General features: G+C 41.2%; 1 protein-coding gene and 1 long non-coding RNA gene across 3 annotated transcripts in view; both read right to left on the bottom strand.

Annotated features, from left to right (window-relative positions):
• Nucleotides 1–26,182: 26,182 nt before the first annotated feature.
• RPA1 (replication protein A 70) lies at nucleotides 26,183–51,579 on the bottom strand. 2 transcript variants are annotated; one of them, XM_068350047.1, is made up of 14 exons: nucleotides 51,441–51,579; nucleotides 49,015–49,062; nucleotides 48,696–48,884; nucleotides 40,774–40,933; nucleotides 38,020–38,143; nucleotides 37,188–37,350; nucleotides 36,107–36,211; nucleotides 35,902–35,998; nucleotides 35,103–35,215; nucleotides 32,979–33,113; nucleotides 29,567–29,678; nucleotides 28,852–29,099; nucleotides 28,011–28,205; nucleotides 26,183–27,172 (listed from the first exon to the last, which is right to left on the bottom strand). In XM_068350047.1, the coding sequence occupies exons 1-14, from the start codon at nucleotides 51,468–51,470 to the stop codon at nucleotides 27,065–27,067; spliced, it is 1,827 nt and encodes a 608-aa protein (XP_068206148.1). In that variant the 5' UTR covers nucleotides 51,471–51,579; the 3' UTR covers nucleotides 26,183–27,064. The 2 variants fall into 2 exon arrangements, with proteins under 2 accessions (XP_068206148.1, XP_068206149.1); XM_068350048.1 differs by having other exon boundaries at nucleotides 38,020–38,116.
• An 11,562-nt stretch (nucleotides 51,580–63,141) lies between these two features.
• Nucleotides 63,142–72,089, bottom strand: part of LOC137620354 (uncharacterized) — a 13,951-nt gene continuing 5,003 nt past the window's right edge. The window contains exons 2-3 of the long non-coding RNA XR_011040053.1: nucleotides 65,678–65,800; nucleotides 63,142–63,576 (exon numbers count right to left, since the gene is read on the bottom strand). This is a non-coding gene — a long non-coding RNA (uncharacterized lncRNA). The remainder of the gene's footprint in view (nucleotides 63,577–65,677; nucleotides 65,801–72,089) is intronic.

Raw genomic sequence — 72,089 nt, 5'->3', positions numbered from 1 at the left:
AGCCAGAGCGATTGCGAGAGCTAGGAGAGCTTCTACCATCAAAGTATACCAGTCGAAGTGGGAAGTCTTTCGAGACTGGTGCAAGTCAGCATCTATTTCCTCTTCCAGTACCTCTGTAGCCCAAATCGCAGATTTTCTCTTACATCTGAGAAATGTTCGCTCCCTCTCAGCACCCACTATTAAGGGCTACAGGAGCATGTTGGCGTCTGTCTTTAGACATAGAGGCTTAGATCTTTCCAATAATAAAGATCTCCAAGATCTCCTTAAGTCTTTCGAGACCTCTAAGGAGCGTCGTATGGCAACTCCTGGATGGAACTTAGACGTGGTCCTAAGGTTCCTAATGTCCGACAGGTTTGAGCCATTACATTCAGCCTCCCTGAAGGATCTCACCCTCAAGACACTTTTCTTAGTGTGCTTGGCTTCGGCTAAAAGGGTCAGTGAGATCCATGCCTTCAGTAGGAACATCGGCTTTTCCACGAATAAAGCCACATGTTCACTTCAGCTTGGTTTCTTGGCCAAAAATGAACTGCCTTCTCGTCCTTGGCCTAAGTCATTTGATATACCTTGCCTGTCAGAGATCGTAGGCAACGAACTTGAAAGAGTACTGTGTCCAGTTAGAGCTCTTAAGTTATATTTAGCTCGTACCAAATCCTTACGAGGTGGATCTGAGGCCTTGTGGTGCTCAGTTAAGAAGCCATCATTACCTATGTCAAAGAATGCTTTGTCATATTTTATTAGATTTTTAATCCGAGAGTCTCATTCTCACTTGAGTGAAAAAGACCGTTGCTTGCTTAAGGTTAAAACACACGAAGTAAGAGCTATAGCAACTTCCGTGGCCTTTAAGCAAAATAGATCTCTGCGAAGTATTATGGACGCGACCTTTTGGAGAAGCAAGTCGGTGTTCGCGTCATTTTACTTAAAAGATGTCCAGACTCTTTATGAGGACTGCTACACACTGGGTCCATTCGTTGCAGCGAGTGCAGTAGTGGGTGAGGGTTCTACCACTACATTCCCTTAATTCCAATATCCTTTTAATCTGTCTCTTGAAATGTTTTTAATCTTGTTTTGGGTTGTACGGAAGGCTAAGAAGCCTTTCGCATCCTGGTTGATTTGGCGGGTGGTCAAATGTCATTTCTTGAGAGCGCCCAGATTGAGGGTTTTGATGAGGTCCTGTTGTATGGGTTGCAGCCCTGGATACTTCAGCTCCTGGGAGTCTTTCAGCATCCTAAGAGGATGGCTGGGCTTCGTGAGGAAAGCAGACTAACAAGGCAGAGTAATTGTCAGAGTCAGCTTCCTTACCAGGTACCTATATTTATTTGGGTTTTGTTATGATATAACTGTCAAAAACTCTAAGCATATACGCCGTAAACTGTATTAATACTGGTCTCTACCCACCACCATGGGTGTGAATCAGCTATTATATATTCACCGGCTAAGTTTAATATTTAAAAATGATATTTTGATTATAAAATAAATTTTTGAATATACTTACCCGGTGAATATATAAATTAAAGGCCCCCCCTTCCTCCCCGATAGAGACCCAGCGGGATGAGAAGAACTGGAGCTGTTTACATGTATATGCGGTATCTGGCCGATAGTTGGCGCTGGTGGGCACACCCGCAACCTTCATGGCGATTGCTCGCGAGTTTTTGTGTTTCTGTCGAGCCGTCCGAGACGTCAGCTATTATATATTCACCGGGTAAGTATATTCAAAAATTTATTTTATAATCAAAATATCATTATTCAGTGCTTGCCCAGAAGCAGTAGCAAACTTGTACAATTGCGCTCGCTTGGAAAGGCATATGTTTGTGTTTGAGAGTTCACAAGAAGTGACTACATGACTACTTATAATGGAAGGACATTTTCCTGACCATGTGTATCCCTGGCTGCAAGCCCTCCCAAGGAGATATTTGTTCCATGAGCCATAATCACTATTTGTTTGAAAGAACCCGCCTGCTGGGGAGCTATCTCCATTCACAATTACCCTTGACCTTAGAAAGGCAACCCAAGGACAAATTAGTACACAGTCTGAGTAATTACATATGCCTTTCAGCACTACTGTACATATAGTTTTCAATATTAAATTTACCCGATGATCATATAGCTGTCAGCTCTGCTGCCCGACAGAAAAACCTACGGGCGGAATACGCCAGCGATCGCTATACAGGTGGGGGTGTACATCAACAGCGCCATCTGTCGAGCAGGTATTCAAGTACTCCATGTCAACACAGAACCAATTTTCTCTCTGTCGTGCCACTGGCAAGACCTACTAAATACGCTGTTACTAACTGGATTTGTTTTCACAACTATTTGGTGAAGTACACTATTCCAGTTTTGAGCTTTCGCTATGCAGGGGTTTTATCTTCATTTCAAAACTTGAACTCGTTTTGGATAGATTTAATTATGGTGACAAAGAGAGTATGGACTCTCTTTCACTTTTAAATGGCCGACCCTTCCCTTAGACGGAAGTGTGTTTAGGTTTTTAGTAATTTTGCTTAACACGTTATAGATCTATATATTTTATATCTCTCCGCCTTTATTAGGCCTCTTCGATTAACTTTCCTTTTATTATAAACATATAAAAATAAATTTTTATGTTTTGTTTATATGCGACCTTTTCTGATAGTAGGCGGTCCTAACTTGGAACCGAAGTTAATCAACGTTGAGCCCGTTATTTCGTTTTTAACCTTTAAAGAATTTAAAACTTTTTAAAATTAATGTTTTATGAAAGAATTTCTTTGATAGTCTACGTACTGTTTTCAAAGAACGTTTAGTTTTCTGGGCTCAATCCCTGTGCCGCGCAGTGTAATATAACTGCTAATATTACCAGAGAAAAAATGTAAAGGAATGCTAGGTTGAACTAGCTCGCTCACCTAATGGTGTCGGTATAGACTGGGGCGAAATACCAGAGGTCTCGTACCATTTAGACTTCTCCTCTTCGAAATCCCCCAATAGTGAGGTGCCGTTCAACCTCCCCTGCCTCGCAGACCAGTACTACTAACTCAACCCACGCTTGCCCAACACTCCTTTCAAGCACCTGTTTCATATAAGTCCAAGTTTTTTATTCTCGTGTGTTTCATTGGATTTATCATCAACTTTCTCTCGATGGCCGATTCCCAAGATACCCCATCGAAGTTAAGTACCTTATCCATGAGTTTTTAACGAGATTGGGCAGTGTAATCTTTGTTTTTATTATTGAGAAGTGTTTATATATGAGCGGCGTCCCCGTTCTTACTTTCGCCTCTGCCCTTTGTCTCGTTAGTTCGTCCGTCTTTTATATTCGTTCGATCCTTTAGGAGTTTTTTCCTTATATTCATTTAGTACACCGACTTTATGCTTTCATATAGCATTTATTTTATGTTATCCTATGTTATCGGTGTTAGCGTTTCATCAGGAGTAGGTTATGTTGGTATGCCTGCATTCGTGCATGTTGGTGGATAGCGTCACCATTGAGATTGTTTCGCTAGTTCTAGGAGCTTTAATTTCGACCATCTCACTTATTATTAGTAAAACCTTTTGTTTTATTACGCTCCACCTAGTTTTACGTTTGGTTCGAGTGGGACTCTTGCGTATTTTGTTGTTTTTACTGTTCGATCTACCGCTTCAGTAACTAGGTTGGTACCCCTGCTTTCCATCTGCTGATGGCGTCATGCTCCTCCCTTACCACTCGCCCGAGTCCCTCTCTCGCCATATTTTTTCTGCATGCCTAACCTTACTTACGTGATTTCGCTTTTAATTCATTAATTATTTTTATGTATTTGTGCATTGATATTATATTTATTGCTTACTCCGTTATGATCATATTTTTGGGATTTTCATGTCATGATTGAGGGGATCTCCAGTTGGTAGCCCTGTCTACCACTGCGCACTGGCGATTTCCCGGTACCATTACCCCCCCCCAACAAGTTGGGGAGGCTATTCCATCCCCCCCCTTCAGTGTACACCCTTCCTCTCACTCGATGGTTGTTGGCTATGATTTACAGGTCAAGTATGCTTGTACCTCAGTCTTCCATCAACGTTCCGACATATTGAGGACTGAGTATACCAACGGGGTATGACTTAGTCTCATTCATTCATACCGGGCGGTTTCGTCTCCCCCCTCCCGTCGCCATCGGTCGGGGAGGGGGAAGGCCGGGACCACCGGGGACTATCACACGTGATTAGTCGGTATAACTGCACCTTGGTGTAACCTTGCTTTTAGCTACGGTTGTTAGAATGAGCACTTATATTAGGAGTGGCCTCACCTACGGTACCTCATGCTATTATCGTCCGTAGAGGACTTATTATATCCCATATCATTATATTATATTCTACATGAATCATTACCTTTGTCCCGGTACCTCCGGTATGGTAGGGGGGTTCCACTGGCTCCCCCCGCGCTCTCCCGTTGTACCCTCCCGTCATACCCTCCCGTCATCAGACATCGGAGCCGCCGGGTTCTTAACTACAAGATCGGTTGACACTGACACGGTTTTGATTAATATCCTCCCTCCGGGAGCCCTATTCATTACAGACATTAGTTTTAGATCATAATTGGCGTTTTCTATTTATGTACTTTAAGGATGTATCTTGGGTACTTTAAGTTTACTTTAAGTTACTTTAAGTTTACTTTAAGTTTACTTACCAACCCTGTTCCCCGGCCCCTGGGGCCCAGGAACTAGTTATGATTATATATTCATCACTGTTTTTTGCATCCTTTTTCATACCCGGCTCTGCCGGATTGCTATTGGAATAGTCTCAGTTCTCTGCATGTTTAGTCTAAGGCTATACATTTATTTTATTAACTGGCAGGTCCCGGACCCTCCGGGACCCCTTATAGAGAAACTAGTAGATGCTCATGGACTATTCCTTTTACAGGTGGTCCGTTGCCGGATGACAGCCTGCGCGGCCGTCCTTCACCAACCTTGCGGACATGCTGTCTGTCGGTCCCACGCGGACTGTGGGATCCAGATGGACGATATTGTGGTATGGCACCCTGACAACTGCCTTATCTGTTATGACCTTATCTCCACCCTCGCTTCAGATTCGGTGAGCCTCTTTCAGTCATTTTTGTGTTTGCTTCCCTTCACTGGGCGACATCAATATGATAGATAATCATTGACTTCTGTTATGAATCTTCGGGTTCATTTATCATTTTGTCCCTCGGGTTTGCTAACCTTATCCCTGTCCTTTCAGAGTTCCCAGGCGGTTAAAACTTCAGCAAGAGCCACTTTGAAATTGTGGGTAGGCGGCTTCGCCCGTAACGTAAAGGCCAGGAAGCCCTACGTCCTCTCAGAAGATTATTGTAGACTTATCTACCCGAACGCAAAATCTTCGGCAGCAGTGCCTAGGCAAGTGGCGGCTCCTATAATTGCTGACATTGCGGAAACCGTAGAACTCAATCTCGTCCAGGATACAGACATCCCTGACGACCCGGACCCCATTGAAGACAATGTTACGGCTCTGACCTTAGACATAGAGCCCATGGTTTTTGACGAACCAGACACAGGTAAGGTTGTAAGTGAGGCAGGTGGGTCTGGCGCTAAGACCTCTCTTCTTAGCCCCTCTTTTTCTTCAACTTCTAATAATTCTTCCTTTCTTGGTTTTGAAGGGAATCACGAATCCTCCCCGAGATCGCTCTCGGTTCCTGCCAAGGTCAAATCTCAGAAAAGACCTTTAGTGAGGACTCGTCAGAATCCTACACTACCTGGATCATCGAAGCCCAAGAAGGCTCCCCTCCCCGGAGCTCCTAGTGACTCGACTAGCACTGCCCCTATGTCTCAGGACCCGGGAGTGCAGTCATCCCCCTTAATTACCACAACCAACCTCGACCCGGAGGCCCTCACAAATATGTTGTCGAGGGTCGTTACAGAGCAGATTAGTTCTATACTTTCTGCCGTCACCAGAAGACTAGATACCCTGGAAAGTGGACTGCCTCAACAACAGCAGTTCCTCATCCCGGACGCCTCAAAACTTCCACCCTTCACGAAGAACAACCCGTGGAAAATGGCGCTCCACTGTCCTTTCACGGACGGAATGTTGACCATCGAGGGTTTTGGGACCAGGCCCATTGAAGATTTTGAGTTCTTCCCTCCCGGTCTTCAATTTCCTTTCCCCGGCTTCGCCCGGCTTACGGAAGAGGCTCTTGTCCGACTAGATAAGGTCCCTAAAGAGACCGTTATCTTTCCGAAGGAACAGGCTCAGTCTGTTTGGGTTCGAACCTTAAATGAGTGGGGTTGTACAAACACCATGCTGACCCCCCACAAGAGTACTTACACCATGTTTCTTGTGGACGAACAGACCCCCACTCCTTGCGTCACCAAAATGGTTGAATTAGCCCTTCAGGCAGTGACCGAAGATAAGCCTTTGCCACAACTCCGGGAGACAGATCCTACATCTCTGCTGTTCCCATCAGATAATGAATGTTGGCTTAACATTCAATCGACATTCACTTCTGGTAAGCTATCCGCGGACTGTGCATCGACGCAATTCAGTGAACGCCTCCCAAGACTACCTGAAACCTTAATCCGACTCGAGTTCGAGTCCCGGTCTAGGTTTAGCCGGAGCCTCAACATCTCGACTATGGCGGAGATGTTTTCTCTTACTTATGACGAGGAACACTCTTTTAAAGTTATGACTAAAGCCACCCTGCAATCTTTGTTAGCAGATTGCTACGACTTCTTGGTGGCCAAAAGACGTTGCCGTAAGCATGTCTTATCTGAGGCCACTATCCGCCATGAGCCAAATAAGCTCATTAAAGCTTCTGCTTGGGGTCCGGACCTTTTCCCGGAGGACATGGTCAACTCGGTATTGAGCGAAGCTGCCAGAGTGAACCAGAGCCTCAAAGTCCGTTGGGGTCTCACTCCCAAACGGAAGTTCGAACAATCGAGCATTCACTCCCGGGGCAGAAAGAGGCTACGCCCTTATAGCTCTACCCAATTCCGCCAACCTATTCAAGTAGTCCAGTCGGCCCCGGTCTCTCAGGGCATCCAACCCTCCACCTCCAAGTCTCAGCCCCAAGTGAAGTATGTCCTCGTCCCTGAAAACCAAGTGGCCTCGAACTCGTTTACCTCTCCTGTTTATAACCCGGTCTATGAGTCCCGGTTTTCCTCCCAAGGATACCAACGAGGCAGGGGCCCCGGTTCGAGGGGTTCTTTTCAGAACAGAAGCAAAGGGAGATATTTCTCCCGTGGAAAAGGGTCACGTGGTGGCCGAGGCGGTAAAACCTCCAACTACTGACGGTCTTCAGGTAGGAGGGAGACTTTATGTGTTCCGGAGTCGCTGGAAATTCAGTCCTTGGGCCTTCAGCATAGTCTCCAAGGGCCTGGGGTGGAGTTGGATAGAAGGGCCTCCTCCACCGAACAGATTCCATCAACCCTCGACACCGGACCTACTTTTGTTTACCCAAGATCTTCTTCGCAAGAACGCGATCAAGGAAACGAAATATCTGAAGTTTCAAGGTCGCTTATTCAGCGTTCCGAAGAAAGACTCCGACAGCCGAAGGGTCATCCTCGATCTGTCTCGACTAAACTTGTCCATTCAATGCGACAGGTTTCACATGCTTACCGTCTCGCAGGTGCGGACCTTGCTTCCCCGTGGGGCCGTCACCACCTCCATCGATCTTACCGATGCTTACTATCACGTTCCAATAGCGAGACACTTCCGCCCATTCCTAGGATTCAGACTGGACGACAAGGCTTACACGTTCAAAGTGATGCCTTTCGGGCTCAACATCGCGCCCAGAATCTTCACGAAACTGGCGGAATCGGTCATTCAGGAACTCCGATCCCACGGAATCCAAGTCGTCGCATACCTGGACGATTGGCTAATCTGGTCAGACAACGTCGAGGATTGTCTCAAGGCAACAAACAAGGTGATCCAATATCTTCAGTTTCTGGGATTCCAGATAAACTTCGGAAAGTCTCGTCTGACACCAAAGACCAAATTTCAGTGGCTGGGATTACGGTGGGACCTACGTTCTCACACTCTATGTCTCCCCAGGTCCAAGAGGATAGAGATTGCGAAAAATACCAAACGCTTTCTCGGGGAAAAGGTAACTTCCAGAAGGAACCAGGAGAGGATTCTAGGGTCCCTACAATTCGCTTCAGTGACAGACCTCCTTCTGAAAGCGAAACTGAAAGACATCAACCGAGTTTGGCGCTCCAGAGCGAACACCAAACGTCGGGACAAGAAGACACGCCTTCCTCCCATTCTTCGGAAGAGGCTTCTCCCATGGACAACCGCCAAGAGCCTATCAAAGTCGGTTCCGTTGCAGTACCCCCCTCCAAGGATAGTCATCCACACGGATGCCTCCCTATCAGGTTGGGGAGGCTACTCCCAACACAGGAAAGTTCAGGGCCTTTGGTCCACAATGTTCCAGCAATTTCACATAAACGTCCTGGAGGCCATGGCTGTCTTACTAACCTTGAAACGTCTTTCCCCGGCCAAGAAATAACATCTGAGGATAGTCCTCGACAACGAAGTCATAGTCCGTTGTCTAAACAGAGGGGGCTCCAAGTCAGGTCCCATCAATCACGTGATGGTGGCAATCTTCTCCCTGGCGGCCTCAAACCAATGGCACCTATCCGCCGTCCATCTGGCTGGAGTTCGGAACGTTGTGGCAGACGCACTCTCCAGGACGGTACCGTTGGAGTCAGAATGGTCACTAGATCGCAAATCCTTTCAATGGATCCTCTTCCAAGTGCCGGATCTCCAGGTAGACCTCTTCGCGACGGAATCCAACCACAAGCTGAAATGTTATGTGGCCCCCAACCTGGACCCTCGGGCTTACGCCACGGATGCCATGTCTCTCGACTGGAACGCCTGGGAAAGGATTTACCTTTTCCCACCGGTGAACCTACTGATGAAAGTGCTGGACAAACTTCGAACCTTCAAAGGTCAAGTAGCCCTGGTGGCCCCCAATTGGCCCAAGAGCAATTGGTTTCCTCTTTTACTGGAGCTGAATCTCCACCCTCACCAGATTCCCAACCCGACTTTGACCCAGATAGTACAAACGTGCACTGTGTTCGCTTCCTCAAACATTCAGACCACCCAACTTTATGGACTTCATGAAGTTTGCGGCACACAAAGGGGCTAACATAGACCCCCAGAATACTTTATTTTTAGAATCTGACAAGAGAGACTCCACTCTTCGTCAATATGACTCAGCGGTCAAAAAACTAGCTAAGTTTTTGAAAGATTCTAGTACTGACTTTATGACACTAAACCTAACGGTAACATTTTTCAGAACCTTGTTTGAGTCGGGCTTAGCAGCTAACACTATTACTACCATCAAGTCTGCCTTGAAGAAGATTTTTCTAATCGGCTTTAATATAGATCTAACAGATTCATTGCTAGCTTCGATCCCAAGAGCCTGTGCCAGACTGAGACCATCTTCTCGTCCTAGCCCGATTTCCTGGTTTCTCAATGATGTTCTTAAACTAGCGTCAGAAACCGTCAACGATTCATGTGAGTATATCCCTCTACTCAGGAAAACTCTCTTTCTCGTGAGTTTAGCATCTGGCGCCAGGATTTCGGAATTAGCTGCCTTATCAAGGGATCCAGGCCACATAGAGTTCCTTCCGTCAGGAGAGGTCCTCCTCTCCCCAGACAAGGTCTTCTTGGCCAAAAATGAAGACCCTCAGAATAGATGGTCCTCCTGGAAAATTATCCCTCTCCTTCAGGATCCTTCCTTATGCCCGGTTACCACTCTAAAGTCCTTTCTATCAAGGACTTCCTATAAGACCTCGGGACCCTTGTTCATCAGGGAGCGGGGAGGGACTATAACTTTGAAAGGGATCAGACAACAGATATTGTATTTTATTAAACAGGCCAATCCAGAGTCTTTTCCTCACGTCCACGACATTCGGGCGGTAGCGACCTCAATAAATTTTTTCCATCATATGAACTTTACAGATATCTCTAAATATACCGGATGGAAATCCCCCTCAGTGTTCAAGCGGCACTATCTTAAACAATTAGAGGCCCTTAAACTCGCTACCGTAGCTGCAGGGAGCGTGGTATCCCCCGGACAAATTCCTTCTAACTAATCCCTGAATCCTATATCTTCCACCTTCTTCCTCTTACCTGCCTCACTTACAGTTCCAACCTGAGTTCGGTTTGTTGTATCACACCCATGGGTGTTCCTAGTTCGTAACATTGCCATTTTATTATCATTGTTCAATTTATTCTTCCATACGAACTGTATTTCTTTAGTGTTCAAGTGTATGTAATTTGTTCCAGTGTTTGACCTTAATTGGTTTTGTTTTAAGTTAATGTTCTTTTGTCTTCCCTTCCTGGGATATTATACCTTATCATGCTGATGTTATTAAAGACGTCCGTCTTCTACGTTAACTTTTGATTAAACCACTGTTTGTTATGTTGATTTTAATTCGTTCCCGTATAGTTAATAAAGTTTGGGTTCGTTTTCTCTGGTACTATTTCACTGCGCGGCACAGGGATTGAGCCCAGAAAAGGGATTTTGACGAAGGAAAAATCTATTTCTGGGCGAGAGACCTGTGCCGCCCAGTGAACCCACCCTATTTGCTCCCCCCCTGTTCAGACCCCAAACTTAAGGGTGCTGTAAGGAGTGATGGGCAAGCGTGGGTTGAGTTAGTAGTACTGGTCTGCGAGGCAGGGGAGGTTGAACGGCACCTCACTATTGGGGGATTTCGAAGAGGAGAAGTCTAAATGGTACGAGACCTCTGGTATTTCGCCCCAGTCTATACCGACACCATTAGGTGAGCGAGCTAGTTCAACCTAGCATTCCTTTACATTTTTTCTCTGGTAATATTAGCAGTTATATTACACTGGGCAGCACAGGTCTCTCGCCCAGAAATAGATTTTTCCTTCGTCAAAATCCCTTTTTTAGTCTACGCAGTTGTTGACGTTCAGGACGTTCAACATGCGCTCTATCGTTACGATAGAGAGAGAGTGTTTCACGGTTTCACTTTGCAGTAAGAGTAAACCGATTCTGGCGTTTCGTTCATTCTTTCTTAGCTTAAATGGTTTAAATTCTAAATTAAAGGAACTTTTTATTTGGAAAACCTTTCAGTTTTTTTTTTTTTTTTTCCTTTAGCAACACATGTTTTGACGATATATAATTGGGCTCTTCTCTCAGGTGCGAATTCTAGAGAGAAAGAGAGAGATAGAGACGGAGGGAGAGAGAGGAGAAAAAACGTTTCGTTCAAGCGGGTAACGTTGTTCTCGTTTTACTCTCCTCCCTAGTCGCTGTAGGGGAAGAAGGTAAAACGTTTCTAGGGTTTTATTCTTGTTCCCAGGCTATGTGCGGTGAGAGATTGTAAACGTAGTTTATTTGAACTAGTATTTAGTCTCTTTCCCAGCCACTGAATTCTTTATCTTTATATATATGTTTTCTGTTGCATTATACGACTGTTTTCGCAATTACTACCTTTTAATGAAGGGTAGGATTGCGTGTTTCAGGTAGAAATCAGTTAAAGTTTCGATTTCAGTGAAGTAAGTGCAAAACAGAAAATCAAAGTGATAAAGTGATATGCGCAAAGTGTTACAGTGTTGCGTCCGAGGGTTCGTCTGTTCGTGCCTGTCGTTCACCTAGTCCGGGACCTCTTGCAAGCTCCCAAGCCCGGGGGAGAAGTAATGTCGAACGACTTATGGGTTCTTCAGGCCTTGATCAGCGAACAGACGTTTTTCCCTCCGTGGTTTCGGGCGTATCTACCCAAGATCGCCCCACCCACACAAAGACGAGAGAGCCCATTTACTTCTCGTCTGCGGAAGAGGTTTCTCGTAAGAAACCTTGGACCAAGGTCTCGCAGCTTATTAAGTGCAAGTCGGTCCCTTCCGCGCATGTCCAACGGCCCAGGTGTAGCCACTGGGTCAGTTCGGACTCGCTGCAGTCATCCGACGACTGCACACCTCCCAAGAGAGGCAAGGTGGTACCGCAACAGGCAGTAACTCCGTCTGTTGCCGCACCCGCTGTTTTAGACCCTCAGTCACAACGGACAGTAGCTCCGTCTGTTGCCGCTTTTGTAGACCCTAAGTGGTCTTTACTGCAGTCTATGCAGACTCAGTTAGCTGCGGTTATGCAGGAGTTTCGTGCGGAGAAGGTTAACGCTGCACCCGTTGGCCTACAACCTGCCACGGTTGTGCGCCCAGCTCACGCTGAGGCTGCCTGCTCCCACACTCCGACTGCGGAGAAGGTTGACGATGCACCCGTTTGCCTACAACCTGCCCCGGTTGTGCGCCCAGCAGACGCTGCGGCTGCCTGCTCCCACACTCTGGCTGTGAGAGCTCCTCCACCCATGCGCAGTCGACCCTGCCAGACGCATGCTGACTCCCACAGACGCACGGAGCACTCCGTTGTCGTGCGTGTGCTACCACAACACAGGAGGGTGGAGTTAAGCTGCCGTGTTTTGACACGGAGCGTCAGCCTCCGCAACCCACTGTGGTTACCGCCACTCGCCCGCAGCAGACTAGTCAGTCAGGAGTTGAGGCTTCCCCACACAGCTTTGGTTGTTGCCAGCTCACAGACTGTCAAGCAGTTACATAACGTTGCCTTCTGGTCTGCTACTTATGCACCAGTGCTGTATGTCCTCACGCACCTGTTGTGGTTGACAGTTCAGTTTTTGACAGTTCACAGACTGTCAAGCAGTTACATAACGTTGCCTTCTGATCTGCTGCTAATGCACCAGTGAGACCCTCACTGAGATAACCTAGCTTTTCTCGGTCTAGGTTCCTGTAGATGAGAAAGTGCTGTTCTCCCTCCTACTGATATTCCTTTGAGGACTCTGTCATTTGGAGAGGAGCCTTTAGCTGCTTAGCCTTCTATGGACTTTAAATAAACTGGCTTATAGAGCGAGAGTCTGATAGGACACGAGAGAAGTTCTCGGCTTGGGAGTTCATGCCTCTGCCCAGATAGACTTCTCAATTCTGGTAGACTCGCCCTGGCGCCTAGCCAGGAGACGCTCCAAGTTGTTTACAGGTCAACTTCTCAACTTTTGTGAGCCTTTGAAGTTTTACTGTACTATTATGTCACACATAACAAGGCTTTCAGGGATGGTAAATGGTTCCGCCTCAGTCGCTAACCCCGTCTGTTGCCACACCTGCTCCCGTAGACCCTAAAGGGCTTTGCTGCAAGACATGCAGTCCAAGCTTGCGTCCTTGATAGAGGACTTAAAGGCGGAGAAGAACCTTCTGGCCAACAACCTTCCAACCGGTTGGTTGTGCGCACTGTTGACGCTGAGGTAACCTACTCGCGTCTGCCAGTACTCGCGTCTGCCAGTTAAGATGGTTCCTCCACCGATGCGACCCAGTGTGGGTTGCCAGTCGCACGTTGATGTTAAGCGACGCTCGGAGGTGGTTGTTGACATTCAGGACGTTCAACAACCAGCAGAGGTGACTTGTTGTGACGCAGTGCGTTAACCTCAGCAACCCGGTAGGGTGTTGACTGCACAACCCAGACAGTCTAGACAGTTTCGGGTTGACGCTGTACTTCCTCGCGCACCCATGGTTGTTGACAGTTCACAGACTGTGCAGCAGTTCCATGATTTTGCGTCCGGCTCCGTCACGCATCCACCAGTGCGACCGGATTCAGCGAGTCAGACGTTGCCCACTCCGTTGCCGTTTCCTCATCAGTTTCGGATGAGGAACCCTCTGATGAGGACGTTGCTGAACAAGACGATCAGCCCCCAGCCCTGCTATCCATCCAGAAGATGCTGAAGAAGGAACGCTGCCTGTCAGGCTGTGGATGAGTCTGGTAGGGACACTGTCATCCGTGGATCAATTTGTGTCACTAGGAAGACTACACCTCCGTCCTCTTCTATACCATCTAGCTTTTCACTGGAAAAAGGACAAGACGCCAGAAGCGGTCTCGATCCCGGTTTCCGGAAGATAAAGTCTGGTCTGACTTGGTGAAAGGACTTTATCAACCTTAGAAAGGGTCTTCCCCTGACTGTTCAGACTCCCAACCACGTTCTCTTCTCGGACGCATCGGACGTAGGCTGGGGTGCGACATTAGGCGGTAGGGAATGCTCGGGATTATGGAACTCGAGTCAAAGGACAATGCATTTCAACTGCAAGAAGCTACTGGCAGTACGTCTGACCTGGGAAAGCTTCAGGTCTCTCCTTCAAGGCAAAGTGGTGGAGGTGAACTCGGACAACACCCGGCTTTGACGTACATCTCCAAGCAAGGAGGGACCTACTCTCTGACATGGTACGAGATCGCAAGGGACCTCCTCAACTGGTCAACAGGTCTAGACTTTTCACTAGTAACGAGGTTCATCCAAGGCAACTTGAATGTCATAGCAGATTGTCTCAGTAGGAAGGGACAAATAATTCCAACAGATTGGACCCTCCACAAGGATGTATGCAAGAGACTTTGGGCCACCTGGGGCCAGCCAACCATAGATCTCTTCGCAACCTCGATGACCAAGAGGCTCCCAATAGTTTGCTCACCTATCCCGGACCCAGCAGTAGTTCATATAGATGCCTTTCTACTAGATTGGTCACATCTAGATCTATATGCATTCCCTCCGTTCAAGATTGTCAACAAGGTACTGCAGAAGTTCGCCTCTCACGAAGGGACAAGGTTGACGCTAGTTGCTTCCCTCTGGCCCGCGAGAGAATAACTCACCGAGGTACTTCGATGGCTAGTAGACTTTCCCAGAACACTTCCCCTAAGGGTGGACCTTCTACGTCAGCCACGCGTAAAGAAGGTACACCAAGACCTCCACGCTCTTCGTCTGACTGCCTTCAGACTATCGAAAGACTCTCGAGAGCTAGAGGCTTTTCGAAGGAGGCAACCAGAGCGTTTGCTAGAGCAAGGAGAACATCCACCCTTAGAATCTACCAATCGAAGTGGGAAATCTTCCGAAACTGGTGCAAGTCAGTATCCGTATCCTCGACCAGTACCTCTGTAACTCAAATAGCTGACTTTCTCTTATATCTGAGGAAAGAACGATCTCTTTCAGCTCCCACTATCAAGGGTTACAGAAGCATGTTGGCATCAGTCTTCCATCACAGAGGCTTAGATCTTTCCAACAATAAAGATCTACAAGACCTCCTTAAGTCTTTTGAGACCACGAAGGAGCGTCGTTTGGTTACACCTGGTTGGATTTTAGACGTGGTACTAAGATTCCTTATGTCAGACAGGTTCGAACCGCTTCAATCAGCCTCCCTGAAAGATCTCACCTTTAAGACTCTTTTCCTGATATGCTTAACCACAGCTAAAAGAGTCAGTGAGATTCATGCCTTCAGCAAGAACATCGGATTCTCATCCGAAACGGCTACATGTTCTACAACTTGGTTTTCTAGCCAAACACGAGCTGCCTTCTCAGCCTTGACCAATATCGTTCGATATTCCAAACTTATCGTATGGTTGGAAATGAACTAGAAAGAGTATTATGCCCTGTAAGAGCTCTTAGGTTCTATTTAAAAACCTTTACGAGGCCCGTCTGAAGCTTTATGGTGTTCAGTTAAGAATCCATCTTTGCCTATGTCAGAGAATTCTTTATCCTATTTTATCAGACTGTTAATTCGAGAAGCTCATTCCCATCTGAATGAGGAAGACCAAGCTTTGCTGAAGGTAAGGACACACGAAGTTAGAACTGTCGCAACTTCCGTGGCCTTTAAACAAAATAGATCTCTGCAAAGTATATTCGACGCAACCTATTGTAAAAGCAAATCAGTGTTCGCGTCTTTTATCTTAAGAATGTCCAGTCTCTTTACGAGAACTGCTACACTCTGGGACCATTCGTAGCAACGAGTGCAGTAGTGGTGAGGGCTCCACCACTACAATTCCCTAATTCCATAACCTTTTTAATCTTTCTCTTGAAATGTTTTATTATTGTTTTTGGGTTGTCCGGAAGGCTAAGAAGCCTTTCGCATCCTACTTGATTTGGCGGGTGGTCAAAGTCATTTCTTGAGAAGCGCCTAGATTAGAGGTTTTGATGAGGACCTTTAGTATGGGTTGCAACCCTTCATACTTCAGCTCCTAGGAGTCGCTCAGCATCCTATGAGGATCGCGAGGCTCAGTAAGGAAGACGTACTTAAAAAGGCAGAGTAATTGTTCAAGTCGACTTCCTTACCAGGTACTTATTTATTTTATGTTTGTTATTTTGAATAACTGCTAAAATGAAATACGGAATACTTAGCTCATAATAATGTCAACATGTAATGCTGGTCTCTACCCACCCCCCTGGGTTTGAATCAGCTATACGATCATCGGGTAAGTTTAATATTGAAAAATGTTATTTTCATTAGTAAAATAAATTTTTGAATATACTTACCCGATGATCATAAATTAAAGGACCCACCCATCCTCCCCAATAGAGACCCAGTGGACAGAGGAGAAAATTGGTTCTGTGTTGACATCGAGTACTTGAGTACCTACTTGACAGATGGCGCTGTTGATGTACACCCCCACCTGTATAGCGATCGCTGGCGTATTCCGCCCGTAGGTTTTTCTGTCGGGCAGCAGAGCTGACAGCTATATGATCATCGGGTAAGTATATTCAAAAATTTATTTTACTAATGAAAATAACATTTTGAAGTAACCCCATAATAAAATTGCCTTCATGTGGCTGAGTCGTGCTCCCTAAGGTTGATTTGGCTTGGCCTCCATATCTCTGTTGGATAATTGAATTGTTAGGTGCTTACTAAGGACATCTTTCCACAAGACCAGAGGAAAGGTAAACAAGGAGCTAGTCTTCTATTAACTGGCAACATTCAGTGTAAAACTGTTGTATATAGTATTACTAAATACACCCAAAATCTTGACTGATTGCCTGGTAACTCCATTACCAATTAATTATTTTGTAGCTGAATCCTTCGTGTCATCACACTCATCATTGTAAGCTTGTCTTGGTAAAATAATTGAGCCAAATCCTACATCATCTGTTTGGGCCATTTGGAAGGGTTGTACGTAGGAATCTTTTCATCTTTCATACTAGGTATGTGCATCAGTTAGTGGTCTCAACATAGCGTAAATTAGAAACCCTAACAATCTATAGTCAATTCTTTTTAGTGAGGCAGATTTGCACTGACTCGCAGAGGTGCCCTTTTCGATCAGTAAAGTTTCCTGATTGCTGATTGGTTGGACAAGATAATTCTAACCAATCAGATTGCAGGAAACTTTTCCGAGCTATATGGGCACCCCTGCGATTCTGTGCAATTCTGCCTCACTAAAAAGAATTGACTATAGATTAATATATGTTTTCTGATTGCTGATTGGTTGGACAAGATAATTCTAACCAATCAGATAGCAGGAAACTTTTCTGAGCTATATGGGCACCCTTGCGAGTCTGTGCAATTCTGCCTCACTAAAAAGAATTGACTATAGATTAATATATGTTTTCTGATTGCTGATTGGTTGGACAAGATAATTCTAACCAATCAGATACAGTAGCAGGAAACTTTTCCGAGCTATATGGGCACCCCTGCGAGTCTGTGCAATTCTGCCTCACTAAAAAGAATTGACTATAGATTAATATATGTTAAGTTTTTCTCGAGAGGCAATGTACGTCCCCTCAGAAATTGAAAGCGACTGGGTGCAGACCAAAATCTTTCACATGCTCTGCATACAAGCATCGTGAATGGCAAAAATGCTCTCACGTGTGATTCATGTAAACAATGATAATGGAATAGATTATAGATAATTATACTTTAATAGTGACCCACGTCATTGCCAAGTACAGCGCATTCAGAACAGATTGATTTGTGCGCCACGGCAAAGCAAAGACCATTTGAGCGGCAGCCTATCATTGATGCTTGTAGGCAGAATACATTAAAAGATTTTTTGGGCTCAAGCCATGTTGTCCTGATGGAACGTTCCGAATAGTAGCTTCCTAAGGGATATATGTACTACAGTGATATTCCCAGAGAATTACCTTTAGGTCTCCAGAATTCTAACTCCTGGCGTGAATATCCTTAAATTTCTCTCAAGGATATCGCATAATATCAGGGACGTATTCTTGACACGCCACATAGCAATCTTCACCCCGAATAGCATTTACGCTTCGAGGGGGAAAGTGGCAAAAATAGAAGGGGAGCCGTATCAAGGTTACCCTACTTCCCATACTACTATTGAGTATCAAGATGGCGGACATTCCTAATTTTGTAGCGAATTCGCACGGTGGTGTTCCCTGTTGATCTAACTTTTTCGATCGATTCTGCAAGGATTATTATGCAATCTCCAGCTTCTTTCGCCTATGGAAAGTTGAGTATTGATTCTTTGCAATGTGTATATTTTAGCTCCTGTTTCACATTGAAATTAGAGTAATTTATTGTGATAAGGAGCTAGGCCTGTTACCGGAGGCGCCATGGGCGCTGTCGTTCGTTAGGCATGTGTTATTTAGTTAGTAGAACGACATTCCCGGTTGAAATAGCATTAATTAATTAATTATGAAAGCTATTTAGGCAATTTATACTTGTAAAGATATTTATAATACTGTATGCATAATTTTCCTTTTTCTATATCGATCGTATAAGTTAGAGTTTCGGTGATTTAGGTAACCGAGATCTCGTCTCGCCTAGGTAACCTAACCTAGGCGACGTAGTATACTTTCAGACATTTCCCCGGTTACCCTCGTGTATTGTTTTTCAATTCGGGCGGAGATAGATATCTCCTAGAATTATTATATACTGAACAATAAACCGATACTCGTCTTCAGTGGAGATTTAGGGTAATCTCTCCTTCCCTCTTGAGTGTAGTCTTAGGCTACAACCCTAGTGGGTCGTGCCTCGAGTTTTCATTCAGGCATGACTAGTCTAGGGTTTTCTGTCCCTTCCCTTAGCCACAGGTAGCAGGTTTTGGGATTCGGTCAGAACCTCAGAGTATATAGTCTTGTGCCGGCAGGGTGAATAGTCATTCCCCTGCCGGCATAGGAGGCTTAGTCCTCCCTAGACTGCACTTGAAGTGGTTGTATGTTGCCGTCACCTTCTCCCTGCGGTCTAGAAGACTAGTCTTTTGTCGCAGACCATAGGCTGAAGAATAGACATTCTTCTGCTGCCTAGGATGGCGCCGGCAATGGAACTCTGTTTCTCCTTTGTTGAGAGGAGCTGACACTGCCGCCGTCCCCTTAACTGTATTGGCAGACCCTAGGCTGTATATATTATACTAGTAGTTATCTTCCAATATATCTTGGGTATCCTTGCCCAGGTGTTTGGTGAGACCAACCCTATATTGAAAGAATAGAATTTCTTCAATATTCTGATTAGAATTCAGTTTACGTTTTACCTTACAATATTAAATAAATTAAAGGGCCGGTGGTAGTACACTTTCTATCCTCAAAGGTTAGAACCCTGATCAGGAAACTCTATGGTTTTAATATTTGAAAGGAAGGCCACAACAAATGGGCTGGGTAGGATACACAAATATATGTCTTTTATATTTCCTAGTCCAGTCGGCGTCATGCCGGCTGGACCGTGCCGCTAGATGCTAGCCATCCTGCCAGCACACTGGCTGAACTACAATATATAATTATACAGTAGTCGGTATTTTGCAATATAGTATATACTGCAAGCAGAAAACTATAGTATGATTATACAGTAGTTATTTTCTAACATATCTTGGGTACCCTTGTGCAGGCTTCTGCTGAGACCGATCCTATGTTGAAAGAATAGAATTCCTTCAATACTTTGATTAGAAATCAGTTATCCTTATCCCACAGTGTTAAATATTAAAAGGGGCAGTGACAATGTACACTTTTCTACCCCTAGGGGTTATAACCCTTCCGTTCGAATTTCCTTGATAAAGGAAACTCCTTATAGTTTATACTGAGGGGAGGTAACAGCAATTGCTTGCAAGGGATACACAAGTATGTCTCCCACTATCCCTTTGTAGCTTACTATCCTAAGCTATTTTAGTTAAAAGATGACTTTTACATATTGCTTATCAGTGAGATAATCAATTGTATACTCATTCTGCTTTTCTTTCTTTACAGGAGGAACCCCAGATGACATGTGTTGCAGTCTTCTGCAATATTAAGATTAAGTACTTTTACGGTCATAATACATGCAGGTTTCATGCCCCCTGCAATATTATTTCCGAATCCCTGCATTATTGGAACCCCCAAGCTTGCAATATATGTCGGACCTTAGTGTCCGAGGTTTTTGATAATTCCAAGTCGATGGAGTCTAGGGATGCAGCTCGTAAGAAACTACACGTAATTGGGTAAGAGGGTTCCAGATCTCTCCGGGACCATACCTACCTAATGATAGGATGCGTAGCTTACTATTTCCGAAAGCAAGTAAGGAAATAGTGGTGCCCCAGGCAAGATTCGCACCTCCCTGCGTCCAGATAGCCTTTGGGACGGAGGGCGTGAAGCCCCCACGGGAAGAGGTGGACAATGTCGTGTCGGAATTGCTTCCATCTGTGCCAGCTCTAGAGCCGTCAACCTCGACATCTTCTACCCTTCTATTAGACAAAATGGACAAGTTACTGGCCCATATGAAGGGTCTAATGGAAAACTTTCGCATACAAGGCGAAAAGGAGGAAGCGAAATTCAAGATAGAGCTCTGTGAAGCTCCACTTGTCGCTCCCCAAGGGTCATACAAACGACCCAGAGATCAAGACCTTCCGACATGCTCCATAACCAATCCCTGGAGGTATGCGGAGCTTATGCCGATTTTAGACGGCAAACTCTACATCTCAGAGAAGATGGGAGCTGTTCCTTTAGACCAAATCCAGTTTTGGCCAAGCTTTAACGCTTTCCCTAATTGCTTCATTCGACTGAAGCATGAACCAACGTCAGGAAAAGAAACGGAACCGAAGGAGGTCATGATTCTCGACCATGATAAGGCACAAGCTATCTTGTCAAGTAGCCTGAGAAAGGCGGGTTACTCGGTGTCAAAAGTGTTCACACTAAGTAACAGACACCCTACCTTTCTTGCTCCTGCTTCAATATCATTCTCCTTTACGTGGAAGGCATTTAAATCTGTTGCCAAGGCAGTGGAGGCAGGCAAACCATGTCCTGCACTCGAGGAGTGCAAGCCTCTGTCACTAGCCTTTCCCATGCAGGAGAAGGATTGGAAGGAACTCCATTTAACCTTTTCAGTAGGGAAACTAGACGCAGATGTCGCTGGACGATAGTTTAGCGAGAATCTCCCTAAACATTCTGAATTTCTTTTGCGCAAGGAATGAGACACAGGAGAGACTTGCAGCCTCCCTATCCCTACAGAATTGCATGGAGTTTTGTTCAGCCCATCAAAGTACCCCAGACATGCTCATGGTCTTGGCCAAAATGCATATGGCCACCTTAGTAAAAGACCTTTATGCTTTTATGAAGGCTAGGAGAGCCTGTAGGGAGTTTGTGTTCGCTACCGCAACAGTGAAACATGAAACTAGGAAGCTGATATCTTCCAACATCTGGGGTAGAGACTACTTTCCAAACGAGGTAGTCAGAGAGGTGATTAAGAAAGCCACCATGGAGAATATGGGACTTCTCCAGAAGTGGGGCATCTCTTCAAAGAGAAAGTCTTCCACGGATGTGGGTCCCCAACCTAAGAGGAAGACGGAAAAGTTTAGAAATTTTCCTTGGGCTGTTCAACAACATCCCACAGTTTCGATGACCGCGGTGCCACAGGCAGGCGGTCGAAGAAGTAAACCTTCTGATCAGTCGAAGCAAAGAGACGCTTCTGGTAGGATGGAGGTTCTTTCAGGATCGCTGGAACTTCAATCCTTGGGTCCAAGGTCTAATCAAGATGTGACTAGGAGGGAAAATACACATGCCTCTACCACTATTTCCTCAACTCTTCCTACACCCTAACCCCGTCCTGGAAGAGTATACCTTATAGCTCTAGAGCATACAGGTGGTAAGGAAAGTATAATCCATCGAATTCCAGGGAAGGCTGTTTGGTGTTCACAAAAAGGACTCAAGAAAACTCAAGAGTCATTCTGGACTTGTTGCCACTCAACAAGTTCATATAAAACAGCAAGTTCAGAATGTTAATCCTTCTGAACATAAGGACCTTATTTCAAAAAGGGGTGTTCACAGTCTTGTCAGACCTGAAAGATGCCTATTGGCAGCTTCCAGTCAGTCGCCCCCTCTCCTTCTACCTAGTATTCAAGTTGAGGATAACGTATGTCCAAGAAAAGATACTTGTCGGAGTAAACACAGTCCTAAGTATCTTCACGGAATTGGCAGATACAGTCACGCAAAAACCAAGCCTAGAAATGGTTCAGGTAACAAAGTACCTGGAAGAAAGGCTGGTGTGGGCAGCACCCGAAGTGGCTGGTCTATGAGCATCCAAGGAAGTAATCCGGTTCCTGGAACATTGGGGATGCAAAATCAGCTTCAAGAAGTCTCGATTCTCTCCAGCTCAAAGGCTTCAATGGTTATAAAACCATTGAAACCTGAGGTCAAACCGGCTCTCCTTTCCCTTAGGGATGTAAAAGGAGATCACAGGGTTGGTCAAGAGACTATGGTAATCAGTCAGGATTTCAAGACGCTAACAAGGAAGAGTTCTGAACTCTCTCCAGTTTGCAGTAGTGACAGACCCAGTACTAAGAGCACAGCTTAAAGATGCGTTAAGAGTCTGGAGAAGATATGCATCAAACGCTCGAAGAGATCTAAAAGGACCGATATCGGTCTTTCCTTAATCGCTTCCCTAACAATGGTCAAAGGCCGAAAGCTTATTGTAGATCGTGCCCTTGCAACTACCTCAACTATTGAAGATCATCCGCATGGATGCCTAGTCGGAAGAATGGGGTGTTCACTCCCATCAGAGGAAAATCCAAGGGACTCGGTTATTTCTATCCAAGGCCATGTTAGTCCTGTCATGGTTGGGGAAACTCTCTCCACGCAGATCAGACCTCAGGCTGATCTGGGATATCAAAGCGATAATGAGACGTCGGAACCAACAAGGCTAGAGAGCGTCTCATATAGTTTAGGTGATGTTAGCCATCCCTTGCCTAAAAGGATGGCACCTAACAGCAGTTCACGTACAATCGATCCGCAATGTGACAGCGGATGCTCTACTCGGGCTCAGGCTGGTAGAGTTAGAATGGTCCACAGACGCAGACCTATTCTCTCCCAGATGGGAACAAGTCCCCGAGCTGCAGATCGACCTCTTCGTGACGAGTGTCATCAAGAAACTACCTCGATATGTAGCCCCATACGAGGGTCCTCTAGAGGAGATAACAGACACCCTGTCTCTAGTATGGAAGGGATGGACTCAGGAATTCTTGTTCATCCCATCCAATTTCCTGCTGAAGGTCCTCAACATGATGAGGTCCTTCCAGGGAGGAGTAGCTTTGGTTGCTCCCATGTAGCCCAAGAGCAAGTGGTTCCCTTTAGCAAAGGAACTGAGGCTGGCCCTAGTACTGAACCAAGTACTGTCTCATAGGGCTCAGAAGTTAATTGCCTTCGATTTATCACAGAGAGCCCAAACCCTTCATTTCATGATTTTCTTGCCCTACCGGTTAGGAAAAGATTTGGGATCTCAGAAGGCATTATAGGATTCTTAGAAAAATACAAGTTTAAGTCAACTAGAAGACAATATGAGTCATCTTGGAAAAAGTGGGTTGCTTTTGTAAAAGCAAAATGACCGAAAGAAATTTCAATGAACTTCTGTCTATCCTTCTATCCTTCTTTGCCCACCTTCATAATCAAGGTCTGGCAGCCACCACGATATCTATATGCAAGTCAGCCTTGACTAGACCTCTTCTATATGCCTTTCAAGTGGATCTGGCGAATGAAATCTTTAATAAGATTCCGAAGGCATGCGCAAGGCTTAGGCCCGCAGCACCTCCAAAGCCCATTTCATGGTCTTTGGACAAGATCCTACACTATGCCTCATCTGTGAACAATGAAGATTGTTCCCTCAAGGATCTAACCCAAAAGGTTATTTTTCTGTTTGCTATTGCCTCTGGGGCTAGAGTTAGTGAAATAATAGCCCTATCTAGAAATGAGGGCCACATTCAGTTCACAGATGGGGAGAACTGAATCTCTTTCCTGATCCAACCTTTCTCGCTAAGAACGAGCTACTCACTAAGAGGTTGGGTCCCTGGAGAATCTGCCCTCTGAAGGAAGATGTCTCTCTATGTCCCGTAGAGTGTCTAAAGGTCTATCTTCGTAGAACTTCGGACTTCAGGGGAGGACAGGTCTTTAAAGGAGAAACCTCTGGATCAAACTTATCCCTAAAACAACTGAGGGCGAAGCTCATCTACTTTATTCGCAGAGCAGATCCTGACAGTACTCCCACAGGTCATGATGCGAGGAAAATTGCTTAGCTGAACTTTTGTCAGTATATGGACTTTGAGCGTCTTCGCTCATGTACTGGATGGAAATCATCCAGAATGTTCTACAAACACTATGCTAAGCAAGTTCATGAACTGAAGTATTATGTGGTGGCGGCAGGTAGTGTATTAAAACCTGTTGTCTAATTACTGCAATGAACAGTTAATTGATTGTGACTATCAATTAAAGGGAAAAGGTGTCAACACTTCTAGTGTGATACCCTCTAAATGAGTGTTACCATGGTAACACTAAACCTGTATAAAAATCTCAGGTGTAAAATTATACAGATAACACTTGTGCCGTGTGTACATAGTACACAGTGTTGATAGGATAAAACATTTACAGAAATTATAAAAGGAAAAATTTATTGAAAATTTTTTCAGTCTTAGAGTGGCACTCATTATTTCTTCCCTTTCAAAAGGGAAAATAATTTCTGTATACGTTGTATGTATAATTCCTTTATCATGTTACATTCGTTTCACTTGTTTTTTCATTTAGTCATTTATTAGAAATAAATGGCTATTAGAATTCAATTGCGTCCTAATTCGCCCGGCAATTTGCATATGTAGATGCTAGAGTTCTTTGACTTATTCATGTAAGTAAACCCATATCATTGTATGCTTACAAACAATGGATATAATGGACACTGATATTGTTCCAACAATACTGTATATACAAACCGTGAGACCGTTTGTATGCCCAGTGAATACTTGTTTATTCATACAATATATGCTAACCTTGAGGCCCCTTTCTACCGTCTAGAATGACTCTTCCCTGTAGGGGGCAGGAAGCACTAACATTGTTTATGATTAGTGATAATGACGGATAACGGTAACGTCCCTTGTCTCAAATGGTCCAGATGACCATAGAAAAAAAAAATTGTCCCAAGGTTAAGGCACTGATGAAAATCCACAGATACAGTAATTCTCTGGTATGCTTCCACCAGGACGACATGGCTTGAGCCCAAAAAACGGATTTTGAGCAAAGCGAATCTATTTTTGTCGTCCTGATGGACCCACCCTCCTTTTCTATAGAAAAGGTCTTTGCAGAATCCCTCCCGAAACTACTATATCTGTAGCACCATGCTCAACGCTACAAGGGATGTCCGCCATTTTGATACTCAATAGTAGTATGGGAAGTAGGGTAACCTTAATACGGCTCCCCTTCTATTTTTGCCATTTTCCCCCTCGAAGCGTAAACGCTATTCGGGGTGGAGATTGCTATGTGGAGTGTTGAGAATACGTCCCTGATATTATGCGATATCCTCGAGAGAAATTTAAGGATATTCGCGCCAGAAGTTAGAATTCTGGAGACCTTAAGGTAAATTCTCTGGGAATATCACTGTAGTACATATATCTCTTAAGAACCTTCCATCAGGATGACATGGCTATCTCACCCAGAAATAGTTTTGTGCTGCCCCCCGTCGCAGCCTCAGAATTCACCCTACGACTTTGGTCTGGACCTTAGGTTTTTTCTATAATCTCACACATAGCTTAACTACCCTACTGGTTAATGACACTGTAGTGTTCTTTGCTAGATATTTCAAGAATTTACTGTAAAAATAGCTGTACCCTTCATGTTTTCAATAAGGGTTAAGGGGAAACAGCGTTTTCATGAAGCTGTTGAGAATTTTGTAAGCCTTGTGACTAGTCTGTACAACAAAAATGGATATCTTTATATATATAGTTTTTGTTGCAACTAAATCAATATTCAGTTGCACAGTAGCTTGTTGCAATACTATGACTTCCTTTAATTTCTCTACTTGTATAGAAAAAATTGTCAGTTTCCATTTTGATTTTAGTATAACCTTCCTCATCCATTAAAGATTTCTTACGTAAAGGTTAACAGTAAATGAACATTAATTAAATTCCAATACCATAATACTGTTTTATTAGTCACACTTATAACAAAATTGTGTAGGTTTCACTTACTGAAGTCACAATTACGAATAGTTTACTTGAAGAAATTTAAAGGATAATAACATGTATATATAATTCATCAAATTTAATGTTTCTATGAAAGGCAAGTCTACCAATTAGCAAATATATCTTCTGCCTATTTGATATATATCTTTCCCTAAAATTTTAACTTATTTGCAAAATATGCAAATAGGGAAAATTGGTATATGGAAAAAAAAAACTGAACAAACTTAGATTACATTATATAAAACACTAACGTTAAATAGGTATTGATACTATTCTAGGAAATTACAGTTTTGTACACTAAATTTCACACACTGTATCCGTATCGTTCAAAAGTACTGTAATTTTATAACTAAACTAATGAATAATACATGCCCGTCTCCTTAATATAATTCCTAAGTGCTCAACCATAATACATTACAGTCTGATAGCCATTTCAAAACAAATTATAATGTTAAAACAAATTACAGTTACCTGAAATATTCTTAACCCTTTTACCCCCAAAGGACGTACTGGTACGTTTCACAAAACTCATCCCTTTACCCCCATGGACGTACCGGTACGTCCTTGCAAAAAAATGCTATAAAAAAAATTCTTTTTTGCATGTTTTTGATAATTTTTTTGAGAAAATTCAGGCATTTTCCAAGAGAATGAGACCAACCTGACCTCTCTATGACAAAAATTAAGGCTGATAGAGCAATTTTAAAAAAATATACTGCAAAATGTGCTGGGAAAAAAATAACCCCTGGGGGTTAAGGGTTGGAAATTTCCAAAGAGCCTGGGGGTAAAAGGGTTAACTTAAATGGAAAAATTATACGTAATAAATATTGTGGAAAATACGTCTTAGGAAAAAAGGACAGTGCTTAAAAGATTTTATGATACACAAAATCTAAGTACAGAACTTAAAAGAAAAATTTACAAGATCAAAAAATAGAGAAAGAACCTAAAAACCTAAGCTTGACCAGCCATCTGCTTGATCTCCGTTATCAAACGTCGGTTGTATTCCTTTGGAACGATTGGCGTACATTGTACAACCGTATTCTTCAATCTGCTTTCATCCTGTAAGGTATAAATGCATGTAATTACATAGTTTTGAAGTAGAAACCTTTGTAAAATGAAAAGTTTTACATGGACTATCTTTTATAAGAAAAGATTAAAATTTAATCCTATTACACAATAGAAATGGCAGTATTGAAACTCACCCCTACTTTACTGAAAAAAAGTCAAAAATTCCTTTTTATTACTACTATATATTAGAAATGGCAGTAGTAAAACTCACCCCTACTTTACTGAAAAAAGTCAAAAATTCCTTTTTGTTACTACTATATATTAGAAATGGCAGTAGTAAAACTCACCCCTACTTTACTGAAACAAGTCAAAAATTCCTTTGTTACTACTATATCGTAGAAATGGCAGTATTAAAACTCACCCCTACTTTACTGAAACAAATAAAAAATTCCCATTTGTTACTATATATATATATATATATATATATATATATATATATATATATATATATATATATATATTTATTTCCCAATTTTCAAGATATTAACAGGTACGCTTAGGTATCATGAAATGAACATCATAACTTAATTTCACCTTTAACCGAGTATAATTAAATCGTAATTTTCTTGGTAGACTTTGCAGTTTTTTTTTTTTTTTTTTTTTTTACTATATATATTTCCCAATTTTTAAGGTATTAATTGCATAGGTAAGCTTAGGCATCATCAAATAAACATTATAAGCCATACTTGATTTCACTTTTAACAGAGTTTAAATTCTTATTTTCTTGATTAACTTTACCTTTTTTTATGTCAGCTACCCCATAAATTGGGGAAAGTGCCTTGGTAAATACGATAAGAAAATCTTCCAAAATTTAATAACGCCAACTTACATTATACGTTTCCATCTTGACGCGCATCCTGAAGTTAAAACTCTTGAACGTTGCATCTGCAAACACGTTCTGGAACGCGTCGTTGTTGTTATCTCTCATGCCACCCAGTTCCTGGGCAGAAACCCCAAGCACGGCCTCAGCTTGGTCTTGGAACATTGTAACCCACTGGTTATCGCTGATGTCGGCAAGATTGGCCTGAAGTAATAAAATAAAACCAATTAGTGAATACATTGAGCACTTAGTCGTTATGCAATTATGCTCATAAAAATTGTCTAAAATATAAACTTCAAGGAATTACTAAATTAATTACGGTAAAGTTCTGAAAAGATACAAAATTCTTTTTTTTTTTTTTTAATTATTATTTTAAGCTTCAAGGAATGAAATATTTATTAGGGTAATCGTAAAATTATATAAAATATTTTCATATAGTGGTTTTTAACTCAAAATCTTTTATGATTATTATTACAAACTAAGCTACAACCCTAGTTGGAAAAGCAGTACAGTATGCTATAAGCTCAAAAGGGCACCAACAGGGAAAATAGCCCAGTGAGGAAAGGAAATAAACTAAAAGAGAAGTAATAAACAATCAAAACAAGTTTTACAAACAGAAACATTAAATTAAATCTTTCATGTATATATATAAAATATAAAAACTTAAAAAAACCAAAGGAAGAGAAATAAGACGCAATAGTGTAGCTCAGGTGTACCCTCAAGCAAAAGAACTCTTAACCCAAGACAGTGTTAGACCATGGTACAGAGGCAATGGCACTACCCAAGTCTAGAGAACAATGGGAAAATAATCGGCCGCATAATTTCCTCCCGTGTCCACCATTATACTTACCGAAACCATAAGTCTCCACTCGAAATTGTCGTATTCCTGGTTGCATTTTTCACAGCGATACATGCCATTGTTGAGATCCACAACCTTCTTGTTGCAACTTGCGGATGGACAAGCTGGATATAAACAGTTTTCCTTTCTTATCAAAACCAAAGACGCTTTGACAGAATAGTAATCGGCCTGGTCTCCCGATCTGCCACCCAAATTCTCAAGCTTCGCTTCTCCGAAAGTTTTGTAAACATTGCCCATCCCTGGAATAAATACATTCAATGAGAATAATTCTGAATTAAACAGAATAAATAGCTTACCAAACCTGTATTGATGTCTTATGAGTTATGGTGTTTTTTTTTATTAAATTATGAAATACATGTATAATCTACGACAAATCATAATTAAACAACGTAAAAATAAGCAAGATCGGTTTTATTAAACAACCGACTAAATACCAAACCTGTATTGATGTCGTAATATAAAATTGAAATTTTTTTTTATTCAATTATGAAATAAATGTAATCTACGACAAATCATAAATAAACAACGTAAATTAATAAGAAGAAAGATCGGTTTTATTAAACAACAGACTAAATACCAAACCTGTATTGATGTCATAATATAAAATTAAGATTTTTTTTTTATTCAATTATGAAATAAATATATAATCTACGACAAATCATAATTAAACAACGTAAAAAGAATTAAGATCACTTTTAGTACTTACCACCACTGGCACCACCACTTCTTTGGTTGGATAAATTAACAGTATCCGATGTGCAGCCACCATTATCGAACCAACCCTTGAGTTTATGGGCTTCCATTATATCAGGATTGACCTGTAGGACAGTAAAATACAACAATAACAATAAGAAATGACCAAACTATAGTCCATTTCTTTTAGCGAGGAAGATTTGCACCAACTCGCGGCAGTGCCCTTTTAGCTCGGAAAAGTTTCATGATCGCTGATTGGTTAGAATTATCTTGTCCAACCATTCAGCGATCCGGAAACTTTTCCGAGCTAAAAGGGCACCGCTGCGAGTCGGTGCAATTATGCATCGCTAAAAGAAATGGACTATAACATACTGCGGTTGTCTTTATACATGAAGAAATGCTTCTAAAGCCCCTTATATACAGTATGTATGAAATTTCACTTGGTAGTCGTGTAATATACCTTTTGATAATCTAGCCTTTCATTTCTAATTTCAATTTAACAATTGAACTGCTTTAACCCTTTTACCCCAAAGGACGTACTGGTACGTTCCACAAAACTCACCCCTTTACCCCCATGGACGTACCGGTACGTCCTTGCAAAAAACTGCTTTTTACATTTTTTTTTGGCATATTCTTTATAATTTTTTGAGAAACTTCAGGCATTTTCCAAGAGAATAAGACCAACCTGACCTCTCTTTGATGAAAATTAAGGCTGTTAGAGCAATTTAAAAAAATATATATACTGCAAAATGTGCTTGGAAAAAAAATAACCCCTGAGGGTTAAGGGTTAGAAAGTTCCAAATAGCCTGGGGGTAAAAGGGTTAATATGTAGTGGGTGTATTCCACGCCTGCTGTTAATTTAATGCATTGATAGACCAGGTATTCTAACAATGACATTAATAACGTAGATACATATAAGTAGCAGGATTAAGTTTTTCCATGATCTTTAAAAGTTAATTCCACTTGAACAAATGTTCTCTGGTCCCTATTGAGAATCGAAATTGGTCCCTATTGAGAATCAAAATTGGTCCCTATTGAGAATCAAAATTGGTCCCTATTGAGAATCAAAATCAAACTACTCAAAATTTCCTTTCACAAGGAAAAGTACATGAATGAATGAAGACAGTACTTAAAAGAATGAGAACAGATGACAAACTGAAAGAAATACCATCCTCCCTCACTCTCTGTTACAGGCCCTCAAAAGGGCGTGCCTAACTAGCAAAGCCGTTGAAAAACGGCAAGTCCATCTCATGCTTGCCATAAAGCGAGCCAAACAAAACTGTTATGACAATAGCCTAGCGTAGATGAATTACCTTCACTTATACACCAGTCTCTCTTTTTGTTTCAGATTTTGAGATGATGGCTAGATTGTGCCTGTCAAGCGGAGTAAGCTACGTCACCCGTCCTGCATGACAAGCCAACATACATAAGAGGATATCTCACTAGCCTAATCCTGTTTAACCAGGGAGTATATAGTGTTTTGTTATGCAGTAACAAGCATAAGTCCTCGAGTCCGAGTTGCCAATAGTGAATGTCTTAGGACAGAATGGGATGTGAACCACAGTCAAGATCAGCTTTGGTTGTGAAAGCGACATTGTCAGTGTCTTTTATAATCATACAGTAAAAAGGGGGTAGGCTTTTAACTTATGTCTTGCCTATGAAGGCCATGTATAGTCTATATAGTTCATATCTTTTATGCATGTTTACTAACCCAACATAAAAATTCAAAGGTATATAAGGGGGTAGGATGTTATTTTATATCTTGGGGGAAAATATAGCCTGTTTAGTCACCTAGTTATTTTTTAAGCATGTTTACTTACTAACCCAAAATAAAAATTCAAGGTATGGCAAAGGAATGTAGAGGACTATTAAGGTAACTATATTTTGTATATGAACAGTTTTATGTAACCTAAACTAAGTAGCTCAATGAATAAAATCATGTTAACCCTGTATGTCTGTATCAATTCTCATGTTACCTTGCGTTATCAAATTAGACTTGCATTTGGCAAATATCTCCAGGAGAAATATCATAACGGGCCCAACCCCTGGTGGTCTTTTTGTACACCGACAATTATCGTTGTCAAGTGTTGCCCAGATCTTTGATTTCACCAGGTTTGAACGGTGAATGCATAAATTCAGTGGACTGATCCTTACTGATGGGAAATGCACATTCACAACAATTTGGCCACCATAACCAGTAACCTGTGTAGAGCAACACCAACTCTCCTTGACCTGACGGGCAACTGATAATTCTAAAGCAACCTGCAGGAGAGGTCACTTCACTTCCCACCCCCTCTTCATAACTCTGCACTTGGATCATGCTAAAAAATGGACCTAGTTAAATCTTCTACTTGCCTCTTCTGACAAGATTCTGAAACACTAAAAAGGGATCACTAGATTTCTCAACAATAGAAATAATTTTTTTCATACTTGTCTTCCCTAAAATCTATATACAGTATTCTGAATAAGCCAGGCTTCCCGATGTCAAAAATGGTGCACTTCACGTTTGGATAAAGAGCTGCTTGTAATGTTTCTTAATACTGAACTCTGAGAAAACTTGGGTAAAACCTTTCTGTTTCAAATACAAAAATAAACCTAAAAGCACAAGGAACAATAAAAGATATACGCAAATCAAATGGTGAAGGTGCAATTGCTGTAGTGGACAGGAGATTGCACATAAAGAGTCATAAGCTATAAGGTTGCCACAATCTCAGTCTCCACACATAATGTACTAGTTCCAAATCTGATAAGAACCAAATACAATATTAAACAAACTGCGTGAAATTGCATATGCCAATATCATTTGAAGTGATGCAAATACTCAAATCACATAGATTTTGATGACTGCAAATTATATAATCATTAGAAAATATCTTGGTAAATTTCACATTTTTTTTTGGACCTGTAATTTTCTTTTTCAATGTTTGAACATCCTACAACTTTATGGAAAATAAATCCTCGTAGTAACGGGGTATGTTGAGGAAGGAGAAGACTAATTGGTAAGGGACCTCTGATAGTGGTTTTAACATGCCCCAGTTACTATACCGACACTCTATAAGGGTGAGCGAGCTGGGTATATTCCTGGCATTCCATGCAACTTTTTTCTCTGGTATATTTAGCAGTATTTATACCTTAGAAATGGTGCTATAAGGAGCATTTCACAGAGCGACACAGATTGAGCCCAGAAATAGATTTTTCCTACGTCAAAATCCCTTATATGGTCAATATTTCTTGTTGTAGGTGGTCAGTGTTATTTGGAACCTTCACTACAGAATTTTACTTGATAAAGAAAACCTAAATTCGAAATACTGAGAAGCATGTGAAAATGTAAATGATTAATATACATTTCCAAACAAGTCACAACAGCAAAGGCTAGATGTAATTGAGAATAATTAAATCATGATTAGAAAAAACAAATAACTTACCTGGAAAGATGAAGATGACAGAAGAGACAATGAAACACCATTAAAATCAGACACCTTGGCACCTTTAATAGCAAGAACAGGCTGCAATGATCCATCGAAATTTTCTGCATTTGTTCCCCATAAAGTAACTCTGACCTGAAATTGGATAAACAACAATGAAAACATTGTCCTATCTAACTCGTCTCGCTAAAAAAATTAATTGTACAAATATGTATTGTAATAATGCAGCTAAACTGCAAGACTTCCAATTTACAAAATTTCTTTACATATTCTCCTCTGTCCTCATACACCTGACAACACTGATTACCAAACAATTCTTCTTACTGCACTGTAATTCAGTAGCCACTTTCCTCCTTGTTAGGGTAGAAGACTCATTAGCTATGGTAAGCAGCTCTTCTAGGAAAAGGACACTCCAAAATCAAACCATTGTTCTCAAATCTTAGGTAGTGCCATAGCCTCTGTACCATGGTCTTCCACTGTCTTGGGTTAGAGTTCTCTTGCTTAACGGTACACTCAGACACACTGTTTTATCTTATATCTTATTTCTCTTCCTATTGTTTTGTTAAAGTTTTTATAGTTTATAGTGATGTTTATTTTAATGTTGTTACTTCATGAAATATTTTATTTTCCCTTTTTTCCTTTCCTCACTGAGCTATTTTCCCTGTTGGAGCCCCTGGGCTTATAGCATCCTGCTTTCCCAACTAGGGTTATGGTTTAGCAAATAATAATTGCCTGTGGTAAGAAGTTATCTATGCTAGGTAAGAACTTTCTCCAAAGACTTTAATTTGATAGAACACTATAGTATTTTGGTCTCATTCTGTGGCCATAGGTACTTTTCATTACTATCTTGTAATATGTAGAGTTTGTCTTGACAATCAACTGCTGTAAGCACTCAAAATTACAGTTTACCCGATTAAAATACTGTATAAAAAGTTTCTATAAAAATCATTCTTGCAAGCTTTAAAAGCCAGAGTCCTTTAAAATAGGGAATGTCTTCAGTGAACGGAAATGCATGTTGAATTTGTTGACCCTAAGGCCTGACCACAATAAAATGCTCTACAGGCAAACAGTGATGCCAGACCACAATATATATTGAGAAAGGGTCGATGACGTCGGAACTTGGAAAACCACAGGCAGGGATCTGGCAACACTGTTTGTTTCCTGATCCCAGCCTGTGGTTTTCTCGCTTCTCACGTCATCAACCCGCCGAGCATGTTAGATAGTGTGGACAGGGCTTTAGGCTAAGGAATAGAAGGGTCTTTAAGGTGAGAAGTTTTAACTTTAAAAGATGAAGATTTGTATAAAAATAACAAATTTGGAGATAGTATTTTTCCTAACATACAAACCTGAAGCTATTTATAGGGGAAAAAAGATGAAGTGTAAGCGCGAATCTTCACCGCCTTCTTTTTTGCCCCCTATAAATAGCGAAGGGTTTGTATCTGTCATAACAAAGTAAAATTGAAAATAATTTTTTTTTATTTGTCCCAATGATAAGTCTTAACAACCGTATCCAGCTTCCCTGAAAGCACGCTCCTGTTAGGAAACTCGGGTTTGTGTAGTTGGGAAAAATACAAATTATTTTGAGTCCTCATGAAACCCTAATAAGAAAGTAACAACTCATGAGTCAAGAAAATAACTAAGGTAAACAAAAAGGAATCTAGTAGCACAAATTCATCTTACTGAGAACGACAACAAAACAAACACGATACAAATATATACATCGGAACAAAAACTCAAAATGATCTCAATTGAGTATTGCTTGTAATAAATTGACAAAAGCTAAAGTTTATAAACTGTAACCTCATGTTAGTGCTTCTACCTGTGGCAATGTTCATGTACTACATGGCTTATTGTAAATCCACTCAATCTTTATATATTTCAACTCGCATATTCAAAATTTTCTTGTTATGGAGCTGCAATTTGTGAGCAAACAGCAAATGAATGACGGGGAAAGTTCATTGACGCAATCACTCTATTCCGGCTGAATTTACTTTAAAAAGGTAAAAGAGAATAATGAATTAAATGAGTTGCAAGTAAGTAACACCAGATACCAGAAAACCCCCCAAAGTCAATGTATAACCCAACTCTTTTTATGTTCATAAATAATAATAATAAAAATCTTACCTCATGTTTTGTGTCATCAATAACCTGCAAGTCTCTTTTCTTGAGTTCTCTTCCGGTTGTTCTTTGTGTGACAGTTGATAACTCCAAGGCTTCTTTGCATACGCCAATGATATCTGAATGAAAAAAAAAAATAAAACAATATTAAAACATTTTCATCAGGTTGTGAAATCAGACATAAGTCTCTAACCAATTAAAAGTAAACTAACTCCCAATACTGTATTCTTCTTGCACTCCCCAAGAGAAATTAGTTCACCAAATGTTCAGCTGGGCTCCACAAGGCACTAGAAGAGTTGGAAGACCCAAGACTACATGGCCGAGAACTATGAAGTGCGAAGTAGGAGAATATGAATGACGAAGTATAGATTTAAAAGCTCAAGATAGAGACTACTGGCAAAATCTAACCAAGGCCCTTTGGGTCAATAGGCGTAGGAGGAAATGATTCCTCTTGCAATGAATAGGCCCACAGTAAAGGGAAACTTTAATTGCAAACTGTTGAAGGTACCAAAAGGGGTTTTCAGCATCTCGAGGGCCGTTTCAACCAACTAGCTAATAAATTTAAAAAACAAAATGTTGTGAAGTGCCCCCTTTCACTAAAGACAAACCTCCCATCCTTAGTTCACAAGGATGGTAAGGTTGCAGCGACCAAAGAAACTAACAAGTTTGAGCGGGACTCGAAAACCAGTCTGGCGTTCACCAGCCAGGGACGCTGCCATTGTCCAGGATTTATTAACAATCGCTACAGTGTCGTGCATAGAAATTGTATATAACAAAAGCACTTCTGGTTCAAAATATTACTTACCAACAACAGAGTCCTTTGAAACTTGGTCTAGTTGATTCAAGGGAACAAATGAATACTGCATAGATGGAATAGCTGTATCTTCATGACAGGGGGTAATCTGAAATTTATGAACCATAAAGAATAACACTGGATTTCATACACAAAACCCAACACCTGTTTCATTAATGGCAGACTGTATTCTTATTCACATAGAAATTACACTTACCTCAGTCATCTTGTTGAGTGTCAGTTCATAATCGTTATTGAGATTTGAGTACTGTTTATTTGCAGTTTTCAGGGTTCCACCAGTTATGAAGAAAACCTTGTTTAACTGAAAATAAAAACGGAATATCATTCCCATATTCATCAGGCACCTAATAAGACTTCCTTCTCAAAGCTGATTAAATGTGGACTTCTACCTCAGAAGCCTTGATTGGGTTCGTTTGTTCGTTTTAGATTGCCTTGCCTTATGCAAGACACGGGCTCTTGTGTTAGCAACCCGTAAGCAAATAAAGCTTGGTATTAGACAAAATACCTAGTTTTCTCATATTTTTCAAAAAAAAAAAAAAAAAAAAAAAAGGAGAGAGATTCTTTTAAGATTGAAATCTTTCATGTGAAAGTAGTCGTAAAGGCCGATATACACGGGGATAGTTCACTGGCGCCAAGTAACAAGTAAACTTTCCAGGATTATAAGCTTCGCACGGGGATAGTTTGCCGACGCCAGTAAACTTTCCCGGCATAAATGGGCCCCCAAGAGAGGCTAGTAAGCATCGACAGTCATTACAACAACTGTTCCAATCATAATGCGGCCCTCTCCACGTGATACATAGTAAACGCAGATCTTCATCACCAACCAATAAATCCTTTGAATAATTAACACAAAGTCATGGCAAATTTATTAGACATCCCCTATCAATCTGCTGCTAAAAAATCTTTAAATCACGATAGACAATCCAGATTTGCGGGTAGAATTAATGTACACGACCGCCTCACAAACCAGATTTGATAACTCTTGTTATGGTTCCCCCATATAAACTTGTACTTCGAGATACTTATTGAGAGAAAATGGGAAATCTTCTTAATTTTTGGATAGACGTTGACAATCAACCGTCATGGAGAAGGAAACCTTATGAATATCAAGAGAAGTTTATAAATATACTGTACACAATAACTGTAAATGCGAAAGAACATGCATGTAATCATACTTTAGCAATGAAATCAGTATGGGCACTCGAATAAATCTTCATCTCAGTAAGTGATCAATTTATAAATACTGAAAACTTCAAGTTTTTTATGTATTTTCTTACCTCCATCATATCATAAAACTTGTCCAACTGTTCGTTGAAAGCCGTGGCCCGTATTTCTCCAGATTCGTCCAGAAGATCCATGCTGAAAAGTTTTCCTTCCCCTCGTGAGTTAGACCACGTTCTAATTGCTGACTTGTTGGTAACTCTAGCACAAATAGTCCACCTGACAAAAAAATATAATAAACATTTATTGTTTTGTACTGTATATAGAAAGCTTGAAGACAGGAATGATGTCTTTCTTGTTTCTTATGAATGAAGAGTAATCATTGTAAAGTTAAGAACAAACTTTTATTTGTCTATAGAATGTTCAAATTTATTGTACTTAGCTCTCCTAATTGGTTTTAAATACGTAAAAAATTTGGGAACCCTTTCCATAAAACTTTATGTTTAAGGACTAAGTTAGGTAGTTCCTAGAACCCTTGGCTTGACTGAAAAATCAAAGTTGATGCTTGGATAAAAAATCTTCCCATTTGAGTTACATTCCTGAGCATTTGTGTCCCTCTAAGGTTCTCCTGATACTTAAACTGATCCACCTCCTCAAGTAACTCTCCATTCAACCTCGAACCACCTTCCCTTCCCGAATATCTCATAACCTTACTCTTACCCACAGTGAGGAGTGCTTGGAAGAAATCTGTTAGGGGGAGAAGATTGAGAGGGAGGCAGAGAAAGAGATGGCAAGATAAAGTGAAGGATAATCTGGAGAGAAGAGGTTTGGGGGAAGAGGATGCCTTTGATAGAAGGTACTGGAAAGGGCGCATCAGGCAACAGACCCGTAAATGTAGGGATAACGGTGGGAAAGAAGACGCCAACAGAATAACGCCCCAAAACTTACCTGTTTTGGTAAGGAGTCAGTGACGCAATAGGGTGAACACTACCGCCGCTGGGAGTCCTTGCCGGTGAAGCCCCAATGTTGGGAGGATTTCGCTGTGCTAAGGGGTTGCGTTGAGCGTTACCACCTGCAAGTGTGATCCCATCAGGTTTGATTACACCGTGCGATAGAGAAAATATAAAATTCTTAAACCTTTCACAGGCTCTAAAACAAAATAAAAAGGAAAAAAAAGAGAGAGAGAGAGAGAGAGAGAGAGAGAGAGAGAGAGAGAGAGAGAGAGAGAGAGAGAGAGAGAGAGAGAGAGAGAGAGAGAGAGAGAAAGAGAGAGAGAGAGAGAGAGAGAGAGAGAAAGAGAGAGAGAGAGAAAGAGAGAGAGATTTTCTGTTTTCATAACTAGGTTCAACGTAACTCAACGCAATTCATGTCCGATACTCTTAGTATTCTTTGATTATTTACACATACGATTCTTACAAAATACGTACAAACTATATGTCAATGGAAAGGAAAATAGTTCCTCTATACAATTACTTTTTTTAAATGCCTAAAACAAAGTTTTTATGCTAAGAAGAGTCAAGTAAGGCTAAGAGAGTTTCTGGAGTGCGAGTGAAAGAAAATAATCGTGCAAGGGTGTACTGTATTTAAAAGGGTTAAAAAATATTTCCGCGAATTCATAGCATGATACAGAAAGATACAATATATATACCTTATAAAAGCCTTTTCACAAGCAATTACAAAACCTTATATTATACCTTATCCAACTACATGTTTAATTCACTTTTATTTCAAAACCTATTACCCCAAAAAAGGGATGAAGACCAACGTCACTTTAAAGAAAGGGTGCTATAGTCTGTCCAGAATGTCATGAAACATAGAGGAGGTTTCCGACGTTGCCGCTTTGCGCCAATTTCATTCATTAAATCTCACTTAAGGCGAAAAAACAGTGTAGATTTTGCATACACTTTGCCACATCTCTCTCTGTCTCATGTCAGGAAGGTTAAGTAGCTTATCACTTTGGTTCTGATACCCAAGCGTGACGGTTTAACACTTTTACCCCCAGGCTTTGGAAATTTCCAACCCTTAACCCCCAAGGGGTTATTTTTTCCCCACCACATTTTGCAGTATATTTTTTTTTAAATTGCTCTAACAGGCTTAATTTTTGTCATAGAGAGGTCAGGTTGGTCTCATTCTCTTGGAAAATGCCTGATTTTTTTCAAAAAATTATCAAAAATATGAAAAAAAAAAATTTATAGCATTTTTTTTGCAAGGACGTACCGGTATGTCCATGGGGGTAAAGGGATGGGTTTTGTGAAACGTACCAGTACGTCCTTTGGGGGTAAAAGGGTTAAGATGGAAGGCTCCCCACGACAGCAATTAAGTCAGATTAAAAGTCTTGAGGAAGTTTGGCATCGCCGCAAACCTACTCGATGTTTCATGACATTCTAGACAGACTATAAAAGAAAAATTCAGGATCATCCAGGATTCACTTTCAGTTCCAAGACCAAGAGAGGATTAAGATAACTCGCTGAAAATCTTTATGCGGACAAGTCCTACCAATAAACCAATAATTATAAGTGAAACTTCATAACTTTCATTTAATATTCTAGATAAAACCCAATACTTAACTTTACATGGCAAAACCCCATGTTTTTGTAAGGACATTGGTTAAAAAATGAAATTTCATAACTACCCACTTTGTTTTTTCCAAGAACAAAACAAAATCTTTCTGCATTCACAATTGATAGACCATTTAAACATAGAGATTCTACAACAAATGTTTCAAACCATTGATGGAAATATTCCAACACAAAAGGCAATGGAATGTTTTGTAAACAGGAACAAACTAGAGAGGCACTCAGTAGAGAGCAGACCTCACCCACGGCAGCTTTATTTCTCGACCTTGACCTTAACCCTTTTACCCCCAGGCTATTTGGAACTTTCCAACCATTAACCCCCCAGGGGCAATTTTTTTTTCAAGCACATTTTGGAGTATATATTTTTTTTAAATTGCTCTAACAGCCTTAATTTTTGTCATAGAGAGGTAAGGTTGGTCTCATTCTCTTGGAAAATGCCTGAAATTTCTCAAAAAAATCATCAAAAATATTAAAAAAAAATGTAAATAGCAGTTTTTTGCAAGGACGTACCGGTACGTCCATGGGGGTAAAGGGATGAGTTTTGTGAAACGTACAAGTACGTCCTATGGGGGTAAAAGGGTTAACCTTAATTCTTTGACGTGAATTTTCACACTCAAATAAGAATCAAATTTGAAGTCTCTATGACAACGATGTCCAACCTTATGGCTTATTATGTGAATTGGAAATTTTGCTTGACCGTGACCTTGACCTTCGAAAATGTAATCATTTCCAGATTTTTATATAAAAATTAATCCCTGCAAGTTTCATTACTCTACGATTAAAATTGTGGCCAGGAAGCTATTCACAAACACGACACATTCGGAGGTAATTTGTATTTTTCCTAATGATACAAACTTTAGCTATTTAATAAGGGTATTCCTTTCAGTTTTGCAGAAAGTTAATATCCCTATTAAAGTGTTGGTTTGTATTCCAGTTACTGAACAAACACAAACAGGAGGTAAAACATGACCTCCTTCCAACTTTGTTGGCGGAGGTATTGACTAATCTACCATAAGGAGCAACTTGAAATGACCACCCCAAAGTTATTCAATGTTTAGTGAGCATTGAAAATGACAGAATTTGCAAGTAGTTAAAATCTGTAATGATTATGAACTTGTCTTCATACCAGTAACAGATGGCGGAAGCGTCCTTTCTCTCTGCTCCGTGGGACCCTGACGATTGGCTCCACCTTTGTTTTTAGCCGGATCGTAGTTTACGGGCTCTCCCACCTTTCTTCCAACTTCTTCACCCGACTTGATAACATCAAGGTCTAAGATGATCAGGATCTGAAAGGAGGGGAGATGGAATTGAATATAAAATTTAGGCTTTAAAACCAAGTACTGGAGCGTCGAAGGCCATTCAGCAGTGTATAATGCAAATTAATCAACCATACCAGTACTCTCACATTTGGTATCATTTTACCTACTAACCAACAACACAAATTTAGTGATGGAGAAAAATTGTTTATTCAATTACTTTTTGGAAATTCACCAAGAGACAAAGTGGCACTACAGTAAAATTATAAAATATGAAAAAAGAATAGTTCTAAAATACAAAGATTTCCTTGCATTTGTAAATATCCCACTTATTGATCAAAAAGAACATGTAGAATTGAATTAATTTCTGCAAACATTTTAACCCTTTTACCCCAGGCTATTTGGAAATGTCCAACCCCTAACCCCCAGGGGGTTATTTTTTTCCCAGCACATTTTTCAGTATATTTTTTTTAAATTGCTCTAACAGCCTTAATTTTTGTTATAGAGAGGTCAGGTTGGTCTCATTCTCTTGGAAAATGCCTGAATTTTTTCAAAAAATTATCAAAAATATGAAAAATGTTATTTTCCTTAGTAAAATAAATTTTTGAATATACTTACCCGATGATCATGTAGCTGTCAACTCTGTTGCCCGACAGAAATCTAAGGTTGGGATACGCCAGCGATCGCTATACAGGTGGGGGTGTACACAACAGCGCCATCTGTGAGCAGGTACTCAAGTACTTCTTGTCAACAAGAACTCAATTTTCTCCTCGGTCCACTGGTTCTCTATGGGGAGGAAGGGAGGGTCCTTAAATTCATGATCATCGGGTAAGTATATTCAAAAATTTATTTTACTAAGGAAAATAACATTTTTCAATATTAATCTTACCCGATGATCATGTAGCTGATTCACACCCAGGGTGGTGGGTGGAGACCAGCATACATGTTAACATTAGAAGCTAAGTATCCCGTATCTTATTTTAGCAGTTATTCAAAATAACAAACATAAAATAAATAAGTACCTGGTAAGGAAGTCGACTTGAACCATTACTCTGCCTTTTTAAGTACGTCTTCCTTACTGAGCCTAGCGATCCTCTTAGGATGCTGAGCGACTCCTAGGTGCTGAAGTATGAAGGGCTGCAACCCATACTAAAGGACCTCATCACAACCTCTAATCTAGGCGCTTCTCAAGAAAGAATTTGACCACCCGCCAAATCAACCAGGATGCGGAAGGCTTCTTAGCCTTCCGGACAACCCAGAAATATTTCAAGAGAAAGATTAAAAAGGTTCTGGAATTAGGGAATTGTAGTGGTGGAGCCCCCACCACTACTGCACTCGTTGCTACGAATGGTCCCAGAGTGTAGCAGTTCTCGTAAAGAGACTGACATTCTTAAGATAAAAGACGCGAACACTGATTAGCTTTTCCAAAAGGTTGCGTCGAATATATTCTGCAGAGATCTATTTTGTTAAAAGGTCACGGAAGTTGTGACAGCTCTAACTTCGTGTGTCCTTACCTTCAGCCAAGCTTGGTCTTCCTCATTCAGAAGGGAATGAGCTTCTCGTATTAACAGTCTGAAAATAATAGGATAAAGAATTCTCTGACATGGGCAAAGATGAATTCTTAACTGAACACCATAAGAGCTTCAGACGGGCCTCGTAAAGGTTTAAAATAGAACTTAAGAGAGCTCTTACAGGACATAATACTCTTTCTAGTTCATTTCCAACCATACGATAAGTTTGGAATAACGAACGATATTGGTCAAGGCCGAGAAGGCAGCTCGTGTTTGGCTAGAAAACCAAGATGTAGAACATGTAGCCGTTTCGGATGAAAATCCGATGTTCTTGCTGAAGGCATGAATCTCACTGACTCTTTTAGCTGTGGTTAAGCATTTCAGGAAAAGAGTCTTAAAGGTGAGATCTTTCAGGGAGGCTGATTGAAGTGGTTCGAACCTGTCTAACATAAGGAATCTTAGAACCACGTCTAAATTCCAACCAGGGTGTAACCAAACGACGCTCCTTCGTGGTCTCAAAAGACTTAAGGAGGTCCTGTAGATCTTTATTGTTGGAAAGATCTAAGCCTCTGTGACGGAAGACTGATGCCAACATGCTTCTGTAACCCTTGAAAGTGGGAGCTGAAAGAGATCGCTCTTTCCTCAGATATAAGAGGAAGTCAGCTATTTGAGTTACAGAGGTACTGGTCGCGGATACGGATACTGACTTGCACCAGTTTAGGAAGATTTCCCACTTCGATTGGTAGACTCTAAGGGTGGATGTTCTCCTTGCTCTAACAATCGCTCTGGTTGCCTCCTTCGAAAAAACCTCTAGTTCTCGAGAGTCTTTCGATACTCTGAAGGCAGTGAGACGAGAGCGTGGAGGCCTTGGAGTACCTTCTTACGCGTGGCACACGTAGCAGCTCCACCCTTAGGGGAAGAGTTCTGGGAACGTCTACTAGCCATCGAAGTACCTCGGTAAGTTATTCTCTCGCGGGCCAGAGGGAAGCAACTAGTGTCAACTTTGTCCCATCGTGAGAGGCCGAACTTCTGCAGTACCTTGTTGACAATCTAGAACGGAGGGAATGCATATAGATCTAGATGAGACTAATCTAGTAGAAAGGCATCTAAAAGAACCACTGCTGGGTCCGGGATAGGTGAGCAAAGTATTGAGAGCCTCTTGGACATCGAGGTTGCGAAGAGATCTATGGTTGGCTGGCCCCAGGTGACCCAAAGTCCTCTTGCATACATCTCTGTGGAGGGTCCAGTATGTTGGAATTATTGTCCCTTTCCTACTGAGACAATCTGCTAAGACATTCAAGTTGCCTTGGAAGAAACTTGTTACTAGTGAAAAGTCTAGACCTGTTGAACAGGAGAGGAGGGTCACTAGCGAACTCGCACCATGTCAGAGAGTAGGTCCCTCCTTGCTAGGAGATGAACATCAAAGCAGGGAGTTGTCCGTGTTGACCTCCACTACTTTGTCTTGAAGGAGAGACCTGAAGCTTTTCCAGGTCAGACGTACTGCCAGAAGCTTCTTGCAGTTAAAATGCATTGTCCCTTTGACTCGAGTTCCATAATCCCGAGCATTCCCTACCGCCTAAGGTCGCACCCCAGCCTACGTCCGATGCGTCTGAGAAGAGAACGTGGTTGGGAGTCTGAACAGTCAGGGGAAGACCCTATAAAAGGTTGATAAAGTCCTTTCATCAGGTTAGACCAGACTTATCTTCCGGAAACCGGGATCGAGACCGCTTCTAGCGTCTTGTCCTTTTCCAGAGAAGAGCTAGATGAAACCGAAGAGGACGGAGTGTAGTCTTCCAAGTGACACCAATTGAACCACGGATGACAGTGTCCTAACCAGACTCATCCACAGCCTGACAGGGCCATATTCCTTCTTCAGCATCTTCTGGATGGATAGCAGGGCTGGGGGTTGATCGCTCTTGTTCAGCCATGACCTCATCAGAGGGTTCCTCATCCGAAACTGATGAGGAAACGGCAACGGATTGGGCAACGTCTGACTCGCTGAATCCGGTCGCACTGGTGGATGCGTGACGGAGCCGGACCCAAGATCATGGTACTCGCTGCACAGTCTGTGAACTGTCAACCATGGGGATGCGAGGAAGTACAGCGACAACCCGAAACTGTCTAGACTGTCTGGGTAGTGCAGACAACCCCGTATTGGGTTGCTGAGGTTGCCGCACTGCGTCACAACAAGTCACCTCTGCTGGTTGTTGAACGTCTTCCCAGTGACACACTGAACGTCCACAACCACCTCCGAGAGTAGCTTAACGTCAACGTGCGACTGGCAACCCACACTGGGTCGCACCGGTGGAGGAACCCATCTCAACTGGCCGGACGTGAGTAGGATACCTCAGCGTCAACAGGGCGTACAACCAACCGGTAGGAAGGTTCGTTGGCAAGAAGGTTCTTCTCCGTAAAAAATCCTCTATCAAGGACTAAGCTTGGACTGCATGTCTTGCAACAAAGCCCAAGGTCTATGGGAGCAGGTGTGGCAACAGACGGGGTTAGCGACTGAAGCGGAACCATTACCCTCCCTGGAAGCATGTTATGCTTTAATAAAAGTCCATAGGAGGCTAAGCAGCTTAAGGCTCCTCTCCAAATGACAGAGTCCTCAAGGGAATATCAGAAGGAGGGAGAACAGCACTTTCTCATCTAACAGGAACCATGTCCGAGAAAAGCTAGGTTATCTCAGTGAGGGTTTCACTGGTGCAAAAGCAGCAGACCAGAAGGCAACGTTATGAAACTGCTTGACAGTCTGTGAACTGTCAAAAACTGAACTGTCAACCATAACAGGAGCGTGAGGACATACAGCACTGGTGTATTAGTAGCAGACCAGAAGGCAACGTCATGTAACTGTTTGACAGTCTGTGAGTTGGCAACAACCAAAGTTGTGTGGGGAAGCCTCAACTCCTGACTGACTAGTTTGGCTGCGGGCGAGTGGCGGTAACCACAGTGTGTTGCGGAGGCTGACACACCGTGTCAAAACACGGCAGCTTGTGGTAGCTCACGCACGGCAACGGAGTGCTCCGTGTGTCTGTGGGAGTCATCATACATCTGGCAGGGTTAACTGTGCATGGGTGGAGGAGCTCTCACAACAAGAGTGTGGGAGCAGGAAGCCATGCCGGGCGCACAACCATGGTAGGTGTAGGCCCACGGGTGCATCGTCAACCTTCTCCGCAGTCGGAGTGTGGGAGCTGGCAACAACAAAAGCGGAGTGTTGGTGCGTGGGAGGGACTGCCGTGGGTTGCGGAGCATGCCGTATGGGATGCGGAGCATGCCGCATGGGTTGCGGAGCATGCCGCATTGTTTCAAAACACGGCAGCTCTACAGCACCTTCCCACTGCTGATGCGGTAGCTCACGCATGTCAACGGAGGGTGCAGCATGAACATGCGTCTGGCAGGGTCGACTGCGCATCGGAGGTGGAGCTCTCACAGGTGGAGTGTGGGAGCAGGCAGCCGCAGTATCTGCTGAGCGCACAACCGTGGCAGGTTGTAGATTAACAGGTGCATTGTCAACCTTCCAGCACGATACTCCTGCATGAAGGAGCAAGCTGAGACTGTATAGTCTGCAGCATGGACCACTAGGGTCTATGAAAGACGGCAACAAACGGAGCTACTGTCCGTTGTGACTGAGGGTCTAAAACAGCTGGTGCGGCAACAGACGGAGTTACTGCCTGTTGCGGTACCACCTTGCCTCTCTTGGGAGGTGTGCAGTCGTCGGATGACTGGAGCGAGTCCGAACTGACCCAGTGGCTAGGCCGTTGGACTTGCGCGGAAGGGACCGACTTGCACTTAAAAGCTGCAAGATTTGGTCCATGGTTTCTGCGAGAAACCTCTTCCGCAGACGAGGAATAAATGGGCTCTCTCGTCTTTGTGTGGGTGGGGTGATCACGTCGGCAACGTGAGTAGATACACCCGAAACCACGGAGGGAAAACGTCTGTTCGTCGATCAAGACCTGTGGAACCCATAAGTCCTTCGACATTACTTCTCCCCTGGGCTTGGGAGCTTGTAAGAGGTATCGGACTAGGTGAACAACTGGCACGAACAGACGAACCCTCGAACGCAACACTGTAACACTTTGCGCATATCACTTTATCACTTTTGATTTTCTGTTTGCACTTATTTCACTGAACTCGAAACTTTAAGTGATTTGTACCTGAAACACGCAATCCTATCCTTCATTAAAAGGTAGTAATTGCGAAAACAGTTTTACAATGTAACAGAAAAACATAATGAAAGATAAAGAATTCAGTGGCTGGAAGAGACTAAACACTAGATCAAATAAACTACGTTTAAAATCTCTCACCGCATAAAGCCTGGGAACAAGAATAAAACTCTAGAAACGTTTTACCTTCTTCCCCTATAGCGACTAGGGAGAAGAGTAAAAAACGAGAACAACGTTCCCCGCTTGAACGAAACGTTTATTCTCCTCTCTCTCCCTCCGTCTCTATCTCTCTCTCTTGACTTAGAACCTGAGAGATGAGCCCAATTATATATCGTTAAAACATATTATTTGTTAAAGGAAAAAAACTGAAAGGTTTCCCAAATAAAAAGTTCCTTTATTAGAATTAAAACCATTTAAGCTAAGAAAGAATGAACGAAACGCTAGAATCGGTTTACTCTTACTGCAACGTGAAACCGTGAAATACTCTCTCTCTATCGTAACGATAGAGCGCATGTTGAACGTTCTGAACGTCAACAACTGCGGAGACTAAACTAAACGTTAGTTCATCTTAGAAAACAGTACGAGACTATCAAAGAAATTCTTCCAAAAACATTAAAATTAAAATAGCATAAATTCTTAAAAGGAAATACGAAATGACGGGCTCAATGTTAATTAACTTCGGTTCCAAGTAAGGACCGCCTACTATTAGGAAAGGTCGCATATAAACAAACATAAAAATTAATTTTATAAGTTTATAATAAATGGAAAGTTAATCGAAGAGGCCTATAAATGGCGGAGAGAAATTAACTTTGTTAAGCAAAATTACCAAAAACCAAAAACCTAAACACACTTCCGTCTAAGGGAAGGGTCGGTCATTTAAAAGTGAAAGAGAGTCTATACTCTCTTCGTCACCAACACTTCCGTCTAAGGGAAGGGTCGGCCATTTAAAAGTGAAAGAGAGTCCATACTCTCTTCGTCACCATAATTAAATCTATCCAAAACGAGTTCAAGTTTTGAAATGAAGATAAAACCCCTGCATAGCGAAAGCTCAAAACTGGAATAGTGTACTTCACCAAAAAGTTGTAAAAACAAATCCAGTTAGGGACGGCGTATTAGTAGGTCTTGCCGGTGGCACGACAGAGGAAAAATTGAGTTCTTGTTGACAAGAAGTACTTGAGTACCTGCTCACAGATGGCGCTGTTGTGTACACCCCCACCTGTATAGCGATCGCTGGCGTATCCCGACCTTAGATTTCTGTCGGGCAACAGAGTTGACAGCTACATGATCATCGGGTAAGATTAATATTGAAAAAAATAATTTTTATAGCATTTTTTTGCAAGGACGTACCGGTACGTCCCTGGGGGTAAAGGGGCGAGTTTTGTGAAACGTACCAGTACGTCCTTTGGGGGTAAAAGGGTTAAACCAAGCACTGGGGCGTCGAAGGCCATTCAGCGGTGTATAATGCAAATTAATGAACCATACTCGTCCTCTAACATTTGTTATCATTTTACCTACTAAAACCAACAACACAAATAAAGTGATGGAGAAAAATTGTTTATTCAATAACTTTTTGGAAATTCATCAAGAGACAAAGTGGCAGTACAGTAAAACTATAAAATATGAAAAAAAGAATAGTTCTAAAATACAAGATTTCCTTGCATTTGTAAATATCCCACATTGATAAAAAAGAACATATAGAATTGAATTTCAGCACACATCTTAACCCTTTAACCCCCAGGCTATTTGGAAATTTCCAACCCTTAACCCCCAGGGGATTATTTTTTTCCCAGCACATTTTGCAGTATATTTTTTTCAAATTGCTCTAACAGCCTTAATTTTTGTCATAGAGAGGTCAGGTTGGTCTCATTCTCTTGGAAAATGCCTGAATTTTCTCAAAAAATTATCAAAAATATGAAAAAAATAATTTTTATAGCATTTTTTTGCAAGGACGTACCGGTACGTCCATGGGGGTAAAGGGATGGCTTTTGTGAAACGTACCAGTACGTCCTTTGGGGGTAAAAGGGTTAACATTATGCCAAGAGATTATCAGCAATAACTACTATAAAGTTTTCTGAAGACTACAAATCCTTTAATATGACACAAAATAGCAGTACACACCTTCTTACTCTCCTGGACAGTGTTGCATATGTAACGATTCATCTTGAAGATGCAATTGTTGGATACCTGACCACTGGAAACCAACTCATTGAGTTGGGTAGCAAGCATGGCAAAGCTACTGGACCACTGTCCATCTGATACTAAAAGACGATATCTTTCTTGTTCACCGCTTGGGATTTTCTTCATTGACTGAAAATAAGAAATTAATAGAGATGAAAAGGATGAATTTCATATAAATGTAACTACAGTAGATTTATATAAACAAAAATACTGATGTCGAAAGCATAACTACACAGAATTGTAACTCCCCAATACTTACCAAAACTTGAAGGCAAGGTCCTTCAGGCTGACGACCCTCAATGATGTCCTAAAAAACAAAGAATATTCAATAGCGATTGTTTTAAAATACGTAAATAAAAAATTTTCCAAGATTTAAAATATCACACTTTTTATGTAGAGTACAGTAACTTGTATTTTTCCTATGTATACAATCCACAAGTCCTTAATTATCAGTACGTCTTCAGGGAGGTTAAAATGGCCCTTAAAATTTAACCAGGCAAATTTAGGGGCATGACTCACAACCCATCTGGAATTTTTAAAATCCAAAATTATTGCATTTTGGCTAGAACAATTTTATTTTGTCTCAAATATTTTGTTATTGAAAACAGTTTGTTTTACAGTATTGCCAAAAAGCCCATTTTTATATATTAGCAAGGGCATCCAATTGGAAGATCTCATCCTCTGCAATAGGAAGTCATAAAAGATCCACCTTCAGAAGAGATGAGCTTATGCCTTCTAACAGCTTGAGAGGTATATCCCTTGGGGAAACAGGAGGTACCTTTATCATACCTGTGTGTAGGGGGTTGAGAAAGTTGAAAGCCCTCCCTCCTCTTCATTTTTAGAAGGCAGGTAACGAAAGACAATATAATGACTTCGTAGAGATATGGCCGCATGATTATGAAGTTTACTTCATAATCATGCGGCTCTCTTTTTCTTTGGCCAAACACCTACCTTCATTACGGCAGCTATCCTCTCTTCCTTTTTACAAAGTTCTTTCAAAGCTCTGATTTCGGTAGGATATTTCTATGGCCCTGTTGCGAACATACGGTCATATCCATTTGTTTAAGGCACAAGAGCAACTATCGATAAATAGTTACTCATAAACTGTTAAATGTCTGTATGTAGTTACTAAATAAGGGGAAAATATCGTTAGGAAGCGCCAAAGATTTTATTTAAAAAAAAAAAAAGTGCCGTTATTCCTACTTTTCTACTATTAACGCGCTACCTTTTTCTAGAAGACATATTTTGAGCTATGGAGAATAGTTCCTTTCGTTAAACACTTCCTCTACGACCGAGACAACCGGACTACAGTGTGTAAACTTGCATTCACACATACAAACAATAAGGCAAGACACATAGATTGGGGTGTATGTATGATAGCGGCCACCTGCATATATTTTTGTCTAAGAATACGGCATTGTTAGGGGGGTTGCAGGAGGGCGTCAGCCAACCCCGTTAGGTAAGTAGATAAGGGCACGGCTTGTAGGTTAGGTTAGGGGGGAAAGTTTGGCTTAGTTGATTCCCCTTTTTAATGAACTCGTGAGGAACTGGTCGCTGATATACATAGGCTCCCATAAATTAAACTAAGGACACCCCATACTAGGTGTCTTTAAAACTTGAAAAATTTATAGGTTTCCAAGTTGACACATCGTTCTAAATACCGGGTATTGTGTATAACGGGTTATCAGTTTTTTGTCCACCGAAACACGCGTCCTTTAAGTTTAGCTTAGCTGACGTCCATTTTAACTTCACACGGGAGGAACTGGCCGCTGATATAAAAAGGCTCCAAGCATCCACTCGGCTAATGCGCGTAGCGCAACATGTAACGCTCGCCAGAAGATGAGAAATTCAATATTTAATTTTGTGTAGCGAGCCACGGGAAAGCAAAGACCAGTATGTGAATTAGCGTCGGAGCCTTTGTAGGGTGACGGCCAGATCCCGTAGAAAACGGGAATATTCTGAACTGTGGCCGTCGTTCTAAAAACGAATTTGGCGGGAGAAGCTAACTTAAAAAACCCACCCAACCTATGCTAAAAGCCGTATCCTTACCCGAACCCCCCATACACAACATATTTAAGATCCGTAGACCATTTCCAAACGTTTTTATTCTATACAAGATAACAGTCGAAGCGATAATAAACAAATTCGGACGCTTTGCCGTAGCGCTACAAACTACCCTTAGCGTCAGTTCATTAACGAACATGCCCATAGGTATAAGATATGGAAGACGACAACAGCAAGGATTCACGTTTTCTATGCGAGCAACAGGGCTGGTTAACGCACCGATGTACACACATTCCCAAATCCCTTAACAGGTACAGATAGATCATTCCTTAGGGTTAATGGTTATTTATGCAATTTTAAATTATCTAATATGATTTAATTCAATGACAAAAACATAATCTAAAACAAATCTAGGCTAGCACTTTATGCGTACCCCAGACTACGGTACTTTAATTGGGGTATCCAACCGTACCGTACAGTTACGGTACGCCATGCAAACCATAAATGACAAATTTATCTTTGGGGAGTTTAAAATATGATAAATTCATGACCTTGACCCAAAATGTTACATAAAATCAAAATACAAAATAGAAATTTTCCAAAAGTAAACAATGAAATGCTTAAGTTTAGTTCTCGTAATTACATTTCTAAACATAAAAAGGATAAATTGTAGAAACTTACGGCAATTGCACCTGTTGTTAATCCAGCCATTTTGAGATAGAGATATTCCAGGAGTAAATGGAAAAGGCAGAAATTTAATAATAATGTCACTGAGTTGACGAGTCTTCCCGCCTGAATGTGTCAGATCGGAGGTAAGAAGAGCAGTTGCCAGATTGTTTCTACTGGATTATCGTACATGAACCTTAAAATTATCGTTTTTTAAACCAAAATTATCGTACAAGTCGTAAAATAGCGTTGACAACAGAAAATAGTCCAATGAGGAAAATAATAAATATGAAAATTGATGAGTAATAATTATCTTGAATTAGTCGTAAAATAGTTCATGACAGTTGTAAAATAAAATGGCAAATAATGCGTATAATTTGGAGGCCCTGTGATTTTTAGTTACATTTAAAAATTTCATTACTTTTTTCTTTATAGTTGAATATTGATTTTGTTTTTTCATTTTTTATATACCATCACATCTTGTGATATCTTATTTAAATAGTTTATTGACCCTGTAATTCTTTTTTTTTTCTATTTTCAGTTACAACATCGTTCAATTATAAAAAAAAAATGTAATTAACATTTTTTAGATGGGGGAAAAGACATAAACTTACAATTGTAACATATATAATTTATTTCAAGGTATTTTAGTATAATTGTTTAATTAAACACACACAGACACATATATGTATGTACCTAAGGTATGTATCGTACATCATACTGGACCTAAAATAATCGTTTTTTAAACCAAATTTATCGTACACACTTTGAAAAAGATTATGAAGGAGTAACATATATAGTTTATTTCAAGGTATTTTAGTATAATTGTTTAATTAAACACACACAGACACATATATGTATGTACCTAAGGTATGTATCGTACATCATACTGGACCTAAAATAATAGTTTTTTAAACCAAATTTATCGTACACATTTTAAACAAGATTATGAAGGAGTAACATATATAGTTTATTTCAAGGTATTTTAGTATAATTGTTTAATTAAACACACGCATACATTGTAAAGGAGTAACATATATAGTTTATTTCAAAGTATTTTAGTATAATTGTTTAATAAAAAACACACACATACATTGTAAAGGAGTAACATATATAGTTTATTTCAAGGTATTTTAGTATATTTGTTTAATTAAACACACACATACATTGTATATACCCAAGGTATGTATCGTACTGGACCTAAAATAATCGTACATGTACGATAATTATCGTACGAGTGGCACCCCTGGGTAAGAGTTCACGTAACAGCAAGAAGGAGCTGAAATAGGAATTTAGTAATGTCATTCATAATTTTATACATAATAATGTAAAATAATTGTATAATAATGATATTTAACAAGAATTTAAAATTAAAAATTTTATTATATTAGATTTGCCTGTAATTTAATTGTATATTTTAATGAAAATACTTTTAATATTGAAAATTTACCATAATTGTTACCGAACTCATAATTACGTTCGAATAATTAAAAATAATTGTATAATAATGATACTTATCAGTAATTTATAATTTTAAATTATATTATTATAGAATTATTAGTATAATAATTGTATATTTTAATAAGAATAAGCTATAAAATGAAATTTACTTCAATTATTAGAGAGAGACATTACACATTCCTATGCCATGAGAAAAATATTTTTTGTTAATAATGAAGCATATTACTATTCTTTAATATATACGCATTTTTTGGCGCCAACAAGCGTATAACATCAGGGTTGCCAGTTTGGCCTTTTTTCAGGCCAAAAAAACTCAAATTTGGCCTTTTTTAAAAAATTGCTTGGCCTTTAATATCATGACATTAAGGTGGGCCTTAAATACTATTTATTTGGCCTTTTCTACTATTGGGTCTTGGCCTTTAATAATATCATGACATTAAGGTGGGCCTTAAATACTATTTATTTGGCCTTTTCTACTATTGGGTCTTGGCCTTTAATAATATCATGACATTAGGGTGGGCCTTAAATACTATTTATTTGGCCTTTTCTACTATTGGGTCTTGGCCTTTAATAATATCATGACATTAAGGTGGGCCTTAAATACTATTTATTTGGCCTTTTCTACTATTGGGTCTTGGCCTTTAATAATATCATGACATTAAGGTGGGCCTTAAATACTATTTATTTGGCCTTTTCTACTATTGGGTTGGCCTTTTAAATGGCCTTTTAAAGCTGCTCTTGATTAAAAGTTGGCCTTTTCTCATTTAGATAAACTGGCAACCCTGTATAACATTAGTAATACTTATTAATATTACTATTATTATTACTAGCTATCTACAACCCTAGTTATTAAAGCAGGATGTTATAATTTCAAAAGCTTTGACAAGGGACAAATAATCCAGCTAGTTAAAGAATAAATAAACTATATGAAAAGTAATAAATAATAAATAAAATATTTTTTGTCTTTATAACTTATAACATTAGTAATACTTATTGATATTATTACTATTATTATTAGCTATCTACAACCCTAGTTAGAAAAGGATGTTATAATTTCAAAAGCTTTGACAAGGGAAAAATAGTCCAGTGAGGAAAAGATTAAATAAACTATATGAAAAGTAATAAATAATAAATAAAATATTTTTTGTCTTTATAACTTATAACATTAGTAATACTTATTGATATTATTACTATTATTATTAGCTATCTACAACCCTAGTTATAAAAGCAGGATGTTATAATTTCAAAAGCTTTGACAAGGGACAAATAATCCAGCGAGGAAAAGAATAAATAAACTATATGAAAAGTAATAAATAAAATATTTTAAATTAGTCGTAAAATAGCGTTGACGACAGAAAATAGTCCAATGAGGAAAAGGATAAATAAATATGAAAATTGATGATTAATAATTATCTTAAATTAGTTGTAAAATAGTTCATGACAGTTGTAAAATAAAATGGCAAATAATGCGTATAATTTGGAGGGCCTGTGATTTTTAATTACATTTCATGATTTCAATACTTTTTTCTTTATAGTTGAATATTGATTTTGTTTTTGCATGTTTTTACATAAAATTGTAACTTATGATATCTTATTTAAATAGTTTATTGACACTGTAAATCTTTTTTTTTTCTATTTTCAGTTACAACATCGTTCAATTATAAAAAAAAATGTAATTAACATTATTTAGATGCGAAAAAAACATAAAATTCTACCCTCCATATATATATATATATATATATATATATATATATATATATATATATATATATATATATATATATATATATATATAGCTAATTACGTTCAATAATTGGTGCCAAATTATTATGATTGATTTGTAAACTACATAAATAAAGGACTTTGAAGAAAACCTTTTTTTTTATGAAATTGTAGAAAAAAATTAGATAGTACCAGTATAGATTAAATAAATGGGTCTGGAGAAGCAATTATTTATGAAATTACAGAAAATAAGATGATTAGCAATATCAAATATTACAGATAGCTTAAGTATTGTGTGTAACATTTTGTTTCAGAAATTCCTGTAGTGTTAATTAATATATATCAACAAGAAATGTAACCATTTCTAGTCCAATGCAGGACAGATGCCTCAGACATGTCTTTATTCACGTATGGGATTTGCCCCATTTTCATCACCACATTGGCCAGTGCAAATTGGTGATGGAGGAAGACTTCTGTCTGATAACTCACAGCAAACCAACCTAGTAGGGGTGGCCCTGAATAGTACAGGCCCTTTCTCCACATTAAAGTATCCCCACTCAATATATATATATATATATATATATATATATATATATATATATATATATACATTATATATATATATATATATATATATATATATATATATATATATATATATATATATATATATATATATATATATACATACATATATATATATATATATATATATATATATATATATATATATATATATATATATATATATATATATATATGTGTGTGTATATTTATTAAAGATCAATCATTTCAATTCTTCATGTCATAACATTCATTATCTAATAATCAACTCTTCCCCTAAAGAGAATAAGGCAATCACCATTATTAGTTTAAAAAACAAAGTTTCAACCCCAGTTCCCTAATTTCTTCGAAGATCTAATAGCGAAGGATGGTCGGAACTACGGCAAATTTAGTTAAGTACGCAAAAGTAGAAGATTAATAGACAGTATTTTTTTTTTATATAGAAATTCAATACAGAAATCAGCTATTGAAGGCCAGTTGGATAAAGTCTTTAGGGCTCTTTCAGTTTTGTTTGAGATGCACTTTATTTTCGAAATGGTTACCTGTTAAGGCTAGAATTGAATTTAAGATTTGCTTGTTGACTCACAAAGCACTTACAAGTGATAAGCCTAAATATCTTCGTGATTGCTCGGTCCCCTACCCTCAAGCTACCAGCGCTGCTGTAAGAGTTAGACATGCCGATGACCCACATAGACTATTCGCAATCAGTGTGAATCATGCAATAGGAGGAAGAACGTTTAGTTATGCTGCACCGAGACTCTTCAACGACCTTCCACTTGATGTCAAGAATAGTAAAAATGTGGCAGCTTTCAAGAAAAACCTGAAGACTTATCTTTTTAGAAAGTGTTATAATAGTGACCTGAAAACTATTAAGCCTGAATACAAATGCTAGCGAAATAACTGATAAGATACAGAGCTAAATATTAACTGGAAAGAAATTATTTTCACACACCAAGGCCCGCCTGAACAGACCTTTAGTGTCTGATGGAGGGCGAGACATAAACCCGTAAAAGTAAAAGTAAAGTACTGTATTACCTTCGCTTACCCATTTTGGGTACGTTTGTTTGTGTGTACAATACTTTTCCAAACTGATGGACAGATCTTCCGTAATCCAAAATAGGTTTTCCACGAACATCAATAGAATTAGACACTGAGTTTGATTACCTCCTTGTTTCACATATGAATAACTGAGTATTTTTATACAGTACCTAAAAAGAAACATAAGCATAAAAAAAGAAGATAATAACGAAAGACTAAATATGCATTTCTGGCAGGAGAATCCATTTCTTGTTACAGAAAACGTATTCAAATAATTATAAATTTCAAATTGGTAAGGATTGCAAATAGTTTTACACTCTAGATATAAGCCGCTAGCTTATTTCACCTTGTTTCCTTTGGGTGAGAATTAACAATTTTAAAAATGATAGGTTTTCAAATTAATCACACAAAATTAACTATGCCACTATATCACAAAAAGATAAGCGAAACTATTATAGGAACTGATAGAGGTATAATCTTTTGATTATTATTATTATTATTACTTGCTAAGCTACAACCCTAGATGGAAATGCAGGAAGCTACTGTATAAGCCCTAGGGCTCCAACAGGGAAAATAGCCCAGTGAGGAAAGGAAATAAGGAGAAACTACAAGACCAGTTTAAGAACAATAATAACATTAAAATAAATCTTTCATATATAAACTATAAAAACTTGAAATTAAGAAGATAACTTCAAAATAACAGGAAGAGAAACAAGATACAATAGTGTGCCCGAGTGTACACTCAAGCAAAAGATCTCCAACCCAAGACGAGAGAACAATGGTTTAATTTTGGAGTGTTCTCCTGGAAGAGCTGCTTACCATATCTACTTTACTGTTTGCTTTTTTCCTCTATCTGATCCTGTAATTTACTATTGATGAAGCATTGCTGGTATATAATAGTAAGGTTTTCAGCCGCTACAACTTGGCTTCTCTCAACTCTCACCATCTTATAAGGTATTTATCATATTCAAATACATTTTTTTGCATCTACATTTAAAGTTTTAAAGGCTGCTTTGCAGAGGCAAGGGACAGTGACACTGACCTATCAAGCAGGACAATGCCCTAGAGACTGACTATATATACATAAGATTAGCGCCTAAGCCCCCTCTCTCCTCAAGCTAGGACCACGAAGGGCCAGGCAATGGCTGCTGATGACTTAGCAGATAGACCTATAGGCTCCTCCAAACCCGCCATCCTTATCTCACAGGATGGTGAGGTTGCAGTGACCAAAGGAATTAACGAGTTTGTGCAGGACTCGAACCCCAGTCAGGGACATTACCGCATCGGCCACCACAGCCCTAAATTAAGGTTTCCAGCTCTTCCAAAACTATGAACATAATACAAATAGTGACAAGTCAAGCTCTTTGTCTATCTACTATGACACAAACAATCACGTGACATGTTGTCAGTTGGAGACCAACATCTACAATTTAAAGATGTGTTCTTAGCACATGGATGACTTTGCCATCGTGAATAAATCCTGAAAAAAGTAAAGATATTTACAAAACTTCTGACCAACCACCCATGTATTACATTACTTACTGACAGTCTAATACCTCAATCCTTATGTTACTACACCCCATACACTGTAGTATACTCACACGAATTGCAGTTCTGATACTGATATCCTTGTATACTTTCCAAGTGTGAATACGTGAAGGATCATCAGTAGCATGTCGAACACCAATGCACAGAGCAAGTCATTCATCCCTATCTTAATGATTACATGCAATGTATGAAGACTGATTGCAGACATAATGCACATACACAAAACAATCGCAAAGAATCAAGAAAAGTTTAAACACCGTTTGCAGGTATCATTCATGAAGTCTTGCAACATACAGTACACAAAAACAATCGCAAAGAATCAATAAAAGTTTATACACCGTTTTGCAGGTATCATTCATGAAGTCTTGCAACATACAGTACACAAAAACAATCGCAAAGAATCAATAAAAGTTTATACACCGTTTTGCAGGTATCATTCATGAAGTCTTGCAACATACAGTACACAAAAACAATCGCAAAGAATCAATAAAAGTTTATACACCGTTTGCAGGTATCATTCACGATGTCTTGCATGTGCGTGAACCTGGTGACCACGAGCGTGTACGCCTGGCGAATGGGATATCTGTAGCGTGGCCTGCATTCACCTTGACTGGGGTCTGTGAGCTGTGTGTTGGGTTTACTGGAGGAATACTTTGCTCTTACATGGTTGGTTTTGCTATTTTGCATCAAGGCACAATGTAAGGTACACTTAATTTTGGCTCAGAATATGGTGGTTAGCACAGATGGAATAGCAGGATTGAGCAGATGTGCGAGTAGTTTCAACAGAGCTCACTTCCCTTGTGTGCTAATGAATGTTCCCCTCCAAGCTGGGGCATCTACAATTTTATGTCAAGAACTGATTTTGTCTTTTATTATGGTCTAACTTTTCAAATTTCTCTGAAAAGATAGTAATGAATTTCTGGTAAGATTCATTAAAAATAGAGTGAAGACTAATAAAAAAAACATCGTTTAGATGATTGTGAATTTGCAACAATTGTATAAATAAAGTCTATTTTACTAAAATATAAGTGAAATCATCTCTGTTACACTGTGAATATATGTAAATAACAAAACAAAGCATGAGATTACCAAACAATTTTTCTTCTCTCAAGGGGTTAACTACTGCACTGCAATCGGTCATTGGCTACTGTCCTCTTGGTAAGGGTAGAAGGGACTCTTTAGCTATGGTAAGCAGCTCTTCTAGGAGAAGGACACTCCGAAATCAAACCATTGTTCTCTAGTCTTGGGTAGTGCCATAACCTCTGTACCATGGTCTTCCACTGCCTTGGGTTAGAGTTCTCTTGCTTGAGGGTACACTCGAGCACACTTTTCTCTCTTGTTTCTCCTCCTCTTGTTTTGTTAATGTGGAAATATCTATTTTAATAGTGTTGCTGTTCTTAAAACTATTTTTTTCCTTGTTTCCTATCCTTACTGGGCTGTTTTCCCTGTTGGAGCCCCTGGGCTTATAGCATCCTGCTTTTCCAACTAGGGTTGCAGCCTAGCAAATAATAATAATAATGAGAGATGTTTTTCTTCTCATCTGAAGATGTGCGCATCAATATAAGATAAAGTACAGAACTGTAGTTCCAAACACTATTCCACACAAGTCATGACATATGCCAAAACCCAACTTACCAATTCTTTTAAAATACTTGAAACATAAACCATGAAGGGATTATCTAAATGGAAGACAGCCTGTGATTAGTGGTTTACACACGCCCTTGTTAAATACACGACACCAACAAGGTGTTCGCGCGAGGGTTGTAACCTCAGCATTCCATGCTTTTATCTTTCTCTAGTATATTTGGAAGATTTATATTAGAAAAGTGTAAAGAAGGACCCTTTTCACCGGCCGTCACAGATCGACCCAGAAATAGATTTTTCCTTCATCAAAATCCCTTTATTATTGTTACTGAAAAATGACTCAAAATCTCTAAAACTTTGCTAAATATTTTTTATTGTATTTCACATACCTTCTAAAGCTACTTAATTCCTTAAATTATAATAATGTTTCATACAACATTTTCAAAAGCTGAAGTTTAGTGTTGCAAAAATAGATGCTAATAGCTTCATTTAGTTTTCTGTTCATCCATGAAATCCCAAACAGACAAATATAATACTCAATTTGGGAGCATGGATCTCCAAAACGCCTGACACGTTCAAAGCACAAAATAACACAGAGCAACGAAAAACACGTCCGAACGTTCACGGGTGCTAACAAGGAATGATGGGAGAAGGTTGGGAAGTGGTGGTGGTGGTGGGGAGGGGGGGGGGGGGGGGCAGTAGCTGTAGTGAACGACACCTCGTAGTAACGGGGGATTTTGAGGAGGGAGAAGTCTAATTGGAAAGGGATCTCTGGTAGTGGTATCACTCCCGCGTAGGCGATGGCGAGGGCGCGCGGGCGAGCGCTGGCGCGCGTAGACACGTGGGCGAGCGATGGCGCGTGTTGGCACGTGGATGAGTGATGGCGCGCAGGTGAGGGCGCCCATGGGCGAGTGGGCGAACGATGGTGCGCAGGGGCGCGTTCTGAATAAGCACTCGCGCGCGCGAAGGAGATTGTTCGCGGGCGCGGGCGCACAGGATCACGCTGAGCCCGTGAGGGCGATAACGTTGGGCGCACGTGCACAGGGGAAATATCCCTTGCGCGCGGGCGCGCATGAGGGTGCAGATCCTCAACAGCAACAGGCGGGCGCACGATGGCACGTAGGTGAAGGGAGGCGTGCTAGCGAGCGCCGGCGAGCAGGGGAAGAGATCATCTTCCCCTTTGCGCCCAGATCCGAAGATCGTGGGCGCGCAGGAGAACGTTGGCGCACAGGCGAGTGCTGGCGCGTAGGAGAACGCTGGCGTGCAGGCGAGACCTGGCGCGCAGGAGATCGTGGGCGCGCATGTCGCGCATCAGGATGAGGGCGCGCTGGTGGGCAGGAGAGCGTTGGCGCACAGGAGAGCGCTGACGTACTCTAACAGGCTCTGGAACAGGTGAGCGCTTGCGCGCAATTGTGCACTGGCATGTAGGAGATCGATGGCGCGTAAGGGATTTGGTCTCCACGAGAGAAAGTCCCTTTTGCCCCGAAGGGACCGATGCCCGCTTGAAGACAGGATTGGTGGGTGCCCACAGCGCATCAGCGGCCAGGAACGGCGACGGCAGGTCAGCAGGTCTGGCGGGTGGAAGGTTGGCGAGTCCTTTGCAAGTTCGACCTTCCACCGAAGGAGATCGCGAACGATCTGCAGAGAGGTCCAGGGATGTAGCTGGCAGGGTCGGTGATCGATGACGAGGTTCTTCTGCGGCGGACTGCGGGGATGACGAGCTGAAGAGGCGCCTCCTCACACCCTTGTGAGGCGAAGGAAGTCCTCTACGGCGAAGAGGAAGACGGTCTTTGCGCCTTATACGCCCTCTGGGGGCCGTGGGGTCAGCAGGCTGACCAGCAGTCCTCCGAACAGGTGTCTCTGTCAGTGAACTACCCCGAGGGGGAGAATCACCTGCAGGAGAAACCGTTGGACTTAGTTCCTCCCTCGAAGGATGTTCGGAGGGGGGGAACTAAGCCTTCAGCTACATCGGTAACGTCAGGAGCAAAGGTTTGACCCAACTCATCAGAAGCCTCTGCCACAACAACGTCGACGATAGACAGAGGATCGACCTCTGCTAAAGTCGGCGATTGCTTGACAGCTGCTCCCAATTTGATCATGTCAAACAAGGCTTCCTTGGAGGGCGAACCCTGAAGCCCCAAGGAAGCCCAAAGCTGCAACAAATCAATATCCTCCCCTGGGGGAGGAGGAGCTGCCTCGCTATGGGAGGCAACTCCCTCTCCCAAACCCCAAGATCGGTCAACAGAACTGCGGCCTACGCTACCACTCGACAGTTTCTCGGAAGAAACCGATCGAGTGGGAGCTTCGGAGGAGGTTTGGGGCACGGAAGAAGAAGCCTTGGGTTTTTCTCCTTTCAAAGAACTCTTCGAAGGAGAAATATCCCGCTTGGACTTCTTCTTGCGGCGCCGGGAAAACCTCTCCCACTGGGAGGTAGACCACTCCCCACACTCACCACATACACTACGCTTATCACACCGTTGGCCCCTACAGAAAGGACACAAGGTGTGTGGGTCCGTTTCGACCGCCGGCATATAAGTTCCACAAGGGCGGTCAGGTAAACCGGGACACTTCCGCATCGCAGAGGCCAACTTCACAAACACTCTGTAGAAGAAAAAGCAAACATAAGATCAATTAAATGGCTGTCAGAGAAGGCGAGGGTGACAGCGGACACGTCCGTCTAGCACCCGAGCCAAGAGGAAAGTGAACTCAGCACAGGTGTGTGTGAGGGGGGGGGGTAGCAAGCTACCCTTCCTACCCACCCGCTAACTAGCGGTGGGGTAGTAAACCCTTGTTAAAATTCTAATGGCTCGTCATTTCGGCTACGCCGAAAGTAATTACCCATATTAAATAGCGTGGTTTGTATTTCAGTTACGGAACAAATCCCTTTTTACTGCATAGTTAGCTAATTTAGGTATCTTTAACTGTGTGTGTATTGCTTTATCAAGCTAACAAGAAGAATCTCACGCAATTCCAAAATAGCTTTACCAGCAACATTCAACAACCAAAATAGCCGTCAAAATTAGACGGGGAAGCAAGGACAGTCTCTAACATATCCTGAGCTTCATTTTCCTTTTGAATTAAACGACAGAGGAAAGAAGCTGTCTCCTCCTTAAATAATAGTGAGGGTTGTTTTGTATGAATTATTGTTAATCTATTCCGTAGGTCAAAAGACTTTTAATTGTTTTTTATGCAGATGTTATCAAAATTAGACTTGAATTATATAATGCGAACAAATATATATTTGCTGCATATGTACTTATTACTTTTATCTACAGAGTTTTGACCATATTTTAAAATTGTACAAAACTATGTAATCTATAAAAATACCGCCATGGATAGTGAGCAATTCTGTGATTATAAGACAGTATATTGACACCGCTGACTAGTTAGCTTTAATTTAATAAAGAAATAACATTGCATTGTATAATAAATATCTAACAATCTTACTCTTAATGACTAGCATATTATCAATCTCTGAAGATTTCTTATGTACAACAAAGATAGTTTCATCTCTTTAGATCAACAGGTAACTGTTTATAAAAGTGACATATTGGCCTTGATATACGAAAAATAAATTAATATTTAGACTATTAATACATCATACAAACATATACCAAGGTACTTCCCCTAATTTTGGAGGGGTAGCCGACATCAACAAATGAAACAAAAACAAAAAGGGGCCCTCTACTCTCTACGTTCCTCCCAGCCTGACAAGGGACTCAACCGAGTTCGGCTGGTACTGCTAGGGTGCCACAGCCCACCTTCCCACATTATCCACCAGAGATGAAGCTTCATAATGCTGAATCCCCTACTGCTGCTACCTCCGCGGTCATCTAAGGCACCGGAGGAAGCAGCAGGGCCTACCGGAACTGCATCACAATCGCTCGCCATTCATTCCTATTTCTTGCACGCTCTCTTGCCTCTCTCACATCTATCCTCCTATCACCCAGAGCTTTCTTCACTCCATCCATCCACCCAAACCTTGGCCTTCCTCTTCTACTTCTCCCATCAACTCTCGCATTCATCACCTTTTTTAGCAGACAGCCATTTTCCATTCTCTCAACATGGCCAAACCACCTCAACACATTCATATCCACTCTAGCTGCTAGACTATTAATATACAATAGAATGTAAAATTCTGAAAATTTCAGTCATCATCACTTGACAGCTCTTCTTCGTTGATTTCCTCATAGTCTTCAATCTGCAATTTCTCTGTAGATTTGGTGTGGTCCCGCTGAAAACAAATTACAGCATGTTAAGAAAAAGCTCCAAAAGAAAAATGAGTATGAGTGAACATCTTAATAGAAAGTGGATGGTCAATTATATATCAAGTACTGTACTTTATTCTTAAAAAACACGACAACAGTGAGAAATATGTTTGTGAAAGAGGAAATAAATCCAGACAATACACCTAGCTAGTGATCTACGGACGGTGTACGGTATAGTAGGTCTTCAACTTACACACTTAATTGGTTTCAAGAAGCTGAATTGTTTGTTAAATCCAAACAATAAACCTATAGTCAACTTTTTTTTAGCGAGGCAGGTTTGTACTGACTCGCATCGGTCCTCTTTTAGCTCGGAATGATTGCCTGATGGCTGATTGGTTAGAATTATCTTGTCCAACCAATCAGCGATCAGGGAACTTTTCCGAGCTAAAAGGGCACCGGTGTGAGTTGGTGCTAATCTGCCTCGCTGAAAAAAATTGACTATAGCTAGTGATCTAAGGACCGGGTACAGTACAGAAGGTCTTAAACTTACAAACTTAATTGGTTTCAAGAAGCTGAATTGTCTGTAAGTCCAATTTTGTTAAATTTTGGCCTAGGGTAGACCTAACGTGAATTCAATGCCTATGATTTCTGGCTACAAAAGTCAACAAATAGTTGGGTTTCATATGAAATAGATATCAGGTTATTACAAATGTTGTTTTGCTTAACCCTTTTACCCCCAACGGATGTACCGGTACGTCCTTGCAAAAAACTGCTATTTACAGTTTTTTTTTGCATATTTTTGATAAATTTTTGAGAAACTTCAGGCATTTTCTAAGAGAATGAGACCAACCTGACCTCTCTATGACGAAAATTAAGGCTGTTAGAGCAATTTAAAAAAAAATATACTGCAAAATGTGCATGAAAAAAAAAATAGCCCCTGGGGGTTAAGGGTTGGAAAGTTCTAAATAGCCTGCGGGTAAAAGGGTTAATGTATTAAATAATATAATATTGTTTTATTACAATATTTCTTTATCTTATCTTTCTTATTTTTAGTTGGATTTGTTTGTATCACCGAATGTTTCTAAATTGAGGACTTTCTGTAGTTATTTTATCAGACGAATCAATCATCTAGCCCAATTGTCTTCACAGACATATCATATAAGTGTAAAGAGTAAAGGGACCGACCACATATACGTATGATCAGCGCCCAAGCTCACTATCCACCAAGCTAGGATCAGGAAGGGCCAGGCAATGACTGCTGATGACTCAGTCAGGTAGACCTATAGTCTCATCCAAACCCTCCATCCCTAGCTCACTAGCATGGTGAGGTTGCAGACACTACTAAAAACTATTGGGTTCAATAAATATATAAAATATCTAAAGATCAGTAACAACTTTAAAATAGATCAGTCATATACTTATGTCAACCTATTCAACAGAAAATAATTTACAAAAACTTTGAACTTCTGAAGTTTTACCGATTTAATGCCTCATTCCACAATCTGGTCATAGCTGGAATAAAACTTCTAGAATTCTATGAAGTATTCAATGCTAAACAAAGAGAAGGATAATTACTATCTACCAGTGGATCGTATGGGATATGTAAAGTTGCTCATAGCAATCCTACTCCTTCTGTCTTTAAGACTTCAAACTAGAGGGGCTGTCAGTAGAGTGGACACATCCGCCGCGACAACATATTTCTTGATTTTTTGCTTGACCGTGACCTTGACCTTCCAAAATTTAATCATTTCCAGCTTTTTACATAACAGTTAATCCCTGAAAGTTTCATTACTCTACGATTAAAATTGTGGCAAGGAAGCTGTTCACACACAAACAAACACAAACAGGGGATAAAACCTAACCTCCTTCCAACTTCGTTGGCGGAGGTAATTATTTGCTTGACCGTGACCTTGACCTTCCAAAATGTAATCATTTCCAGCTTTTTACATAACAGTTAATCCCTGACAGTTTCATTACTCTACGATTAAAATTGTGGCCAGGAAGCTGTTCACACACATACAAACACAAACAGGGGGTAAAACCTAACCTCCTTCCAACTTCGTTAGCGGAGGTGATTATTGTAAATTGGAAAATAACAAAATTCTCGGCATCAATACAAATTCTTACCTTTTTCCTGGTTTCTTTCTTCTCTCTTGAACTCTTAATTACTGGAGACAGCGACGACCCTTTCCCTACTCCCAAAACCTCGGCCCGACCGCTAGGATCCCCCTTCAAGGCATTGCGAAATTCCTGAAAAGATAGTTTTAAGTCCTCTAGATAAGCTATCTTTATTTCCCACAATTTCTTCAGTCCTCAACAATGTTCAGGACTTCTGTGAACCTTCTGCAATTACTGTACTTTGATTTGAGTTTGGAAATAAATAGTTAAAATGTAATACTGTACTGTAATAGTACTCTTAGCATACTGTATTTCATACAAGGTAAGTTTATGACTGTTATTAATCAAATTACTACAACATGACTACAACACATGTACTGTAATATGAAAGATCTACCTATGAAGGTTTTTTATTTTTCTGTTACTAATAATGTTTATATTTCAAAATCAATAAATTCTTTTGGTACTTTAAATAGCATTAAACACAAAATCAGCTAAAAAAACTAAAACTAAAAATAAAAATAGTGCACCAGTGAAAAAAGTAAGATTTAAAAAAATAGTAACATGCAACTACACACAAGAATTAGAAAAAAAAAAAAAAAATTCTTGTTTAACCAAGCATGAAAAATGTTAACTACGATAAAAATTAAAGGAATAACAAAAATAAACAGTACAGATCCTTGAATTGCAACTATCAATAATAAGGAATATAAGGAAGACGATTCAATGACTAAAAAAATACATACACTTTCAATTGGAGAACATTCAATCTGAATACCTCCCCTATTTAGTTTTTGTTATTCTCAAGGGGACAGTTCATATAACTTCAGGGAGAGTGGATGGATCTAATGCCAAATTATCAGTTTTCCACAAACACCTGTAACCATTATAAAGTGATTGTATGAAAATGTTATTTTTATTTATAAAATAAATTTTTGAATATACTTACCCGATAATCATGTAGCTGTCAACTCCGTTGCCCGACAGAATTCTATGGAGGGATACGCCAGCTATCACAATACTAGAAGGGGGTGTACTTACCAGCGCCACCTGTGGCCAGGTACTCAATCATTTGTTGTTGACACCTCCTCAATTATTCCTCGGTCCACTGGTTCTCTCTGGGGAGGAAAGGGAGGGTCGATTAAATCATGATTATCGGGTAAGTATATTCAAAAATTTATTTTATAAATAAAAATAAAATTTTTCAATATTAAACTTACCCGATAATCATGTAGCTGATTCACACCCAGGGAGGTGGGTGAAAACCAGTGTACATGATTAAAGGATAGCTAAGTATCCCAAATTTCATATAACAGTTATCTCAAATAACAATGAAATAATAAGTACCTGGTAAGGAAGTCGAATAGAACCGTTACTCTGCCTTTTATTTAAAGTTCGTCTTCCTTACTGAGCGCAGCGTTCCTCTTGGAGGCTGAATCAACCCAAAGGTGCCAAAGTACAAGGGGTTGCAACCCTACTAAAGGACCTCTACCAAACCTTTAACCCAGGCGCTTCTCAAGAATGAATAGACCACCCGCCAAATCCAAGGATGCGGAAGGCTTCTTAGCCTACCGTAACAACCATAAAAACAACAATAAAAGTATTCAAGAGAAAGGTTAAAAAGGTTATGGGATTATGGGAATGTAGTGGCTGAGCCCTCACCTACTACTGCACTCGCTGCTACGAATGGTCCCAGGGTGTAGCAGTTCTCGTAAAGAGACTGGACATCTTTCAGATAAAATGATGCAAACACTGACTTGCTCCTCCAAAAGGTTGCATCCATAATGCTCTGCAGAGAACGGTTTTTATTAAAGGCCAACGAAGTAGCTACAGCTCTTACTTCGTGGGTCCTTACCTTCAGCAATGCAAGGTCTTCCTCCTTTAAGTGAGAATGTGCTTCTCTGATCAGAAGCCTTATATAGTACGAAAGCCCATTCTTGGACATGGGTCTCGAGGGTTTCTTGATGGCACACCATAAGGCTTCTGAGTGTCCTCGAATAGGTTTAGACCTCTTCAGATAATATTTGAGCGCTCTGACAGGGCAAAGAACTCTCTCTAGTTCGTTACCTACCATGTTGGAGAGGCTAGGTATTTCGAACGATCTAGGCCAAGGACGTGAAGGAAGCTCGTTCTTTGCTAGGAATCCAAGCTGAAAAGAACATGTAGCTGATTCGGTTGTGAAACCAATGTTCTTGCTGAAGGCATGAACCTCACTGACTCTCTTAGCTGTTGCAAGGCAAACGAGAAAAGCAGTCTTGAGGGTAAGATCCTTGAAGGAAGCTGACTGGAGAGGTTCGAACCTAGATGTCATAAGGAACCTTAAGACTACGTCCAGATTCCAGCCTGGAGTGGAAAGACGACGTTCTTTAGACGTCTCAAAAGACTTGAGAATGTCTTGAAGGTCCTTGTTGGAAGACAGGTCCAAACCCCTGTGGCGGAGGACTGAGGCCAACATGCTCCTATACCCTTTAATCGTAGATGTTGAAAGGGATCTCTCATTCCTAAGATGAAGAAGGAAGTCAGCTATTTGGATCACAGAGGTATTGGTAGAGGATATTGAATTGGCTCTACACCAGCTTCGGAAGACCTCCCACTTAGACTGGTAGACTCTACGAGTGGAAATTCTTCTAGCTCTGGCAATCGCACTGGCTGCCTCCTTCGAAAAGCCTCTAGCTCTAGCGAATCTTTCGACAGTCTGAAGGCAGTCAGTCGAAGAGCGTGGAGGTTTGGGTGCAACCTGTCTACGTGTGGTTGACGTAGAAGGTCCACTCTTAGAGGTAGAGTCCTGGGGAAGTCGACTAGCCATTGACGTACCTCTGTGTACCATTCTCTTGCAGGCCAAAGGGGAGCAACCAGCGTCAGCCGTGTCCCTTCGTGCGAGACGAATTTCTGCAGAACTTTGTTTATAATCTTGAACGGAGGGAATGCGTACAGGTCGAGATGGGACCAGTTCAGAAGAAAAGCATCTACATGAACCGCTGCAGGGTCTGGAACAGGGGAACAATAAAGCGGAAGTCTCTTGGTGATGGAGGTGGCAAACAGGTCTATGGTAGGTTGACCCCACAACGTCCAAAGTCTGTTGCACACACTCTTGTGGAGGGTCCATTCCGTGGGAATGACCTGATTCCTTCTGCTGAGGCGATCCACTGAAACATTCATATCGCCCTGGATGAACCTCGTGACCAGTGTGAGGTTTAGACCTCTTGACCAAATGAGGAGGTCCCTTGCGATCTCGTAAAGGCTCCTCGAATGGGTCCCTCCTTGCTTGGAGATGTAAGCCAAGGCTGTGGTGTTGTCTGAATTCACCTCCACCACTTTGCCTAGCAGGAGGGACTTGAAGTTCAACAGGGCAAGATGGACTGCTAACAGTTCCTTGCAGTTGATGTGGAGTAATCCTTGTTCCTTGTTCCATACTCCTGAGCATTCCCGTCCGTCCAAGGTCGCACCCCAGCCCGAGTCCGATGCATCCGAGAAGAGATGAAGATGGGGGGTCTGGATGGCCAAAGATAGACCCTCCTTGAGAAGAAGATTGTGCTTCCACCACCGGAGAGTGGTCTTCATCTCTTGGTTGATAGGGATAGAGACTGCTTCTAGAGTCGAGCCCTTGTCCCAATGAGCTGCAAGATGGAATTGAAGAGGGCGGAGGTGGAGTCTCCCTAGCTCGACAAACAGGGCCAGAGATGAGAGGGTCCCTGTGAGACTCATCCACTGTCTCACTGAGCAATTGCTCCTCTTCAGCATGCTCATGATGCACTGTAGGGCTTGGTTTATCCTGGGGGCCGATGGAAAAGCCCGAAAATCCCGACTCTGAATCTCCATTCCCAGGTACACAATGGATTGGGAGGGAATGAGTTGAGATTTCTCTATATTGACTAATAGACCTAGGTCTCTGATTAGATCTAAAGTCCAAGAGAGGTTCTCCAGACAACGACGACTCGTGGAGGCTCTCAACAGCCAGTCGTCTAGGTAGAGGGAGGCTCTGATGTTCGATAAGTGCAGGAATTTCGCTACATTCCTCATCAGATGAGTAAAGACCATAGGAGCTGTGCTTAGGCCAAAACACAGGGCTTGGAACTGATAGACAACCTTTCCGAAAACGAATCTCAGGAAAGGTTGGGAGTCTGGATGAATGGGAACGTGAAAGTATGCATCTTTCAAGTCCAACGAGACCATCCAGTCCTCCTGTCTGACCGCTGCTAAGACCGACTTGGTCGTCTCCATTGTGAACGTCTGCTTGGTGACATACTCGTTGAGAGAGCTGACGTCCAGTACCGGTCTCCAACCTCCTGTCTTTTTGGCCACAAGAAAGAGACGGTTGTAGAAGCCCGGGGATTGATGGTCCCGGACTATAACCACTGCCTTCTTCTGCACAAGTAGCGACACCTCCTGTTGCAATGCTAGCCTCTTGTCCTCTTCTTTGTAGTTGGGAGAGAGGTTGATGGGCGATGTGGTCAGAGGCGGTTTGAGGCAGAATGGAATCCTGTAACCGTACCTCAGCCAACTGACAGACTGTGCGTCTGCACCTCTCTTCTCCCAGGCTTGCCAGAAGATCTTGAGCCTGGCTCCTACTGTTGTCTGGAGAATCTGAGAGTCAGTGCTTTCCCTTAGATGTCCTGGGTCCTTTCTTAGACTTGCCCCTGTGAGAGTCTGGACGGGAGCTTCCTCGGCTGGGGGCTCTACCACGAAAGGGCGGTATGAACCTAGTGGCCGGGGTATCAGCCACTGGAGAGCGATAAGTCTTGGGGACAGAGGTGGTAACCTTAGACTTACGAGCCGATGAGGCTACAAGATCGTGCGTGTCCTTCTGTATCAGGGCAGCCGACAAGTCCTTAACTAGCTCCTCGGGAAAGAGGAACTTTGAGAGTGGAGCAAAAAGGAGCTGTGACCGCTGGCACGGTGTAATGCTGGCTGAGAGGAAGGAACACAGTTGTTCCCTTTTCTTCAACACCCCTGATACAAATAACGACGCTAGCTCACCCGATCCATCCCTGATAGCCTTATCCATGCAGGACATAATTAACATGGCAGAGTCTTTGTCCGCAGGAGATGTTTTCTTGCTGAGGGCTCCCAGGCACCAGTCGAGAAAGTTGAACATTTCGAAAGCTCTGAACAACCCTTTCAGAAGATGATCCAGGTCTGAGAAGGTCCAACAAACCTTCGAGCGTCTCATCGCAGTCCTCCTAGGCGAGTCCACCAGACTTGAGAAGTCAGCCTGGGCAGAGGCAGGAACTCCCAAGCCTGGTGCTTCCCCTGTGGCATACCAAACGCAACCTTTCGATGCGAGCTTCGTTGGAGGGAACATGAAGGAAGTCTTGCCCAGGTGTTGTTTAGACTGAAGCCACTTCCCTAAGGTCCTTAAGGCCCTCTTGGAGGATCTAGCTAGGACAAGCTTAGTATAGCTCGACTTAGCTTGTTGCACGCCTAGCGAAAACTCAGATGGAGGAGAGCGGGGAACAGCAGAGACGAAGTGGTCAGGGTAAAGCTCCCTGAGTAGAGCCAAGACCTTTCTAAAATCAACAGACAATGGAGAAAGCTTAGACTCCTCCACGTCTGATGAGGGATCAAGATGTGCCTCCTCATCATCCGACACTTCATCAGCAGAAGGTAGCGAAGCAAAAGGACCAGAATGCTGAACCGCAGAGTCAGAACGGGTAGGAACAACAACAGAGGTTTCCTCAACTTGAGGGAAAACCTGAGGTTCAGACTGCATAGGCTGAACAACAGTCGGAGCAGAAGGCAGGTGCAAGGGTGAAGGGGGTTGACTCCTAGCAAGAGTTGCACCCAAGGATTGCACCAGCTGAGCGGAGGACGGAGGCGGAGTAGTCCGTTCCTGTTCCTGAGAGATGAGTGGAGCATGAGAAGGTTGAGGCTGCTCAGAACAAGGTAAAGTTCTAGCAAGCTGAGGCTCCTGAGGCGCAAGTGCATGGTGTAGATGAGCTTGCCTAGATGAGGGTTGAACTCGGTGCAGCGCTGGTTGAGCAGACAGACTCACGGAGGGGAGAGGTTGTTGTACCCCAACCGAGAGTTGCACCACTGGTGGAGCAGCAAGGGGAGGAGGAGGAAGAGTGTAACTCTCCTGATCCCAAAGCAAGGGTTGCCTTAAAGAAGGCTGAGGCTGAACAACACTGTGAACAGCAAACTCCGAAAGTGGTTCAACATCGTACGCCTGGCAGATGGTGCTGCGACCAGGCGGAGCAGGTGCAGGCTGGGCGAGCACAGGCGGAGCAGGTGCAGGCTGGGCGAGCACAGGTGCAGCGAGAACAGTTGGAGGGAGTGCAGGAGGTGCAACACTCTCAGCCCGACACTCACGCATCAAGTCCGAAAGCTGAACTTGCATGGACTGAAGCAGGGTCCACTTGGGGTCGGCAGAAACGATAACAGACTGAGGTAAAGTCACAGTCGGGGTCTGTATAGGCAGAAC

The sequence above is a fragment of the Palaemon carinicauda genome, chromosome 26, assembly GCF_036898095.1.
Source record: "Palaemon carinicauda isolate YSFRI2023 chromosome 26, ASM3689809v2, whole genome shotgun sequence".
NCBI classification, from domain to species: Eukaryota; Metazoa; Arthropoda; class Malacostraca; order Decapoda; family Palaemonidae; genus Palaemon; species Palaemon carinicauda.
Note: the sequence above shows the minus strand (reverse complement) of the source record. Positions and strands in the feature narration are given on the sequence as shown.

Excerpts from the sequence above, each read along its gene's own strand:
- RPA1 (XM_068350047.1), bottom strand. The coding sequence starts at position 51,470 with ATGGCTGGATTAACAACAGGTGCAATTGCC. Across the intron at positions 48,885-49,014 it reads GACCTTGCCTTCAAGTTTTG|TCAATGAAGAAAATCCCAAG; the intron begins GTAAGTATTGGG and ends TCTTATTTTCAG. Across the intron at positions 27,173-28,010 it reads TCAAGATGGAAACGTATAAT|GATGAAAGCAGATTGAAGAA; the intron begins GTAAGTTGGCGT and ends TATACCTTACAG.